Source organism: Cupressus sempervirens, chromosome 11, assembly GCF_028749045.1.
Source record: "Cupressus sempervirens isolate cs-2001-9-10 chromosome 11, ASM2874904v1, whole genome shotgun sequence".
In the NCBI taxonomy this organism is placed as follows: Eukaryota; Viridiplantae; Streptophyta; class Pinopsida; order Cupressales; family Cupressaceae; genus Cupressus; species Cupressus sempervirens.
This window is the reverse complement of record NC_143128.1, coordinates 657735036-657807124: the sequence shown is the minus strand read 5'-3', so window position 1 is coordinate 657807124 and position 72089 is coordinate 657735036. Positions and strand designations below refer to the sequence as shown.

The 72089-nt window shown below is 34.3% G+C and overlaps 1 pseudogene; it reads left to right on the top strand.

Annotated features, from left to right (window-relative positions):
• The first annotated feature begins 34988 nt into the window (after nucleotides 1-34988).
• Nucleotides 34989-36806, top strand: LOC149531496 (AAA-ATPase At3g28510 pseudogene; annotated as a pseudogene).
• Nucleotides 36807-72089: the final 35283 nt, after the last annotated feature.

Here is a 72089-nt window from a genome sequence, read left to right as displayed (position 1 = left end):
TGTCACTTTGGCCAACATGGTGATAAGGATACCTGATTCTATAACCATTGATTGATCAAGATCAAATGCCAGCGCATGCCCTCAATTTGAAGCTACACAAGAGATAAATAATGTGGGCAAGTAGTTTTTTTTTGACGTGTGGCAAGGTGGGGTCAAGTGATTTTAATTGTATGTTGTAGTGTGCCACACTATAAAATGATTGCTAACATGTACTGCCAAATGTGCCATTGAAGAAGTTTGACTGCCAAATGGAAGTGAAATCCTATCAGCACTAGATCTTTCAAAGATCTACAGTTAGTGCAATCTTGCATTATGAAGCTGCAAGTCAGATAAGAAAAGTGGGTATACACCTTTGCGATGCATGTCACTATGGGGCTAGATTATTGAAGACTGTTGAGTCATGCCATGTGCTCTACCATTTATGCTTAGCTAGAACTACTTATATTGTGGGCACATAAGGTGTCAAAAATAAATGCAATAGTCAGATGAGTCAGAACACGTGGATTGAAAGTAGTCATTTCATTGGCCCAAGTGGATGATGCAAGCGTAGAATGTAGAGTTGTTTTTGATCATTGATCTTATTCTGATCAACAAAGGGTGCTTGCCTACAATTTTAATTTGAGTGAAGTTTAAACAAAGTGGAAATGTACCAGGTAGACACATGTCCATGGTGATGTCTAAAATTTTGACTCAGAAGCTCTACAGGGTATAATTAGTGTCACCATAGATCTTTTGAAGATTGATGACTGGTGTAAGCCTGTAATTTGAAGATTCTTCTTAGATAAGAAAAGAAGGAATGCACCAGCATGACATGTGGAATGAATGATGTCAAGTACTTGCTCACTCAGAAGAAGATATGCACTCTCCTTGTGTGGAATATTGTCAGAAGGCATGAACTCATATGGAGGTTTCCCATTGGTCAATATTGCTAACTAGATTTTTTTCAAAAGTGAATTAATCTGATCGTCGATCTTTTCTTGATCAATGAATGATGCTTCTCTGCAATTCTAAGATGTAAGAAATTTAAGGAATGTGGGAAAGCGCTATTGTGACACATAGCCTTATTTTTAAAAGCCATAAAGCTTGTTGCTTTTCAAATCAGAGCCATCCGATCTGGTGAAAATCTACAAATGGGATTCAAACTTCGTTGCAAATTGGAGGTAATGGTTACTGAGAGTAAATATGATTCAGATTTTGTGCGTGTAATTTCAATGTATGAAAAGAACCCATGATCTCACCATTAATGAATCACCAAAGCACATAAAGAACATCAGGGCATACAAAGTTTTTTGAGCTAGGGCACATAAATTCTTAGCTAGCACTCTAGTAAAATTGTAGAAGATATCACATAGTGCAGAAGTGGGACTTCTGGTCGGTAAGTACTCTATGACTCTCTAAGAAATTCAAAGTATCTGCTATTATGAAATTTCTAGGGTTTTATTCAAAATGCATCCTTGAAAAGAGTTCATTGGGCAAACAAAATATTGTAAATGTTCTGTGCACGATGGCTTTCTTGAATAATTCCCCTTATCAGTACATGAAATAACTAAGGGGATGGAACTCATTCCAAAACATCCAAGAGTAGTTGTAGTAGAGGGTTTTTACCACAAAGCTAATTGGGTAAGAGATGCCCAGGTTTCCATGGGGGGTTTGGAGTTGTTCAAGAAATGGTTTTCAGAGTGAAAACTAGACACTCCTATGAGCAATGAATGGGAGTTTGCTATTGGTAAATTAACAGTCCCCATAGTTTTCTTTGATAGTGATTTATTGATGAATCTGGCAAATAAATATGATCCAATTACAGAGTGGGTAAAAAACCATGCTGGAGTGAATCTATTTAGGGTTTTTCCTAAATTATTTAGTGAGGTTTTCAACCTCAATCCTAACCATGTCATACATGAAACTATTGACATAGATGACCTTCAAGCAAGGTATGATGCACAAAGAATTTAACTGAGAATAGGGCCACTACAAGAGCATGCTTCTAAAATTGGTACTTTTCCTATAATTACAGCCAGGACCCTAGAGCCATTTTTGAGAAGACATTTCAACCTAAGAGCTCAAGCACTATATTTTTCTCTTTACAAAATTTTTGGGATAGATGAGGTTGATCAAATTCTAGGCTCAATTGTTCTCATAATGGCTCAAACCCTTCAATTTGGAATGAGTACTATTCTAGATTTTTCTACTTTCCTTGCAAAAGAAATTCACAATGGCATGGTGGGGATAGCAAGGGGAAAAGTGGACAAACCATTATGGTTGTATTCATTGCTTATGCATGTATGCTTGTACAAGGGATTCAGCTTTTTCTCCAAGGGTATGGAGTTGGAAGCAACTAGGGATGGAGAGAGGAATCCAATACAGCTGTAGAGTGTTGATATGAGTTTAGAAGCTACAGATGCCATCTATGTGAGATTTTATAGATGCTTTTCTTTGAAGCTTAGGTTGCTTTTGAAAGGTGACAGCCCTATAATTCCACAAGCATTGTTGGAATTGGTTAGACCTAAAGACTATGCACAAGGACTATTGGTTAGTCATAATTGGAGGGATATAATCCCTTACAGTGTTTCAACTATAATAAGAGTATATGGTTTTGTGAAAAAGCCACATGTGTTGCCCTTTCATGTGCCCTTGAAAATAGGAATCATTGAGCTCTTATCATAGATAGGCACTATAGATGAGAGGGAATTGTCTAAGAAGGGCACCTTCTTTGCAATTGTTACTGTGGTGCATGATTTTGTCTTTGTCAGAAAAGGGTGGAAGCACCTTAATTTTTTTTGGATAGATATTACATGGAAAAGTCTCATGCTAGATTCATTGATCTTGAAGGATTCTATGACCTCTTAAGAGAGAGGGTGAAAGCTTCTCGTATGATACATCAAGTTTATTATCTAGAGGATATAATTAGATATGTTTTCACATTGCAAGAACAAGAATTCAGGAAAGAAAAATGGATAGTATTTAGCAAGACCCTAGAGTTTATTAATGCTTTTGACCCCCAGTATGACCCATTGAAAGAAAAAAAAATATTGGGGAGCCAGAATGCAAGCATTAATGAATAATTTTGCTGTGATCATCTAGACCATGAATGAGAAGAAAGCCATATATGTTGAGACACATCCAGACAAGGCTACAGAGGTAAAAAGAAGGATAAGAAACATAAATATGGTGGCTCCTAGCCAATATCCATTGCAAAGAAGGGTAGGTTATGTCATGATTCAAAATGTGCAATAGGCTCCCCTTCATTAGAAGCCAAGGTACAGAAGTCCATTTGCAGCAAGCTCTCCAAAAAGGAAAAAATTAGTGCATGGGTCTTCTTCTTCTCAAAAGAGCAATACTCCCCAAGCCAATCCCCAATCTAGATAGATGATGAAGCATCTCTAAGGGAGCAGCTTAGACAAATGAGTGGAGAAGGGGATGTGATTGTTAGTTCTATAGATTTGGATGTTGGAGAGCCACAAGAACCTCCTACACCTTCCTTGGACCTAACCATTGTTGATTACCAAGGTAAGGAAATTGATCCAAAGCTTCTAAATGTTTTATTAATGATGAGAATTTTGTAAAATCTAGGGCTTTTTCTCAATTTTTGTGGAGGTTAAACATAAGCAATTTTGAGAAAACCTGTGAGAAGATAAAAGCAAAATAGCTAGACAAACCTGATTTGGATATGAAGGAAGAGGTGAAATCTAAATTTTTGCATGATTTTGTCTAGTTTACTATTGAAGCTGGGAGGCAAATAGTTAGATAGTCAAGAGTCCTTCTTTTGCCAGAATGGGATATAGCAAATGCCATTATTTTTTATTCAGTAAGAAAACAGAGGGATGTTCAACTAAATATTGCTAAAGAAATACTATAGGCTCATAGAGGAGTCAAATTTAGTGATGACCACCAAGCCCTTGTTATATGGTCCATGGAAAAGAGGGAAAATAGCAAAATGCATGAGATTCCCACTGGAGAGCATACTGGTACATTGATAGTGTTTAGGGCTGGTGAGGTAGGAAGTTGACAAATAATTGGAATGGCATCAAAGATGGTAAAATTTGGTAGTATAGTGTTTGGCCAAGAACAAGATAAGTTTGCCCAACTCAATGCTAGGTTTGAAGAAGTTTTGAAAGCATATGAGGAAAGGGGTATGCAAATACAGTCACTGGAAAACAAAGTATCTCAAATGGAAAATGTCCATGGGAAAAGAAAAGTAGGAGAATCTAGCAGACCTAGGATTGTATACCCTCCTAGGCCACCAATTTAACCTTTCAAGTTCACTCCAATTATTGAGATACCTGGTACTCTAGAAAGGCCTCAGTTCTATACTGTAGAGGATTTTGAAGAGGAGAAGAATAAGTTGTATGCAATGCATGTAGAGCTTAATAATCAACATGAAGAAAAATTGAGGCAGGGTATTATGCATTTAATAGACAGGATAGAATGGCCCACATTTTTTTATCAATTATCAAGGATTTCAGCAATCAAGGATGAATTGAAGCAAAATGAAGCTATATTCAGACCCATTGTACAGAAGTGGATAGAGAGAAGTTCAAATATCACTGCTATGTGTATATTTGTTATTCATCTAACATATCATCAGATAGAAGGAATTTTTGATTTACTAAATAAGTTGCAAGGTTTTGATTATAAGCAAGATTCTTTCTATGGAAGATTAACTAATTTTTTTTCCAAGTATTTTGCGAAAAAATTTGATTTATTCCCTTGTGCTCTAAAGTCAGTTGATAAAATAAAGGAAAAGGAAGAATGGAAGAGGGAGCTAGATGAAGCCTTTTGTGAGAGAATAAATAAGGTTATAAATGAAGTAGACCATCTGTTGTGGGTAATGACAAATGAGAAGTTGGTAAAAGTACAGTTATTCTATAATATCATCAGAAAAGATTTTGTTGATTTAGAGGCAAATGCAAATTCTTTAGTAATTTTACAAAGAGAAATTCTAAAATTTGATTGGCTAGATGACACTATTTACAATAAATGGAAGGAAGAATTTATGTCTATAGAATAGACAGAAGGAGATGATGAGGTGGAAGATGATGATAGAGAAGAGAGTACAAAAGTAGAAGCCACCTCTGGTACTGATGATAAAGATAGAGAGGATCCTTAGGTAGCAATAGATGACTCATCACTATCACATTTGATGGCCACCTATCTTGAGGAACTAGAAAAATAAGGGAATCCAATCAAAGTATTCTTGCCTTTCCAAAGGAAATAACAAAAGTGGACCCACAAAGGAGAGTTTGATGTATCAATTTTTTTATTATTCACAGTTTTGTCCTTTTGTTAAAAATGTATGTAAAAATATTTTTGAAGGACACCAGTTAGTCACATTTGCCCTTTTCTTGTTGCAACTCATGCTTATATAAATGAGTTTTCAAGGCAATGTGAGGGACCGAATTTTGTACAATTTTAAGTCTTTGAGAGAATACAATCTGTCCAATAGTGTGTAGCTATTCTGAGTTTATTTTCTAGTTGTACTTTCTAAAGATATATTGAAATGATAGAACCAACAAGTTGTTCTGGGCTGTTCTTTGAATTCTATTGGTCATTGTATTAGTCATCTAAAAGGATAATACAAAGGGGCATCAATTTTTGTCTCCTTTTTATTGGTTTGTTTACTTTGAAGTCATTTTAAATAAAGTTTAATTTGGCTAAATGCAATTTGGATGGGTTTTATGCTGATATCACTGTTGCCTTTAATTCAAGGAATTATGGAAGTGCTTCAATGAATCAGTAGGGTTTATGAGTTTTATAGAAAGGATATTTCATAAGAATGGAAATGGGTGATTACAATTGATTAATTCATTTACAAGTTAATTTTCAATTCCCACAAATAGCCAATTTTCTACCCAATGGATAAGGCATTGGTCATATAAGTCAGAAGTGAACAAGGGTAAATTCTACTACTGCATATCATAACAATTATACAATCAAAATCATTTTTCATTCAATATTGTTCAAAGTTATAAATGATGGTGAATGGTCATTTATATCTATTATTTGAGTCTTAGGTAGCTGCTATTTCCAGGAATATTTGTAAATTCAAGGAGAAAGACGACCAAATCTGCTAATAAGGGATGCATACAAGTTTTGAGAACATTAAAAGAAGTGAAGTAAATTGTTCCTGTGTTAGTGGGTAATAGATGAGAATTAGAATGAAACTAGAAGAATATTTACACAGCAGTTTGCATTAGAATCATCCCTAGGTATACCCACCTTGGTTCTACAGAGCCTAAAGAGCAGGAAACCACCCATGGTTTTGTTGAAGTTGGGTCTAAATGGTTTACTCATTGTAGCTGATAATAGGAATTAGTTGATCCTTAGTTTATGTGAGTGTCATCATTCTAGTATTGAACATTTTGTTGTTCAGTAGTTTTCAAACCGCAACAATGGGTACAAAGAGGATTGACACCAGGGGCTTCTTCTTCTATAACTGGGTATGGAGAAATGCCCTAGATTGGACACCCTATCCTGCCACCTCCCCAAGGGAGGCCAAAATAAATTGATCTGGTAGATTTGATTTGAATGTAATATTGTTGTTGCCATCATAAAAGAATAAGAATTTTGTTTTCTTTTATGGTCAAAAGAGAAATAGGTGTTGATGTTAATGTGTTAGATGAACATTGTTGTCTTTATTTTTGTTTTTTTTGGAATACATTTTGGATATTTTTTTAAAATTTTGAGGAATATGTGGATGTTTCTGGAATTTTTGTAAATATTTCAATGTTTTTGATATTTTTGTAAATATTTGGAAGGATGCCAATCTCCATAAAAGTGGGAACAATGAGATATGTTGAGAAAGATTGACCTTCTCATATGTGGGGTAACTGAATGTTGATATGGGCTCTCAATGAAAGATGAGTACAAACTTGTGTAACATTCTAAGAGTCATGGCATTCAAGGTGGAAAAATCTTGCTAAACCACAAATTTTAAGGAATAATTTTGTATATATTGATAGTCTTTACAGACAAGTTGAAGACCAAAGTTGGGATTTTTCTCTAGGTGTGTGTCAAGATGGATACTCACAAGGCTTTTGAAAAGGTGTTTGGGCCTATAGGAGGCTATGATGGCCAAAAGAGGCCCAAGAGTGGCCTTGAAAAAGGCACTTGTGGGTTTGAGAAGGATGTTTGGGCTTTGAAAAAGGTGCTTGGAGCCTGAGGAGTCACTTTGGGGGCCTGAAGAGGAAAAACAAGGCCTTTGGGCCTAGAAAGTGTTTTGAGGGCCTAGAAAAGGTAAAACAGGGCCTTGAAAAGGTGTTTTGGGGGCCTAAAATTTTTCTCAAAATAATTTTTGAATTTTTTTGAGAATTTTTAGCAATTTTTAACAATTTGTTACTATTTTTGGTAATTTTTAACAATTTTTGAATGTTTTTGACAATTTTTAATAATATTTTAATGTTTTTGGTAATTTTGGACAAATTTTTGATGTTTTTGAGAATTTTTGACAATTTTTGAATTGGTAGGAGCAGAATGAGGATGTGAGTGAGATTTTTTAGATTATGGAGATAACTACGACCATTTTTTATGACACATAAACAATCAAGGAGACCAAAAATGGGTTTTGAAAGCTAAAAGCGGGCTCACAAAGCTATATTGGAGACAATAGAGGTGAAAATTTTTTTGTGGGATCTCAAATGGATGTTATGAAGGTTAAAATGGATGTTGAGAACTATCCATTTTCTAAGATATGTTCTAAGATACCAATTTGAAAAACATAGGGTTTGACCTTTTTGTTGTAAAGTCTTTATAACCTATTCTGATATACTTTGAGGCACTCATGTGCTACACACTAATACTCTTCTAATAGTTCTAGCTACTCTAGATGGGCCACTCTATAGTCCTCATCTAATAGGATGTCACGAAGAGTAACTTTCAAGGATGGGATCTAAACCTCTGAAGGAAGAATGGATTCACAACCATAAACCAAGGAGAAGGGTTTGGCACCTGTAAGTGTCCTAACATTCATCTTGTAGGCCCAAATTTTGGGGTTTAGTTGTAAATGCCAATCATTGATGGTTCTTTCAAGAATGTTGATAATGGTCTTGTTTGTGGCCTCTGCTTGGCCATTGCCTTGGGGATAATAAATTGAGTGTATAATGTGAAATTTCTCACATAATTTTTCAATTATTTAGTTTTTAAAGTACAAAGTGTTGTTTGTGAGATTGCCATGAGCTATGCCAAACCGACAAATAATATGGTTTAGAATAAAGGAAGAGATTTTTTTTCTTATAGAGTTGGAAAGTGGCACCACTTCAACCCACTTAGTGAAGTATTTTGTTACGATGATAATCCATTTATGTTTTTCAGAGGAAGGTGGGTGGATGGCTCCAACCAAATCAAAGCCCCACTAATAAAAAGGCCATGGTGTGGCCAAAGGGTTGAGCTCTTGGGCTGGTGCATGGATAAGGTTACCATGGATTCTTCATGAGACATTAGAGGGAGTGATGTTATCACAAAGGTAGGTGATGATGGAGTTATACCAAATGGAATCGGGGGTGTCTAAATGGAAAATAATAAGGGAATTGGGTTGATGAAACATAGGTTGAACCACCTCTTCTACTAAGAACTCATATAGCTTGTGTTGCTCGGGTAACTGAAGCAAGGAGGCCAAGGTGGCCATGGCATCTACTACTCTATTCTTATCTCTAGGAATTTTTTCAAAAGTAATGTGAACAAAACATACCTTAAGTGTGTCATCCATATGTCTGTAAGGCAATAACCTTTTGATCTTGGTTTGATATGTGTCGGTGACTTGATTGATGATCAAATGAGAATCTCCATAAACTTCTAGCATTATTAATTTCCATTCTAAGGCTAGTTTGAGGCCCAGGACCAAGGCTTCATATTCCACCATGATGTTTGTGTAGGGGAAAAGTAGTTTGTAGGACTTGGGGATGGTAACACCTAGAGGCATAATGAACAAAATACCAATGCTTGAACCATGATGTGAATAAGAACCATCAAATCATAACTTCCATGTGACCAACTCTATTTGAAGAATGTACATATCTAGAAAATTAGCTAAGGTAGAATTCAAGCTTTCTATGGATGCATCTGCGAATTGGTTAGTAATGGCCTATCATTTTATTTCTTTCCTATCAACATACTCAATATCAAACTCACTTAGGATCATTATCCACTTGGCCAATCTGCTTGTTAACACTATCTTGTTGAGAAGATACTTGAGGGGATTAATCTTGGAGATGAGCTTAACATTATGTATCAAAATATAATTGCATAGCTTTTGTGAAGCAAAAACTATGGATAGATAAGCTTTTTCAATAAAGGTGTAATTGAGCTCATAGTTGACCAAGGTGCGACTGATGTAATAAATGGCCATTTCTTTGCCTTGGTCATTTTCCTTTGAGAAGAGGGCTCCAATTGATTTATCTATTTGGGAAATATATAGAAAAAATGGTTTGTGCAATACTGGAGGTACCAACACAGGTGGATTCATCAAGTAGTTTTTGAGTAAATCAAAGGCCATTTGACACTGATCATCCCATTTAAAAATTATATCCTTGCAGAGAAGGTGGGTAAGAGGCACACACTTTTTTGTTAACTGAGAGATGAAGCAATAGACTAATTGAAGTCTTCCTTGAAGGGAATGTAGTTGACTCAAGTTCTTCAGAGGTTTCATGTTGATTATAGCTTGTAACATTTTGGGATCAACTTTAATCCCTTTGGCCAAAACTATGTACTGTAGGAGTTTGCCACATTTTACACAAAAATCACATTTTTTAGGGTTTAGCCTAACTTTGAATGCTTCTAGGTAGGTAAATATCTTGTCCAAGATGGGGAGATTATCTTCTCAAGTATGAGATTTGGTAAGTATATCGTCAACATAATCTTCCATAAAAGTATGTATCATGTCATGAAAGATAGTTATCATGGCCCACTGATAGGTGGCCCCTATGTTCTTGAGGGCCAAAGGCATGCCATTCCAACAAAATGTTCCCTATGCACAAGCAAAAGCTATTTTCTCTTGATCCTCTAGTGTTATCCTAATTAGGTTGTATGTTGAAAATCCATCCATGAGTGAAAACATGGAATGACCTACTACCAAATCTACAATTGTGTTGATGTTGGGAAGGGGAAAATTTTCTTTAGGACATGTCTTATTTACATCTCAAAAACCAATATAGATGCGTATGCTACTATCTTTCTTCGATATAGGAAAAATTTTTGATATCCATGACACATATGCTAAGGGTCGGATGAAGTTGGTGCTAAACAATTTCTCTAATTCTATTTTGATTAGCAAGGTTATGTGGGAATTTTCCTTAGCCTTTTCTTAATCGACTTAGCCTCTAGAGAAATGTTGAGGTGATGAAGGATTAGAGTTGGGTCTAACCCTGGCATGTCTATGTAAGAGCTTGCAAAGTTTATTTGCCTCTCTTTGAAGAAGTGAATGAATGCACTTTCATTTTTGTTTAATAATTGTGCTATATGGATGATCCTTGGCTCCTACTCTGTTCCAATGTTGACTTTTTCTATAGGTTCAATTAGGATGGACAATCCTTCCTCTGAGTGCTTGAGCAAGGTATCAATCATCTGATCCATGGGTGCCACAATTGGGTTTTCACCCTTGGATGTGTCATTTCTATTTTTTTAAATTTTTTTCTCAAGATCAGTTATAGCCTAGTGCTGGTCATTAATTCTTTGATATACTCAGCCTATTCTAGTATGACTAAGATAATTGATATAAAACCCATCTATATACCTTTCTCCTATTCTATGTAGATAAGATGGTTCAACTATGTTAAGGCTGAAAAAAACATCATGGTCAATGTCAAAATCAAGAATATGGTGTGGGAAAGTTGTATCCTAGTTGATGAGCTCAGGATGGACTAAGGAGAGTGGTTCATAATATGGATAGGGTTTGGTAGCATTTTAAAGAAATGACCTCATTAGATGGTTCATACACTATATTAGTTAGGCCTATAACATGTGCTTCCTCTAAAGTGTCAGGAAAAATAGAGCTGGCAAGTGGCTCATAGTAGTCATCTTCGATTTCAACTAGAAGGAAGTCAAGAAATAGAGTTTGAAACTAAAACCCTTCAATAGGTTCATCATCCTCATATGATTTGTTGTGATGTGTCTATTCTATATCAACCTCTAATTTATTCTGATGTGTGCTAGCTCTTGGTGAAGTAAAGTCCAGATGAGAGGTTGATCCTTGCGTAATGAAACAATTGGATGCAGGGATGTGAACAAAATCACATTCTTTGTCATGAATGGCCTCTTCAAGTAATGATTTAAATTTCCACTTGGTGGAATCATCATCACCTTCATTATTAGAGGTGTTCATGTTTCTTTTGTATATGTAGATTTGGGATGGATAGATCTACATTCTTTTTGTTAGTTATTGTTTGGTCATTGGCATCTTTTCCTTTGGGTGCCCATACTAGGGTAGAGGAGGAGGAATCACTATGTTTGGAGTGGGACTTGGAAGTGATCTATGCATTGTCTTATTCACTATACCCCACCCTTGTTTTGGATCTATTAGACCTGAACTGTGCTACTAGGGGTTCAACGATGCCTTTCCCTTTCCCTAGAGGGCCATCACTCATATATCCCATCTTTTTCATTAAGTCAAGACCTTTTCCATATAGGTGAGAGGAAATGTCAATATTTTTTTCATTGATTTCTTCTATGGAGCCTGAAGGTACATCACTTGCTTCTAAAAAATGTGCATGGTAAGGCCTAATGGTGGATGATGGTTTGTCATGAGATCTTGGAGAAAGTAGGGGATAAAATAATGAGACTATGTATTCACCTAACCCTTTGTACTTTAGCTTGCACTTCCTATCAAACTCTTTCATTAGCTTATCCATTTCTTCATAATGTGATTTTTTGGGGTCTTTTGATGATGAAGGTGAAGAAAGAGAAGAAATTGAATAATCAACTTTCTCTTTACCCTTAGTTGATGTAGATAAGTGGTCATTATCTCAACTGGTGGAACATGAAGTATCTGTTGATGTGGACTTACTGATGTCACTTTTCGGGGTGTCGATTTCTTCCTTGTTATGGGGAACTAGGGAATTGCAATATTGGGTAAGGTTTTTATCCCCAGGTATGGTCACCTCTTGACACATTTATGGGGGTAAAAGCAAGAATCTATGTCACCATTTGTGATACAAAAAGCTATTTTGGTCAAATCCCATTTCTCTATCAGAACTCAATTGTTTTCAAAAACTAAAAATACCCTTTTATAGATCTCAGATTCAATATCATCATTATATAAATTTTTGAGTGTTTTAATTAGTTATAATATGTTATAATCTCAAAATATTATAAGTTGATATTTCAACATTTCAGAAGATGCTCCCTCAAAAAAGGAAAAAAAATAATAAATCATATCAAAAAAATAAAGAAGTTATATTTATCACTAGAGGAGAGAATCCTCTTCACGAATATGTAATGTTTTTTTCAAGAAGGTATAGATTTGATAGGGAAGTTTTGACAGGAGGAAAAAATTGTTGGATTCTGACAAGGTAGAACTTAAGTACTTATAACAAAGAAAACATACATCAAAAATAGTTATTTCTTTTCTTGTTCACTAGCTATACATGTCATTTATAAAATATTTTCAAATTAGAACAAAAAAAGATGATTTGCACATACTTGTTTGACAGGAACTACATCCTATATTTTTTATAGTTAAAAAAGGGACTTCAAAATAAAATAAAATGAATAAATTCTTAGTAAAAAAAATTATAAAAATTATAGGCATATTCTACACATTTCATCAATTTACATCATCTTCATATTTTAAACACAAATACCATTTTTTTTTGTCATTAATGTTGAACTGTCACATTCTGATATCACATTTCTTTATAAAAGGTGACATAGGTTTGTGCTTTTACCCATGGAAATTTGAGACATTGATGGTATGTGGAAGGAATAACTCACATGTCATGGATCCAATACCTTCCTAATAGGATATTGTAAGTTAATGTTAAGTCTAATAGTTTGACAAATAATTTCTTTTACAATTGGGCCTACCCTGATTAGTAGAATAACCATGCCTTTAAAGGATTTCTCCTCATTGTCATAAGCCTTAATAGTGTTTTTCTTCTTTGGATCAATAAAATCCTCTATATATCTTAGGGATTTTACCAAATTTAATTTTCAAATGTTTAGGCTTGCCCCACTATCAACCAAGGTTCTCTTGACTCTGTTTCTATGGATAAAGACTTCAATACATAAAGGAGAATTTTGTGGATGGATGACAAACATGTCATCTTGGGATAAAAAGGATATACAATGAGGGTTACTTACCATATTTTGAAGTCTACTAACATCAACATCATTTGGCACTAAGGCTTTGGTGAGGATATCTTTATGCTTAGGAGAAACCTTCAACAACTTGAAAATGGAGATAAGGGTGGGAAACTTGAGTAAATGGTTGACCAAGCTATATTTGGGTAAAGTGGAACTCATAGTTTCATGATCAAAACTTGTCATGGGCCCTAGTAAAATGAATTTAGAGGCTTGATAAAATCTAGAGATAATGTTGATGGTCGTATTGTAATGATGATCATAATTAACCTTGTCATGAGTAGCTGCATTTTAATTAGCTCTAGAGGATTCACCTTTTTTGTGGCTCATGAAAGGGTTCTTGAAGGCTGTGTGGTCTTCATTATTGTTAAGGTTATTCACTTCGATAGTTCCATCATTGATTAATTTTTGTATAGCACCCGTAAGGGTGAAACAATTATTTGTTAAGTGCCCCATGTTCCATTAGTAGGCACAAAAATGCTTGTCACTCCACCACTTCAGTTTAATTGGTGGTTCATAGGGTTTGGCCTCAGGGAGTAAAATGAGTTCATTGGCTAAGAGTGTTTTCAAAGCACTCTCATAAGACACCCTATAGGTGTATACTCCTTGGGTATGTCAGAAGACTGATATCCTTTTAGAGGAGGAGCTTGATTATAAGTAACTTTTTGATTAAATGTCAAGGGAGTTGCCATGTTATGTCAATAAAATAGACAAGCATTATCTTTTCTAGGTGTGTTTAGTCTAGTATTTACATTGGTGTTATTGATGATAGGATACTACTAGTTTGGATGGGGTTGGGTTTGTGGTTTAACATGGATGGCTTCAACAACCGCATCATTGACTATATTTTTGTTGTTATTTCTCCATCATGACTTTTATTTATCATGGACTAATAAGATGAATTGTGAGTCTATGCAGATTTGTTTGAGAAACCCTTACCATCTTTTAATAACTTATCAATATCATTATTTATCAGGGTCTCTTCTACTTTGGCAGCATTCTATAAGGTAGTCTTAAAGTCTTTAGGCCTTACAAGTTCAAGCTAGTAGTTCATGGGTTTTGAGAGACTATTGATGAAGATGTTGGTCTTCTCTTTGTCTTGGATGTCTCTATGGTATTTGGCAAATGTGTGTCTCCACCTTTGTAGGAAGACTCTGAATGATTCTCTAGGAGGTTGTTTTGTGTTACACAAATCAGTCATCATCACTTCCCTTTTGATATTATAAGAGTATTGAGCAATGAAAATGGAAGCCAACTAATTAAATACCTTAATGTTAGAGAGTAACTTGGAAAACCACTCCATGACTTTCCCTCCTAGGCTTCTGGGAAACAAATGCATTAGATAGGTTGGGTTGTGAACAAACTCCATACTTAGAGTGTAAAATTGTCTGAGATGATCTTGCAGATCTGATCTACCAAAATAATTGTCATATTTTGACCATATCTACACATTCGGTGGAAAATGTCTAAAGGTGATATTGTTATCGAATGGAAGAGGACACACTTTTTCAAGACTAAATTCTGCAGGTTGAATCTTTCCTTTTTTCATCCTCTCCATTTCTAGTTGTAGGTCTTGTAATTTTTGGGTAACAACATCTAAAGGTGACTCTTCTTCATCTCATTTAAGATTGGTTACATCAAAGTTGGATGGTAGTTTTGTGCCTTGTTGTGATAGTGCTAGTATGCATCATTCTTTGTATCTTTCAATTATCTTGTCCATGATATCGATAAGCTCAATATTTTGATGAAAATCCTCTATTTTAGTTTCAATGCTCTTGTCATCCCACACATTAGATGAACCCATTTTGGCAAAAGGTTTTGAATTTTGGTTGAATAGGGGTAATTTGTGGGTAACTGTATTTGATGAACAATCCACTGGTGTGACTGATTCAATAAGATCCAAAAAAATTGTGTGTTTGATGGTTCTGTTGGCTATTCTGGTACTCACCCATATAGGTGATCATTTTGGTTTTGTAGCTACACTAGTTTTATGTAGTGGCATGAGATGTGGATAGGATTCCTCTAACTCTTATGTATTTTCACAATATGAAGGTTTCTATTGATCATGGTTCATTTGGAGTAACAAACTAAGTTTGAAAATGTGTTTGGTACTATTGATAATGGCAAGCTCACTTTTTGTAAAGTTGGGTAAGGAATGGATGTGTGTCTTCAGATGTTTTTGTATTGATATGTGAGATGAAACAACAATAACTATAATGTTACAAACTAGAGTTTCCATTGCACCAAAATGATTGACTGTCAATGCCCGATACAACCAGTAGACTTATAGAACACAGAAGGCAGTTAAGCCATGTCACGAATCCTGAAGGAGAATGTTGGTGGTTAGTCCAACAATCCCCCCCCCCCCCCCCCCCTCAAGCATTACCCAAGGAGATTCAAACCTATGACCAAGCTCTAATACCAATTGTTGGAAATATAAGAGGAGTAACTAAGACGGAAGGGGTGAATCAGTTACTACAAAAATAAATCCTAGATCTCTTAGATGTTAGTACAAAATGCAAATAGATAACTGAATACTTTTGAAGCTTAGTAAATACACAAAATGTTGTAATTTGGTAATAACTAGATTAGCTTGGTAAATGATTGACAAATAAAATTTTAGATTTTATCTATGATTATCATTAATTTAACTTAGTTGCAAAACACATAAAAGAAAATAGCATGAACACATTTGACACCAGGATTTAACGTGGAAACTCAATTTGGGAAAAACCACCAATTGTAACTAGTTATTGTTTTCACTCTTCTGAAGTGAGCCCTGTTAGGAACCAACCCTGTTAAAGGTTACAAAACACACTATTAGGTGTGACCCTGTTAGAGGATTTGGTCACCCTATTAGGAGTAGCCTTGTTAGAGGTCTTGAGAACAATTCAATGGAATTACCACCTAATTGTTAGAGGATTTGAAAATAGCTATTAAGCCAACTCTATTAGGAGATTTAGATGATTGCTACAATGGTCAGAGAGTAAAAATGAGATGACCTTATTTGAATGAAACTAAATTGTTGATTTCAGATCTTTGTTTAGGCTTGTACTTGATTCTTCATGATAATATTCCAATGATAAAAATGTAATTGATACAAAATGGGTATTTAGAAATAAGCTAAATGAAGATAACAAAGTATCAAGAAAAAAATCAAGATTAGTGTGCAGAGGTTATTCTTAAAAAGAAGGTATTGACTATGGTGAGACTTTTTCTCCTATAGCAAGACTAGAAGGTGTTAGAACTTTACTAGCATATGCAACACATAGAGGATTTAAAGTATATCAAATGGATGCCAAATCTACATTCTTGAATGGAATTCTTGATGAGGAAGTCTACATTGAGCAACTAGAAGGTTTTGTAGATCTTAGCAAAAGAGACATGGTTTGAAAATTACACAAAGCATTATATGGTCTCAAGAAAGCTCCCAGAGCTTGGTATGAAAGACTTCATAATTACTTGGTACAGATTGGCTTTCAAAGGACTAATGACAATAGTAGTATATATATCAAAGAAGGACTGGTTAAGAAGATTGTGTTGGCAGAAATATTTGTTGATGATGCTCTATTTACAGGAAATTATGACTTATGCAAAGAATTCTTAGTAGAAATAAGTAAAAGATTTGAGATGTCCATGTTTGGTGAAATAAAATTCTTTTTTGGATTGCAAATGCATCAGAACAAAGATGGTATCTACATCACTCAATCCAAGTACATCAAGGAGATATTGAAGAAATTTGGAATGGAAGATTCAAAACCTATTGAAACCCCTATGTCTACTGGACATAAGCTTTCCAAAAATGATGATTCCAAGGCAGTAGATCAAACCACATATAGATCAATGATTGGAAAATTGCAGTATGTAGTGCATACAAGGCCTGATATTGCATTAGTAGTTGGTATGGTGGCAAGATTCTTAGCAAATCCCAAAGAAAATCACATGATAGCAATCAAGAGAATCATGAGATATTTGAAATGTACTAAAGAATATGGCTTATGGTACAAACTTGGAGGCAATTTGGACTTGAAGGTATTTACTAAAGTTGATTGGGCAGGAAGTATTGATGACAGAAAAAGCACTAGTGGTGGAGCATTCTTTCTTGGCAAGAAACTAGTATCTTGGATAGGAAAGAAGCAAAATTGTTCATCTCAATCCACAACAGAAGCAAAATATGTAGTAGCAATAGTTAATTGTTCTAACATCATTTGGTTCAAACAATTGTTGGAAGGAATGAAGGTAGAGATCAAAGATCCAATAGTCATATATTGACCACCAATGCATTCCAAAACAAAGCATATTGCTATAAAATATCATTTCTTAAGAGAATTAGTGTAGAATAAAAAAGTCATATTGGAATATGTGAATACAAAAGAATAGATTGCATACATATTCACCAAGCCATAACCTAAGGATGCATTTTTGTATAGTTTAGTGAATGCATCAACCAAAACTTATTGAAGATCAATAAGTTCATGCAGAATTGGCAATGGCATATTGCCAATGAATTAGTACTTAGAGTACATTGGTATTTACAAAATTATTATCTTTGGCATGTGTTGTCAAAGAGGGAGAATTTTATTGTCACATCTCTGAGAAATTTTTTGGAAATAGAATATGGTAAGGAACCAGAGAGGGAGAAGTTTTCCAAAGAAGAAGTTTGTTGAAATAGGAAGAATGTTCTAAATGAACTTGGTAACAACTATTGTAGGAAGAGCTCATATTGATAGAGGGAATTCTCAAGGCCAAATCAAAGATTTCATTGTGTTATGACATGTTGTATTGCCATCAATGCCAAAGAGGCAGATTATTGGATACAATTGATTAATTGTGTGTTGTCTTTAATGTTACACAAATGTCATATCATTATCAGTTAGTATATGCCAAGCTCACTCAAGTAGTGAAGACAGTTCTAAGTGTCTACCAAGCATTCCTATGTTTACCTAGTTTAGAAGGCAGTGTCTACCAAATTCACTCAGGTGTCAAAAGAAAAGTTGCAGAAAGATAGTGTTAACTAAGCTCACTTGATTAATGAAGGAAAGGTGGATGGAACCAGTGCTAACTAAGCTCACTCAGTTGCCAAAGGTTTTTCACAAGTTTGTACTATTAAATGAGCTTCTATTGCTTAACGAAGGAAATCATTTCTGAGTTAGTTTCTACCAAGCTGGGTCAGCTAATGAAGGATTTTCTTATTTTAACATATTAAGAGTAATTGATTTATCTATTGATTCCAACCAACTAAGGTGATGAATATTAATTATTCTAAGTTTTATTTAGAAAATTTGACAAAGTGGATTCCATAAGTATAAGGTCAAGTTGTGATTTCAAAGTGTGTAATTTATGAAGATGTGATTGAAGATTTAATAATGAGAAGAGAAAGTGAATTTGAAGGATAAGAAAAATATCCTTGTGGAGTAGCAAAGCTATATTCAAGCAGGAAGGATTAAGTAAAAGCATGAATAGAGATCTAAAATCAGCAATTTAGTTGCATTCAAATTAAGTCATCTCATTGTTACTCTCTAACCACTGTAGCAATGATCTAAATCTCCTAACAGAGTTTTCTTAACAAGTATTTGCAAATCCTCTAACAAGGTGGCAATTCCATTGAATTGTTCTTAAGACCTCTAACAAGGCCACTCCTAATAGGGTGATTAATTATTCTAATAGGGTTACACCTAACACTGTGTTTTGTAGCCTTTAATAGGGTTGGCTCCTAACAAGGCTCACTTCAGAAGAGTGAAAACAATAAATTTTTGCAATTGGTGGTTTTTTTCAAATTGTGTTTTTACGTTAAATCCTAGTGTCAAATGTGTTCATTCTATTTTCTTTTATGGATAACATCTAAAAGTTTATTTGTAAATCATTTACGGAGCTAATCCAATTATTACCAAGTTACAACATTCTATGCTTTTAATGAGCTTCAGCAGTATTAAGTTAACTGTTTGCATTTTGTAATGACATCTAAGGGGTCTAGGATTTACTTTTGAATTAATTGATTCCTCTTATATTTACAACATTGTAATACTCTATAAATGGAACTTGTAACTTTTCTTGTTTCAGAAATGATTACGATCAATTTTAGGATCTCTCAGTCTTGGAAAATATGAACAAGGAAAAAGGGTATCTGAATCTATTATTTGTTTGTAGGTGTCATGAATGTAGATAGCCTATATTTTATTTTTATTTTTCAAATTTACTATAGGATTTCTCAAATGTGCTATTTCAATTGGTGTATGCACTATTTTATTATTCACTAGGTGCTATGCTGCAGAGAAAATGCACTGTTTAAATTTTTAGATGCACCATTTTATGAATTAAATGCATTGTAATGACGACAAATGCTCTAGTTAAATGTTTAGATGCATTTTTCCCAATAAAATGTGCTATAAAAAAGGTCAAATTCATCATGCAATGTTTCAAATGTGCTATTTTAAGGAGTAAATGTGCTATTTTAGGGTCTTCAGCAGTGTGCTTGTTTTGAGTTTCATTTTCATATCAATTTGTGGTTATGTCATTTTGGAAGGACTGTGATCCAAACTGAAGTTTATTATTAAGTTTTAAAACACATCCAAGCATAGTAGTTGTATAAATGACAATTAAATGAAACCACGCACACCTAGAAAATGGAAGAAAAGGGCTTCCTAATAAGGTTGTCTAGAGCTAGTGACTAGTGGGTTTTAGTGTTTAACCAAAAATATTTAGATTTACCTCTCCTATGACAGAGAGCTTCCCACCAATGTTAAGGTGGTTTGGCACAATCCCTTGTAGGACTACTAGAGTAAGGCTATATTCTTAATATGGTTGTCTTGCATTCCCTCTCACTGGCCTTGCTAAGGAAAATCTCAGGAGGTAGCCTTTCTATGGCTGAGTAAACCTACCTAGTGGAAAATAGGAAAATCAAAATCAAAAATAGGTTTGGGAATTTGATCACTCTAGAAGAGTGAGATTATATCCCTACTACCCTAACCTCCAAAACACAACAAAAATATTTGTTCCCTTACAAGCCCTTTAACTACAGAAGACAGGGGGCTCCTAGTTAAGCTATGTGTGGGTTATTTCCTCATTTGATTGTAATTGATCTTTACACAAGATCAAGCATTTTGATCAACTCAAAAGAGTTGAGAGCATAGGCCTACTCCCATTTAGGTCAGTGAGATCAAACATTTCTATTAAATTAGGTTTTGAGCTTAGATCACACAATTTGAATTGAAAAGGGGTGAGGTCCACTTACTTGGTTCTATGCTAGCAAAGGTTGGGTACATTTCTAAGGGTCTTAATTCTTATCGCATGTTGTTGATGACCTAGAAGTTATCATTATCTTGGCAAAGACCTGTAAGAAACTAATAATGAGATCTACAAGTTAGATTTAGCAATTTATGATTTTGATCAAATGCGCTACAACAATAAGCATTTTCGTTACAAAATTTATCAAATGTGCTATTTAAACTAGTAAATACGCTATAGAAAGTGACAAATGTGCTATAGAAAACTTTAAATGTTCCTTTAGAATGTTTTAAATGCACTATAGAATCTTTTAAATATGCTATAGAAATATTTAAATGCATTAAAAGACTATTTAGAAATGTTAAAATAGATTTCAAAAGTGCTATAGTAGTAGAAAAATTGTAAATTTGGCCTTCGTGAACTTTGGAATGTCTTTGAGAGTTTCTTGTTGCTGTTATGAAGCTTCCAAAATGTTGTAGAACTTGCAACCAATTAGATCTTCACCAAAAATCAAATATAAACATAGATCTAAAAGAAAAAGAAAATATTAGCAAGAAAACTTGAAGAATAGAGAGGTTTTAACATGAAGCCCCATAGGTGGGCACCAATTTGTACACAATGGATTTGTGTATTCATGAGACCTTAGAGCAGAGTACAAATAGAATGACAACAAACTAGGCTAAACCCAAGAAATAATTTTCAAACAAAGACTCTACAAACATCCTATGTTTCCCTAACTACAACCACTAATATTGCTCTTAGACTAGCATCTCAATGACAGTTCTTAAGAAAGAGTATGCTTTGAATGTAGATCTACAAAGATGTATGCAAGATCTATATGAGAATTTGGTTTATATGTGTGTAAAAATCCTAGAATGCTATTAAATAAATATGCAATGAGCTAAACATGTGCTAAATAATACTAAGTAACATGAAAATAATGTTACAATGCTTATGAAAATGACATGAACTTGCTATAATGACAATGCTGAAAGATAATAACTAAAAATATGCCTATAGTGCAGATGCCTAAAACTTGGGTCATTTTCTCTTGAATTCTCCTCCTATTTATAGGATTTTAAAATTGGTTGGGGTACGAATCAAGGTGTCACTTTTGGCTGGGGGTAGTGGTGAAACTATAAATATCTCATAAGGTACCAAGAGGAAGAGTTCAACAGCCTTAGTTTGTGAAGATAAATGAGGATTTTCATTTTATGATGATAAATGGATTTATTGATTTATTAAAATTTTCCATAATTTATTTTCAATTTTTTGTCTTTTCCTTTTTCGTTTTCTTATTTCATTCTATGATTTTGAACTTTTTTCCTCCTCTTTTTAAAGTTGATTTAAGTCCTTTTTTATTTGATAGATGATTTGATTAATTAATGACCTGATGTAATGATTGATTTAAAATTCTATTATGTCCCTCTGATTCAATCTTTAATTTGTGCCCTTTGATCAAAATTGCATTGTTTATCTCTTTTCCAATTTTTGGGTGTCTACAATTATATTGGAGGATTACCATCACTTTGTTGTAGCTAGTTGACATCACATGAAATCCATAAAAATAATGGATAGATGACATAAGATGAAATGAATAATAAGGTCCATTCATCAAGATTTTTTTTTGGAGGGTCACCACAATTGTATTTTAGTCCCATATTAGTTTGATAAAGTGAAGACATGGGGTGGAAAATATTCTAGCATATAGCCAAAGGAAATCTACAAATTTTCCCATTGTACTTAACAAAAAGTTGTTCTAATGTAAAGGTATCATATTCTCACATGTATTTTTGCAAAAGTCATGTGCAAGTTTGTAAGGTTACCATATAGGTTACTCACCTTTAGGAGGTTCTTGATTGTTGCACAATGTCCTATTTAGTTTTACTAGAGTTACTATGAACTCAACCCCTCATAATTGTTCTCCAACTCATGGTCATTAGAGAGGACAAAGCTCCTTATCTTATTGCTTCCCATCTCCTAGGTCCTAAGGTCATTACCTCCATTTTGATAGCCAAAATGGTTACCAATAGCCTATTGAATCACATTTTCCACTTCTTCTATTTGGGGGTGTTATTTTAGGGTGCTCTTACATAGGGGATGGGTTATTATATTGTGGTGACTTGTATGGATGACTCCTACTCTCTTCGAAAGGTTTGTGCCTAGCTCTGGAGATCTCTCTTCTACACACTAAAGGAAAAGATATTGGTGATGAAGATGAGGGTTCAAATTTTCTTGATGTCACTTTCACCTATGTTGATGTATGATATAAGTTGGATATTTGGGATCCTTTGCTTTCTCCAATTGTTTATTTCTACTACTTTGTAGTTTTGATTGTCTATTTTTATGTTACTATTTGGGCTTTACCCCATAAGACTCTTAGAGTGTATTATTTTATAAAATGTTTTATATACAAAATACAAATATTTATGACTATCACTCATTTGGTTACACCTTTAGTTGTTGATATTTGTTGAATAGTTTTGAATTGAACAATTAGCACTTCAACTAAAATTTATAAATTACAATGATGTCTTTCCACAAGAAATATCTCTCTATAGATTTCTATTTATAAGATTTATTTATAATATAGATAGTTAGCATTGTTACATATAATTATTTTGCTAAGATGTAGCAATTTTTAGATTATATTGTATTCTATTTTTTGAATCAACATTTTTTTATCACACTCTATGATCCATCATTTTGTTTCTTTTTACTAACTTTATCTCAATGATGAATTATACTATGTGATATGAAACATTGATGCAAAAAATAACATACAATTTATTCCAAAAATTTCTATATCTTGATATTATGGATTATTTAAATTTATTGCCTTTGAATTTTCTTAGTGTAGTGGTTTGTGGTTTAGATAGTTTTGAGTTATTAATTTTTTTCTAATAATTTTTCAAAGTGTTTGAAAAGAAATGGTTGTTTATGCTTATACTTGAAATTGTAAAATTAGCTTGAATATATTATATTTCCATGTATTTAGTTTTGTCACTCATACATCTAATTCTTTTACTTATTTTATATAGATTTATTCTTGGTTATTACAATGGTATAAAACAAGTATTTGCATAATGGAAGACATTACTTGATGTCATAACATGGTGATTTTTGATAAAAATAAAATATCATTGGTTCCCTTCTTAACAATCCCCACCAAGTATCCACCATAATGTGGTGAATTATTTTTGATGCCATTTGTCCAACCAATCAAATTCCATGTTCGGTTGGTCATGCTCTCCTAGAATAAGCATTTAGAGTAAATCCCTTTATGAAAATGCAATCAATTGTGATTGAAAGCATGCAAGTCTAGATCCAAAGCTCAAAAGTATAGATCTAAGGATAACAAGAAACCATACCCAACCTAGAAGGTAGAGTACAAGCCCATCATCAATTAGTGATATCTTACTCATCTTCATAATATTTAAAAGCTTCATGCAGATGACCATACTATGGGATGCTTGATATAGAGAAACAATATTTAGATATTAATGCTTCCTAATTTTGTCTCAATGTGTAGATCCTTACTTAATGGGATATCTTCAAATTATGGAGGCAACCTTGGAAATTATTTCATCTTCCCAAAATGAAGCAAAAAACTTGATATCAGGTGATAAACTTGAAGGAAGTCGACAAGAATACATAAATCTAGCTAAAATTAGGTGACTGGTCCTGACCTTGATTTTGGGTCAAAGATTATGGAACAAGTTATCCTGACTGAACTATTTTCTCCAATTAAGCTAAATATCAAGATCATAGCTCCCACATATAACAGAGATGCCAGATTCCAAGGGACAATTGAACATGAGGTCATGATAATTTATGTAAGGCCTATGTGATCCATAAATGATTGGATTAATGAGATAATGGATACACTTTGAAATAAGGTTCTACAATGATTTTTGGTGAAACTGAATTAATAAATAACTTATATAAATATAATTAGTTGTTCATGAAGTGCAAGGAAGTCATATGATGCATTCTAAAATTAAACACACAAAGGGGAGTGCTAAATCATCATAACATTGTGCATACCTACAAGGTGCTTATAATTTATATTAGTACGTTTGGTCTAGCACTTTTGTAGTGTATGAAATTATATGGATACACAAACTAAATACATAAATAGTAAATGAAAAAGGATATTTAAATGTAATCAAATAAATCACCCATCATGGCAATACATGTGATACAATGTTAGGGACCACATTTTGCAAAACATCCTTGTTAGTTGAAAACCTTAAACAATGTAGTCAAGGAGAGAGAATTCCCAAAGTATTTGTCTAAGTTTTCATCTAAAGTAAACCACAATAGAAATACCTGAGGACAATAACAAGCAATGAACATTAAAGGAAGAAAATTAGGTTAGATTATCATCAAGTTGGTCTCCAAATGTAACTATTGCATCACCATTGTCAATATACAACAGTGATAAGACATATACATTTACCACCTTTAACAACCTATTCATAGCTGATCATCCCACACTATTATGAAACTTCAAATAAACACTAGTTATCCTAGCTTCTTTCACTAAATTTCTTCTAACCATTTAGCACCCTTTACATCTAGGACTACTGAAACAAGAACTACTAACCTACTTAAATACAATATTGCCAACCATAAGTTAACTTATTTGATCATTTAAATTTCCAAGATAATGGAAATGTATTACAAGCAGATAGGTCAAAACCCAAATCCATAATAACAACCCTAAATAGATACATTGTTCCATGCAAACATACAAGAGAGTTAATCAAACATTTTACAACCTTGAAAAATGGGCCATTAAGCATCATATATTCTAAATCTTCATCGCAAGCTAAAACTCACCACCTTGACCATTAGAACATAAAAGTTAATATATGTAGAAGTTGAGAAAACCAACTTCACAGATCCTCAATAACACCTGCATGCAAATATCCTGCAATGAAGAGAAGCTAGAAAATGGAAAAAGAAGAGCTTAGAAGTTCTCAAAAATTTGTGAGCGAAAATGTATTCTAAGTTATAAAAACAAAATACAAAAGCTCAACTTTTTAAGGTGAACGAAACCCTAAAGGAAAGAAAGATAGGTTTGTGCATTATAATTAATATAAAATATTAATTATATGCACCTAAGAGAGCTAAAGCACCTAGAGTAATAAATAAGTTACTCTAACGCGCTCCTTTAAGAAAAGTTTAGGACAAAGCTAGTCTAGCAAAGCTATGAAAGAAGGAAAATGGGTCCCGGCAACAAGGCTTGATCAGGTACCCAAAATAAGGAAATATCTATAAATCGGAGACAAAGGAGACAACCCAGTGGGAAAAACCCCTCTCCAAAAAGAGATAGAACAAACATGCTGAAAAAAACATGAAGGAAGGAATGCCTCAAGAAGACCCCCCAAGGATAACTTTCGTAATCCCAAGCATAGACCGCAGCTAAAGATAGCGAGGTGATGCAAATGACTTGGTGAAGATGTCAACAACTTGTGCATCAGTGGAAATGTACTCCAAAGAGAGAACACCATCATGGATCAAATGATGAATGAAATGCATATGAAGCTCAATGTGTTTTGTGCATTGATTCTCCACCGGGTTGCGAGATATATGAATAGCACTCTAATTATCACACCACATAACAGTGGGACGATCAGGAGGAAAAAAAAACTCAGTCATCAACTGTCGAAGCCATAAAATCTCCTAACTAGAAAGCATTGCAGCTCGATACTTAGCCTCTATAGATGAAAGTACATGAGCCTGCTGCTTCTTGCATGACCATGTGATAGGACTAGAGCCCAGACAGAAAACAAAGCCAAAAGTAGACTTTCGATCATCAACATCACCAACCCAATCCGAATTAGTGTAGCCAATAATGTGAGGAGTCCCCACTGTGTAATGAATTTCATACATCAAGGTGCCCTGAATGTATCTCAAAATATGCTTTGCAGCTTTTCAATGACTCTCACAAGGCTCATGTGAAAATTGAGAGACAAGACCCACTACAAAGGAGAGATCAGGATGAGTGTGTGTTAGGTACAACAAGTTGCCAACCAACTACTGGTACAATGTGGGATCCACTGAAGGCAAAGTGCAAGAGGTAGAAAAAGTAACACCTGACTGAAAAGGTGTAGGAGCAAGCTTGCAATCAAGCATGTCAAAGTGTCAAAGCATGTCAAGAGCATACTTCTACTGGTAAATAAACATTCCAATAGGGGACTGAACAATCTAGAGACCAAGAAAATAGTGTAGTAGGCCAAGATCAGTAATCTCAAAATTTTCCATCAATGCTCTCTGAACATCCTTAATCATAGAGGATGAGCTACCTGTGAGAAGAAGATCATCAACATATAACACAAGGATCAAAACCTCAACCTCAAGATGCTGAATGTAGACTGTAGGATTAGAATGGCAACGGGTGAAGCCTGTAGAAAGTTGAAAAGAGTCCATCTTCTCATACCAAGCCTAAGGGGCCTGTTTGAGACCATACAATGAGCATCAAAGTCTGTAAACCAAGGTGGAATCTTGCACAAATCCTTGAGGCTGCTCCATGTAAATCTCCTTAGTAAGATCACTGTGCAAGAATGCACTCTTCACATCCATCTAAAAAATGGGCCATTCCTGTGAAGTTGCGAGGGATAAGACAAGGTGAATAGAGTTCATCTTGGCAATAAGGGGCAAATCTCTCAGTGTAATCAATACCCTCAACCTGTGAAAAACCCTTCACAACAAGAAAGGTCTTGCGCTTATCAATGGAACCATTAGCAGCAAACCTAGTACAATACAACCATTTGCATCGCATAACCTTTCTTCCCTTAGGAAGAGAACAAAGATTCCAAGTATGATTCTTCATCAAAGAAGAATACTCCTTCTCCATTGCACTGTCCCACTTAGGATGTCCTATCACTTCTGAAAAAGTTTGAGGATCATTACAAATAGCATGACTAAGAAGACTAGAACTCGCAGTATGTGAACGGGTGCGACGGGAAGTGGTAGGGTCACCAGCTAGTGATCCTATAGCCTCAACTATAGCTAAAGCCCATTTAGGCATTTGGGGAGGATCATGTGGCAAAGGTAAATGGGGTTCAATATGATCATCATCCACAAAAGAGACTGGAAAGGATGAGGGAGTGGTGGTAAGTGAAGTAGACTCTGGATGCGCAATATCTACTATAGGAAGGCGCTCATCAAATTGGACATCCCATTGAAATAGGACCTCACAAGAATCAAGATCAAAAAATTTGTAGGCCTTAACATCCTTGCAGTAGCCAACAAAAATGAGGTGTCAGCTCTTCCGCTCCATTGCTCTCCTCTGAGCATCTGGTATAAATGCCCATGCTTCACTACCAAATACTCAGAATGAAGATACATCAAGCTTGACATGAGACCAAGCCTCCTCAGGAGTCATATTTTGAACTAGCTTTTGAGGCATCTGATTCTGAATTTAGTTGGCACAATTGAGTGCCTCTTCCCAAAAACACAAATCAATGGACTTGGACTAAATTATACAATTAGCCATCTCCTAAAGGGTTCTATTCTTCCTCTTAGCCACACCATTCTGCTAAGGGGTGTAGGGCACTGAAAATTGATGTTGAAGACCATGTTCAGAGAAAAAAACCTTGAAAGCTTGGTTCACATACTCCCCCCCATTATCTATGTGTATCTACTGAATAGAAAGACCAGACTGCTTCTCAACAAATGTCTTAAAGACTTGAAATGAATTGAAGACATTAGACTTGTACTTCAAAAAGTACACCAATGCATGTCTAGAGAAGTCATCAATGAAAGTAAGCACATATCTGGCACCTAGAAAAGAAGGAGTGGGAAATGACATGAGGTCACTATGAATCAACTCCAGTGGTGCCAAAGCATGAGTGGCTCGTCCATGTGGAAAAGGATCCCTATGTTGTTTGCCAAGAGTACAACCCTAACAAACACCATCTGTACAGGAAATCTGGGGAAGCCCAAGAACAAGTGCCTATGTGCTTATCTGCTAAAGATATCTGTAATTAACATGGCCAAAACGCTCATGCCAAAGTCTACTTACAAAATTTGCATATGCAACAAGACATGAACTTTTGTCATCAAAAGACTCAAACCCATCAAATTTGTAGAGGCGAGATGCAAAATCAACACTCCTAGTAGCCACAATCATCTTAGAATAATGTAAGTCCTAGATAACCACATCATGTGGTGAGAACTCAACTATCTTACTAGAGCCAGAGTGGAAAATCTGATATATAGACAATAGGTTCATTGAAATGTCAGGGACAAGAAGAACATCCTAAAGAGAGTCCCTAGCTAATGCAACAAAACCAGAACTCATGATAGAAAGATGCGATGAGTTCCCAATAGCAATCTAGGTAGTAGGAGAAGGGGCAAGTGAGGTGACCAACTACTGAGTGTTTTTCATATGGTGAGAGGCACTAGAATCAAGAATCCAAGTAGGCCTAGAAGTCATAGCTCATGCAGTAAGACTGTGACCTTTCCCTATAGCGGGGGATGTAGACTCAGGAGCTGAAATGTGCTGCTCCTACATGGCTTCCTCTAAAGCCTCCAAACATTTCTAACACCTAGAAATGAGACTTCCATCCTTTCCACAAAAATTGCAGGTCTCAGTTGATTTCTTCTTAGTCTTGGAGGTAGTCTCAGTAGACTTCGAAGTAGATTTACCCTTAGAAGGGTTAGCTGGAGGTTTGGCATTAGTTTTTGGTGCATCTTTCTTCAGTTTGGCTTTCTGTTTTGGTTTTCCCTGAGAAGTCTAAGCAACCAATGCTTGGTTGGAAGAGCTAGAGGCATCCACCTGTTGGATCTTAGCCTTTTCCCGTGTCAACCAATCCCAAAATGTCTCAAATGAGGGCATTTGATGTTTGTTACCCAAGGCATCCATGGTGGTGTAGAAAGTGGAAGAAAAGATCTTATACTGTCCTCGCAACTTTGAGAGTATTAAAAAAATACACTCATCATCAGTTTTGTTTTTACCGCATGCCTGCAAGACTGTACGTAGAGATTTGAACTTCATCAAGAAGTCTTCAATAGTGGGAAAGCTGGCTGGTGTCAAAGAAGTCAACTCTGCATCAAGTTGTAGTGGCTAAAACTCATTCACTGTGCCAAACAACATGTGGAATTTGGTCCAAATATCCCGTGGAGTGGTCAAACCATCCAAATGAAATAGTAGACTATCAGAGATGTTTAGTGCAATTAGTCCCATGGCTTCTTCCATTTTGTTTTTGTGTTGAAGAACCTCATAAGGGCATTGCAGAGTAGATTGGTTCACATCTAGGCATGACCATAAGCCTCTTGACATGAGAAGCCTAGTCATATGTGTCTTCCAGGTGTGATAGTTGTGTAGCATGAGCCGAATCACAAAAGGATCCAACATTGAGAGAAAGAAAAGAAGGAAGTAGAAGGGTTTGATTTTGAAGCAAATTACAGAATAGAAAATGCTCCCCATCACAACAAATAAAAATATCCCCCAAAACGAAAGAAACAACTATGGAAAAACACAAAAACTGAGAAAAGAACCTGGAATTCGGATGCAAAGAAGAGGAAAATAGAAGCCTCTACTTCAACACCAAATTTGGAAGCTCAAAAAAACTCAAAATCAAATGAAACTAGCACCATTATCTCCGTCTCTAAGTTATCTTTCCAGAGCTTCTTTCGGATCTCAAAAATACGTCTATATGCTCAAGTTATGAGCAAAAAACTGATGTAGGTCAAGAAAAAGAACTCCCTAGAAAATTACAGAGACAGGCTAAAATTTGATGCCCATACGGCTGTCAGAGGCTTTCGGTGGCAAAAAAATAGGTTGCTGAGAAATGAGGTCAATAGCTGGATAGTGACATCATCTTTTCAAGAAGTGACGTCAGCAGCTGCCGAAAAAAGTTATGAAATGATGTCAGTATTCAAATTTTTTACATCAGCAGATGAAATGCTGACATCAATCAACGAAAATGTACTATGGCGGTGCCATTGGCAGAGGTGGCACTCAAGAGGAGAATCCAACAACGCCCTCTAGCTGAGGTGGAGAGGAGGCAAAGCCTAGGCGGCCAGCTAGTGGCAGCGAGGCATTAGCCACGCTGTTGATACTGCGGCTGAGTGCAGGCTGGGCGTAGGTGGTAGTCTAGTGGCACTGGGGTGGCTCATGGGCAGAGCACCCAAAATTGAGAATTTTTTAATTTTTAATTTTTTTTTTAATTAAAAAAAAAATTCTCAAAAAACGTGTCTGTATGGCCTTCCGGGGGGGCTAAATTTTTTTTCCCAAACACCTAGAGGCAAAAAACAACAAGTTTTTTATGTATTTTGATTGCAAATAGCCTTCCGGATCCAATGGCTATGTCTATTTGAGCCCAAAATGTCCCAAAAATTTTCTCTTCACCCTTTTGAAGAAAAAAAGTTTGAAAAAGGCTAGGGTTTTTTACTGCGAATCATGGCTTCAAGAATCTTCAAACGAGGAAGCAACAGGTTCGCTTTAATACCATATAGAAGTTGAGAAAACCAACTTCACAGATCCTCAAGAACACCTGCATGCAAATATCCTGCAATGAAGAGAAGTCAGAAAACGAAAAAAGCAGAGCTTAGAAGTTCTCAAAAATTTGTTAGCGAAAATGTATTCTAAGTTATGAAAACAAAATATAAAAGTTCAACCTTTTAAGGTGAACGAAACCCTAAAGGAAAGAAAGTTAGGTATGCATATTATAATTAATATAAAATATTAATTATATGCACCTAAGAGAGCTAAAGCACCTAGAGTAATAAATAACTTACTCTAACAAGATAGGTCCAGTTCAATCATAAGATAACTTCATATGGAAGCATCTAAACAAGATGCAAATTTATACATAGATCTTATTGATGCCTAGAGTTTTCTATAAGAATCACATTAGAAAATGAACCAATTGGATCGATCACAACCTAAAACAACATGAAAATTTTCTAAATGAATACTAAATAGATAAATTGAATGGACATATTTTTGGGTGATGCAAGATTTCCAATGACCTAAGGATGCCTTTGCATTAATATACCACCTAGGTTTTACTAAGAATGATGCAATTAGTAGCTGGCTATTGTTAGAGTAATTATTTGTTCTAACTTATTAATTAAATCACTTTGATTTAATTAATTAAGTTGCCTATTACTCTAGTTTTCTTAAGCTATCTTGTAGGTGCATATAATTAATATTTTATTAATTATATTATGCAACCCTAGCTTTCTTAGGCTTTAGTTTCCCTTTTCGGGTTTCGTGATTCCTTTATAAGGATTCACCTCTTTGTATTTTTTTAATTCACTTATTGGATTATATGAGATATTGCTCTTTGCATGTCCATAAGATGGATCTGGCTTTTTGGCCTCCTTGATTTTTCGTTGCCTCTGTTCTTTGCTTCATCCATGTGACAGGGTTATGCATGCAGGTGTTCTTGGGAGATTAGTTTTTCACCTAATCTAACATGGTATCAGAGCGAACTTGCTGCTCGTTGTTCATGGTTTGTTGAAGTGTTTCAGAAGCTGCATTTTTTGGAGTAGTGGGAGGCCATACGGACAACTTTAAATTATTTTTGGGGCACTTTGGGCTCAAACAGACACTTCCATTGGATCCAGAAGGCTGTTTACAGTCAGAATCCATATAAAATTTGTCCATTTTGGACACCGTTGGCCTGGGAGGCAAAATTTTTTTGTCCAGTAGGTTCGTACGACCCCCTGCATGAAGATCAAGGCGCAAAATTACAAAAAATCGCAAAAAAAAATTTTTAAATGGCATTTTATTTGTCGCAATGGTTTAAAAAACTGCCTGCGGTCACCGAGACCGCTAGCGGTTAGAGGTAACCGCCTGCGATAAAATCGTCGGCGGTCCGCTGACCGCAGCGACTCCGGTGACCGTCGCCGCTCAGCGGACTCGCCACCGATGGCGCCTCCAGCCCACCACCGTGGCCACCGAAAGCTTCGCTCAGCCACCGCTCCATGGGTGGCGCATTTTTTTTTGGGGATTTTTTAGTTTTTTATTTCTTTTTTATTATTAAAAATAATTTTTCATGCATTTTCAGAGGATCTATTAGTTTTTTCTCCATAACTTGAGCATACAGACATATTTTTTAATCTAAAAAATGTGTCGGAAAGCTGGTTCCGAGACGGAGATTCTTGTATAGGTGTTTTTGGGTTTTGATGCATTTTGGTTGCCTGTTTTGGCAGTCAAAGCTAGATGTTCTATTTTGCACTCCGGGAGGCGTATCTTGAGCTTCCGATCTCCAATTTTGAACTTCTTTATATCACTGGAAAGCTCTTTCTGTGCTCTTTCTAGTGATGCTAGTTGTTGTTCTAGATTCTATTCCAGGCACATCCTATTCAGTCTTTTTCTTTTTAGCATTCTGGTGGATATCCTATTTGTTTCAGGTCCGGGGATCGATTTTGTTGCTTTAGTTGCTTCGTTTTGGGCTCTACCTTCTATTGTTTCAGCCTTATGTCTTTTTTGATCATTTTTGATATTCATTGTAAGCATTTTTATGCAACACACTGAGATAAAGTGCCACACTTGCGTTTCGGGATCCTTTTCATCATTGTGATTCGTTGTACTCGCACTATTTTATAAAGTGCCATGGGGGGGATAGTTGTTTGTTGCTTATAGGCCCTCTTTCTCTAATACCTCATGCAGTGTCGATGACACGTTCCTTTATTGGTGTTTTGTACCTCACTTTCGATATGTTTGGCTCCTGTGTTGTAGGAGATTCTTGGCCCATCTTTTCAGCTGCCTGTCACCTCACCTGCCTTAAGGGGAGGTTATATTGTTGTTCTATGCTTCTTTGGTTGATGGTTCGTGCCTTCTATTTCCATGGAGGTTCCTTTGGTTGATGGTTCGTGCCTTCCATTTCCATGGAGGTTCTACAGATCAACATTTTGATAGATTTTTGCGGTTCTTCATGCTTCAATGATTCTCTTCTGATCTCTTTGTTCCTTCTTCTGGAACATTGTTTGCTATCTCTTTTTGGAGTAGGATTTTTCCCATGTGGTTTTCTCTATTTCTCCTCTTTATAGAGATTTTGTTGTGATTGGGTACCTGATCTGGCCTTGTTGCTGGGACCCAATTCTCTTTCATAGCTGTGCTAGGTTAGCTTCCTCCCAAGCTTCGCTTAAGGGGGGTTGTTAGAGTAATTATTTGTTCTAACTTATTAATTAAATCACTTTGATTTAATTAATTAAGTTGCCTATTACTCTAGTTTTCTTAAGCTATCTTGTAGGTGCATATAATTAATATTTTATTAATTATATTGTGCAACCCTAGCTTTCTTAGGCTTTAGTTTCCCTTTTCGGGTTTCGTGATTCCTTTATAAGGATTCACCTCTTTGTATTTTATTAATTCACTTATTGGATTATATGAGATATTGCTCTTTGCATGTCCATAAGATGGATCTGGCTTTCTGGCCTCGTTGATTTTTCCTTGCCTCTATTCTTTGCTTCATCCATGTGACAGGGTTATGCATGCAGGTGTTCTTGGGAGATTAGTTTTTCACCTAATCTAACAGCTATATGCTCCTTTATTGTGGCCTTCTAATTAGGAAGGCATAATAGGGTATCATGTTTACCACATCAAACTACAAATGCTATCAATGAGGCTTATGATTACCTAGAGATATCTCATAGAGAATTTGGAGAGGTAGAGAGCCACATCATAATCTCAACACTACAAACGGTATGAAAATTTGAGCTCTCCAACTTTAGATATGACAAATAAGTTTTAGCCCAACATGAACAAGTAGAAGTGGTAATGTTATGTAATTATGATTTTTTCTACAAAATCATATATACTTGAAATTATATTAAACATTATTATTATTGTCATCATAATTCATATGTTTTCTATACATATAATTTCTCACAATATCATATATATTTGCAATGACAATGAAAATTGTTATTTTGATTCTCATAAATCTATTATTTATATACTTCATGGTGCAATTTTAATATTGATTTATGTTTTCCTTTAAATGGCCTATCGCTATCCATAACACTTCTTATGATCCTCTTTGTGGCTACAAGTACTAATAATTAAGATTACAATTGCTTACTAATATTTCTATCAACTCTTGAACATCATCCAATACAATGAATGTTTAGTATACCAAACAATCTCATGAAACATGAATCAATAACTTTGACTCCAAAATTACAATTAAATCTTATTAAGAATACCATAACTTAAATTACAGTAAAATATATCTCATACTTATTAATCAGAATTAAAATTAGTAAAAATTAATTCATCATATCCAAAACGTTTGAATTGATTACTTCACCTGCAAATGACGTTTTATATTTTAAATTTTAATTAAATTATTGTTCGCGGTTAAATGCAAACGCACTTGGAAGGAGTATCGGCGAAGTTACTTACAAGCTTTCGCGTCCACCAATCCAAAGAAAATCTAGTACGATCCTTGACCATTCATTGGCAGTACTAAAAAACGTGGGTTGAGAAATTTCCTCCTCAAACTGTAACTTACGAGGAAGGATTCATAGAAGTAGATTTACAATTGATCACTCTCATGGCGGCAACTCAGAGGTTTCCTTTGACCCTACCATGACTCATTTACTCAGCTTTTCCTTTTTCATAAATCCTCCTTCTCTGCGAGGTCTACAATCAAAGGCAATTCAACAAATTGGCAATGGAGACGTGGTCGAATCTCGGGGCGCTCACGGCGACCATTTTTTTCTTGGGAACAATGGCCAGAGAGTATCTCCCTCCCGAACTGCTGCATTATTTCAGGGAGCTGTTCGGAAGGATCTCCCGATTTCTGTCCTTCTACATCACACTTGTGATTGAGGAGAACGAAGGCATCAAGGTCAGCGATCTTTACGAATCGGTGCAGATTTATTTGAGCACTATGTCTTCTTCCGACGCCACCAGATTGAAGCTCAGCAAGCCTAAAAATGCAAAAGCATTTACCTTCACCATGGACAGAAGCCAGCAAATCCAGGACGATTTTCACGGCGTCAAAGCGCGGTGGAGTTTCCGTAGCAGAGAGTTAAAGCAGCCTGTTTTCTCCTCGTATGATGTCTCTGACGAAAAGCGGCAGTTTGAGCTCACATTTCACAAGAAGGACAAAGCAAAGATTTTTGAATCGTATCTGCCGCATGTAATTTCCGAGGCGAAAATCATGGAGCTGAGAAACCGGCATCGGAAGATTTACACAAACAAAGGCGGAAAGTCGCATTCTTACGAGGATCGAAACCGCGTTTGGACGCCGGTGGTTTTCGATCATCCGGCGACGTTTGAAACCCTAGCTCTCGATCCTGAGGTAAAGGATGATATAATGCAGGATCTCAGGAAGTTTTCTCAGCGGGAGAAGTATTATAAGAAGGTCGGCCGTGCCTGGAAACGGGGGTATTTGCTCTACGGCCCGCCGGGAACCGGAAAATCGAGCATGATTGCTGCAATTTCTAATTTTCTGGAGTATGACATTTATGACCTGGAGTTAACCGGGGTGAAGAACAACACTGAGCTGAGAAAGCTTTTGATCGGGACTACGAATAAGTCTGTTATTGTGATTGAGGACATCGACTGCTCGCTGGATCTGTCCGAGCGGAGAAAGAAGGCGAAGAAAGAGAGCAAGGAAGAGGAAAACCCTGCGAAAGCTGAGAAAGACAGTGAAGAAAGTCAGGTAACTTTGTCAGGGGTTTTGAATTTCACAGACGGCTTGTGGTCCTGTTGCGGCAGCGAAAGGATTATTATTTTTACAACAAATCATGTTGATAGGCTGGATCCTGCGCTTCTTCGATCCGGGCGCATGGATAAGCATATTCATTTGTCTTTCTGCACTTTTCCTGCGTTCAAAGTTCTTGCGAAAAATTATCTTGGAGTTGAAGATCATCTTCTGTTTGAAAAAGTTGAGATTTTGATGAAAGAAGCGCAGATCACTCCGGCGGATGTTACAGAAGAATTGATGAGGGCGAGCGACGATCCGTCGGCTGCTCTTGAAAAATTGATCGAGGCTCTGCGCCGGGCGATCGAAAAGGCTGCCGTGAAAAATGAAATTTCGCCGGAGTCTGAAATTTCAGACAACAATTCAGTTGCAGAGGAATCTCCTCCGGTGGAGATTACAAGTGAAGGTTCCAGTTCAAATTGAAAATTTGCAGAAGAATAGGAATATGTTTGGACCATATGTTGTATGTTTTCTAAGTAGTTTTAATCTCTGTTTGACTACTCTCCTATATGATAGGAAAATTCCAATGGTCAAAAATAATTTGTAATATGCTTTCAGGATAAAGTTCTAGTTATGGTTATGCAGCTTAATGATTAATTTCCCTTGTTCTTATTGTTATTGTTATTAATGTATGTTTTAATTTCTAAGTTATTAGATGTAAAGGAAATTGTTCTGATTTGTTAAAAGAAATTTGATATGAGCCGTGTGTAGAATGTTGCATTTGGTTTAATTTTCATATTAAAAATAATAATTAATATTTATTTAAATAACTTAATCACATTTACAATAATAACATAAATTTAATTAATTCTTATTAATTTTATTTTAATAATAAAAATGTAATATATTAACTGCATCCGTGATTTTTAATTATAAAGTAACTACTTGAAGTAATTGATACCTTAATACTTTTTCGATATAGCTCCCTCAAGCTAGTCTTACATTTTCTTTTAATGGAACAAATCTATTCTACATTTTCTTTGTAGATGTGAAATCTTTAAAGAACCACATGCATACCTATTTTGATTTATTTTTTCCTACTTGTCTCTGTTTACATTTTAATATTTAACTCTAAATTTATGACAGAAAAATGACCGTTGACACTGATTCACACTTTAAAGGTTGAGCGTTGTTAATATTATGAACACCTACTCTGCATTCGTCTTTTAATGTATAGGTCAATTTTTTAATAATATTTTTTCAAATCAAAATTTATTTTAAAGTATTTTTATTATTTAGTTATGAATAGGTCTTTTATATTCTTTAGAAATTAAACATATTTTAATTTGTGATTTTGAGTCAAACTCATTGATCCATGTTTTATGAGTAGTGATTCAACATGAATCCCTCTCATGAGAATAAATGGAACACTTAGCACTCATTGGATCTAAGATTCAACATATTTCAATTTGTTAATTTATTTGTAAATATTTTTGGCTAATTTTTTGTTTCACAAATATTTATGTTAGATCTTTTTACAAGATTTTTAATAAAAATATAAGAATATACAAAATTTGGAATTTAGAATTAAGAAGAATTATTTAAAAATCTATATTTGACAAGATTATGTTGTCAATTTTTTTTTAAAAAATTATTTCAAAATATTATATATATGACAAATTTAATGTTTAGATTTGATGACACGAGTAAGCAAAAAAAAAAAAAAAACTTTTATCCTAAATATGGTAGTCATTTATAGATCAACATATTATATTTAACTGATAGATATGACACTTCTAAGATAACTAGCATGTACATTTAGTAAATAAAATAATATACTTTTGGACATTTATTTAGATAGAACTATTTAATATGTTTATACCTTTTTTGACATTTCTATGAATAAAAGATTTCTCCTATTTATTTATCTATTTAATTTTGTTATTATACATGTTATTGAATAATGTTATATCTATATCGAAGGAAAATATGATTCCCTTTCATAAATTTATTATCTAGTTCCATTGTTATATATGATACTAAAAATGTTAGTGTTGATTTAGGCAAAACACACTATCTAAAAGTATTTCAAAGGACTTGGTTAGGCTTGCAAAGATCAAAAGGGGCTATAGTAGAGGCAACCAATACTAGACATGTTTTGTAGTGTGAAATTCTTATGGAATTTAAAACACATGGTTATGCATGTGACAAAGCCTTAGATATCTATACATAAGAATGTGCTATAAAAGATAAAAATCTATGGAGAAATGATTTTAAGAGATGAAAGAATGCCATTATAACATCTAAAGAAAAAATTATAAGCAACATAGTGAAGTAACACACGTATGTAATGGAAAGGGATATTTCAAAGAAGAAGAAGAACATCACTAAGCAATTAGCTAACACTAATGTATAAGAAGACAAAATAAAAAGAGGATATAAGTCCTAAGAGAGGAAAATAGATTCAAGAAAAGACATGAAAGAAGGGATAACAAACTCCTCCTTCCATAAAGGATTTTGTGAAATACCTATGTGTAGGCAGAAGAAGAGATACCTAGAAGGAAAGAGAAGAAATAATCCTTTCCCCCCTCTAAAAAGGAACAAGGAAAATGAATCTATTAGGAGATTCCTAATGTTCATTATATAAAATAATGGAGAATCCACTCTAATAAGTGACAAGAAATACTAAGTGAAATTGTGAAGAAATTGTTACACATCACGCGTCTGAGGAATAATTCTCAGAGAATATTTTTCCATACAAACAAAAAATGACACAATTGGAAATCATGTGAGAATCATCATAATAAAGAGAACATGAAAATTTAAAGAGAGTGTCATTAGGAGGAATGCTGAATTTTTTTAGTTGAGCAACAACAACTTAAATATACACTTTGAAAGCTAATTTCTTTTTATTAACAATAGGCCTGAAGGCAAAGAATCTAAAATTCATATAAAGAAAAATTCCCATCTCAATAAGAGATGGGATAGGTACCTCTAATTTTGTCCATACATTTTAACATAAAATTAAATTCGAACATATTTTGAGCTGAAAATTGTTGAGGAATTTTCTCCGAAGATGTTTATAATGTCTTTAATATTTATACTTGAAATCTTGTAACTCAAACTTTGGCTAAGATTTTGTTAGTATTTATTGATACAATTATGCTTACACATTTGTAAATAATGAGTTCACCTTCTTGATTATTGACAATAAAAAGACATCTTTTTTTATTACTATTTGTATTTAGATTTTTGCAATATATTTCTTTGGGTCTTATTCTTCTATCAATTATTCCAATCAATTACCCATATATTAAAATATTTTGATTAAGTTAATAAATATATAACACAAACATATTACTAGAATCAATCCATTTATATGAATTGATCATTTTCTTTACATTTATGAATATATATTGATGAATTCAACATCTTTTATGAAAAGTACAGTCGAATACACATAGATCATTCATAAAGAGTATGTTTTCTAGTTTTAAATAGAGCTTCGTAATTTATTATCTATCTTATTTTCTTAATTTTTTTTTAAAAAATGTAGGGTATTAGAACATAATACTAACTAACTTCCCATGAAATCATGTTCTAGATTAACTATAAACTTTAGAATTTTACCTTTAGCATTATAAACAAGAGAGATTTAGAGTTAATACCTCAACTTGTACCTCAAGCTAGTACTGAAAAGATAATAGTTACAATGAAACTTCAAGGAAGGAGGATTCCCTTAAGTTGATATATCTATGAACTATATTACTAACATAAAAAAACAAAAGGGGAAGCTTCCAATTTTGAAACAAACCACCAACCAAGAAAATTAATTGAATAGGAAGAAAAACAAAGGGAAAACCCCTTAGAAAACATATCAAAACAAATAAAAGTAGATACAAGGGCTAAAAACAAATAAAAGTAGATACAAGGGCTAAGAGGAGGGCTAAAGGAAGGAAAATTTAAGATAGAAATCAAAGGAGGAATAAATAATTACAAGGGGGAAAGGAGGAAGAAGGAAGAAAGATAAAAATAAAGAAAAACAACAAAGGCAAAAATAGATCTAACTATAGATACAAAGACATAAACCAAAGACTACTAGAACATACCTAAAATCCAAGAAAAATTACATAAAATAGAATAAAAGAAAAGAGATCAACAAGAAGGGACAAAATACCAAACTAGGAGGAGAAAACAGAGAAAGGCTGGAATTTTTAAAAAAAAGAAACCCTCATAAAATTTAATGAAGATATTCAAATTAGGAGCTATACGCTACTAAGTATTATATTGATATGAAGTGATTTAAAATTTATGAGATGCAATCAAAAGAAGCCTAACAACTAATAGTCATATGTGTATTTTTCTGGTTGTATTATATTAATAGAATGATATAGATGATCACTTGGGATGAAATTTGACATTATTTTTTTCTGATGAAAAAAAAGTTCATGGGCGAAAGCTCATGATACAAATGCGCTAAAATAGACCTACGTGCTATTACAACATTTAAAAGCATTATTTCATACATCAAATGTGCTATTTCACAATGCATTACAATCAACATCTTTTGTCCCTTTGATTGCCACACCGAGAAGCACAAACTTTTTATTCTCCTACAATGGAAATGACAACTTTACATTTAAATGGTGTCTGGCAAAATAATTATTTTAGGCATCTGCACTATAGGCACATTTTGATTCATCATTTTAGCATTATCATTGTAGCAAGTTCATAGAATTTTAGCATTGTTTTTATGTTATCTAGCATAATTTATTATGTGTTAACTTGTTACATTTCCATTTCAATAGCATACAATCTACATTTTTAGTCCTAGATCTTGCATGCATCCTTGTAGATCTACATCTTTAGCATACTCCCATTCTAGAATTGTCACTAAGATGTTGGTCTAAGAGCCATCTTAGCAGTTGTAGTTAGGGAAACATGAGAACCTCGTAGAGATTACATTCTAACGATGATATCTTGGGTTTAGCATAGCTCATTGTCAGTCTATTTGCATTCTAAATTAATCAGGACTCGTAGACACCCAAAAATTGGAAAAGACCTAAATCATGCAATTCCAATCAGTTCATGCAAATTAAAGAGAAAATAAGAAGAAACACAACAGAATTTTCAAATCAAAAATCACATCAGGTCATTATTAGCTATCAAATCAAGAAGACCTAAATCAATTTTAAAAGAGGAGAAAAACAATTCAAATTCATAAAATGAAATTTAAAAAGGGAGGAAGAAAAAGATGAAGTGTTGGAAATAAGAAAACATTTATTAAATCAATTATCCTTACAAAACTAAAAATCTCCCTTTTTCATTTTACAAGAATTAGAAATATCCTCAATACCAAGTTTATTTGACTCTTCCTCTTGGTCTTTGATGAGATACTTTCAGTTTCACTTTCATCCATTAGTCAAAGGTGAAAATCTTGATTCTTACCCCAACCCCTTTCGAAATCCTATAAATAGGAGGGAAATCCAAGAGCCAAAGGACCCAAGTTTTAGGCATCTGCACTATAGGCACATTTTGATTCATTATTTTAGTAATATCATTCTAGCAAGTTCATAGCATTTTAGCATTGTTCTTATGTAATTTAGCATGTCGATTTCAATAGCATATAATCTACATTTTTAGTCCTAGATCTTGCATGCATCCTTGTAGATCTGCATCTTTAGCATGCTCCCATTCTAGAACTGTCATTGAGATGTTGGTCTAAGAGTTGTCTTAGTAGTTGTAGTTAGGGAAACATGAGACACTCATAGAGATTATATTCTAAAGATGATATCTTGGGTTTAGTATAGCTCGTTGTCACTCTATCTGCATTCTACAATAAAGTTTCATGAATACGTGTTTACACTATGTACAAATTGGTGCCCACCATGGGGCTTGAACTAAAGGCATGCCTTTTGTCAAAATTTTCAATCTAATCTTTCATTTCTAGTATAGATCTATGTTTCTTGCTATTCTCTTGTGCAGATCTATTTGAATAGATATTTTGTAGCATTTGGGAGGCGTCATATCTGAGAGAACAATGTCCCAAAGTCTTCCCCAAATACACAAGGGTCGAATCTAAATCTTTTGATGCTTTTGAGCTCTATTTTAACACTTCTGAGATATATTATGATAGTTCTAAACTCTATTTTAATGTATTTAATGTTCCTAAGGTGAATTTAAATTATTTTGTAATGCATTTACATCTTTCTACAGTACTTTTGAAGTTTTCTGTGACACGTTTACATTTTTTTGTAATGCATTTTATAATTTCTGAAGTGCATATAAAGTTTCTTACATCATATCTAATTTTATTATAGTGCATTTTCTAGATTAAATAGCACATACAAGGCTTTCTGTAATGTATATGAGTATTTCTATAGCACATCTGGTAAAATTTACAACTTCTTGAATCTAACTTCTAGCTTAGAATATCGTTTGCTTACAAGTCCCAAGTTCTGAGTTAATGAAAAGCTCTTAGATTGCAGACAACGTGTGATAAGAATAAAGACCCTCCTAAAAGAGCCTAGCCTTTGCTAGCTCTAAATTAGGTAAGTGGACCTTGGCTCTTGTCAATATAAAGTGTGGCATTTCAAAGTTCCAAACATAGCATAATAGAAGTGTTCAATCTCCCTAATCCAAAATAGATATTGGCCTATGCTCTCAACTCCTTCGAGTTGATCAAAATGTCTGACCTTCTATAAAGATCAGTTACAATTGAACAAGGAAAGAATTCACACATAGCGTAACTAGGAGCCCCTCTATTTTCAATAGTATAAGGGTTGATGATTAAACCTTTGTGTATGTTGTGTTTGGGGAGCCAAAATAGTAGGGATATGCTCTCACTCTTCTCAAGTGATCAGATTCTTAAACCTGTTTGTGACTTCCATTTCCCACTTTTCACTAGGTAGAATTATCTAGCCATAGAAAGGCACCTCCTGAGTTGCCTTAGTAGGGCTAGTGAGAGGGATTGCTTCCCAATCTTGTATTCCCAATCAAATTCAAGCCACCCATGTTTGGAATATAGCCTTCCTCGAGTAGTCCCATAAGTGTTTGTGCCAAACCTCCTTAGCATTGGTGGAAAGCTCTCTATCACAAGAGAGGTAAATCCAAACATAGTTGGTTAAACACTAAGACCCACTAGTCATCAACTTTAGATAACCTTGTTAGGAAGCCATTTTCTTCCATTTTCTAGGTGCATGTGGTTTTACATTTTGTTTTGGTCTTACTACTATTTCTTGAAAGTGTTTTAAAACTTAATAACAAACACTGGTGCAGATCACAATCCTTCTAGAAAGAAAAACTTCAAACTAGTATCGAGAAACCAAGTCCAAAATGAGAATATTACTGAATAATCTTGAAAGTAGTGCATATACTGCATAAAACAACACTTTTGAACACTCTTGTAATGCTTATGATATCTATTATAATGCATATTCCTATCAAACAGTGCATTTGCCCAGTGGAACAGTGCATCTGAACCATGAAACAACACATATGACAATTTAAATAGTGTATTTGAGCATTTAAACAATGCATATGATCAATTAAATAGTGCATATGACCAATCCTGTGATGCATCTAAGCAAGAACATAAAACACAAGCCATCTATGGGCATAATAATTGTGAATAGATGACAAATTTGGATACCCTCTTCCTTGCTAGTATTCTACAAAGTTTTAGAAATTCCATATTTGACCAAAAACATTCTTTTGATACAAGCAGAGCTACAAACATCATTATCAACCCAACAGTTATCATCACTTCAATTTTCACATCATGTCAAAAAAGTTTGGAGACACTCATCCATCCCTTTCCTGACTTCGTGAAAGTGAAACTTGTCCTATCAACATTGGCAAATGCCTTGTCCAATCTAACTTGTTACTATAGACAAATTATGGTCAACAAAAACTCTCACATTCCAAAAATTCTTAAGAACTAAAGGAATCCAATTCACATTTTCATGCCACCACATAAGACTAGTATAGTGACAAAATCAAAATGATTTCCTATACGAGTGAGTGCTAGAATAGCCAGCAGAACTATCAAACACAAAAAACCTCTAAATCTCCTTGAACCCACTACAGAAATAGATTGTTCATAGAATACAATTATTCATGAGTCACACTTGTTCAACCATGGGTTCATCTAACATATGGGATGACAGGAGTATTGAAACTAAAATCAAAGATTTTCAATAGAATCCCAAACTTGTCAATATCATGGACAAGATACTCAAGAAATACAAGGTGCATTATATACTAGCATTAGCACAACAAGGTGCAAAATTACCATTTAATTTTGATGTGACCAACTTGAAACAAGATTAATAAGAGTCACCCCTAGACGTTGTCACACAAAAACTAGAAGACCTCCAAATGGAAATGGAAAGAATGAAGAGAGGAAAAACACAACCCGCATAATTCAGTCTCAAAATGGTGTGTCCTCTCCCCTTTGATAAGAACATTACCTTCACACCTTTCCTATAAAATGTACAAATACCAACATATGATAAATATTTTGGCACACTAGATCTACAAGACAACCTCAAACAATTCTATACCCTGAGTATGGAATTTGTCCATGACATGACGTACCTGATGTGATTGTTCCCTAGAAGCCTTTGTGGGCAAGCCATGGAGTGGTTCTCCAAGCTACCCTCCAATATCAAAACCTTTGACCAATTAGCTTCCATGTTCATCTCTCAATATTCCTACAATATCGAAAGGGAAGTTACAATGATCAACTTATGCAACATGAAACAAATTTCCAGTGAGTCATTCAAAACTTTCTTGCAATGGTGGAGACACATGTTCGCTAAGTATCATAGAGAGATACCCAACAAAGAGAAGATTGACATCTTCATTAGTAGTTTCTCCAAACTAATGAATTACTAGCTCCAACTCCAAGGGCCTAAAGATTTCAAAACTACCTTAGAAAATGCTACTAAGGTAGAAGAGACCTTACTAAATAATGACATCATTAAACTATCAAAAGATGGTAAGGGATTTTCAAATAACTCCACATAGACTCATAGTTCCTCTAATTGGGCAATCGATAAACAAAAGTCATGGTGGAGAAACAACAACAAGAACACTATTAATGATGGGATGGTTGAAGACAACCATGTTAAAACTCAAACCTAATCCCATCTAAACCAAGCATATCCTATTGGACCAACAACACTAACCCAAACATACCCCAATAAGACAATGCCTACCCATTCTATTAGCATAATGTGGAAACCCCCTTGATACCCAATCAACAAGTTGCTTACAATCAAGCTTCTCCTCCCCCCAGATATCAATCCTCTGATATACCCAAGGTGTATACTTCTATTAGGGTGTCTTACGAGAGTGCCTTGCAAACCCTTTTGGCTAATGAGCTCATTGTACTTCCTGATGCCAAACCCTATGAACGCAAAGTCAAATTAAAATGGTGGAATGACAAGCACATTTGTGCCTACCATCGAAACAGGGGGCATTTAACCAAAAAAAAAAATTCCCTTAAGGGGACAATCTAAAAATTAATCAATGATGGGATCATTGAAGTAAACAACCTTAGCAATAATGAAGACCATACAGCCTTCAAGAACCCCTTCATGAGTCTTGAAAAGTGTGAATCTTCCAAATCCAATTAGAACGCACCCCCTCACACTAAGGTTAATTATGCGCATCATTATGACAATACCATTAACATGATTTCTGGCTTTGATGACATAGTAAATGTCATCATAGTTAAAGATAAAAACAAAAAACAATCCTCAAATGTCATTGCCTGAGGCCAAGCCTCTAAAGTTATCATACTAGGACTTGTGAAAATTCTTGATCATGTAGCTACAAGCTCCTCCTTTCCCAAGTAGAACCTAGTCAACCAATTACTTAAAACTCTGACCCATATCTCTATTTTTGAACTATTACAGATTTCCCCAGAGCATAGAGAAATACTCACTAAAGCCTTAGTACTAAATGACCTAGATGTGAGTAGATTTTAGAACATGGTCAACAACCTAGTTGCCCCTCACTACGTATCTTTTTCTGCCCAAGATGACATGTCCATCATCCAACCACAAAACTCTCCTTTGCATATTGAATTCTTTATCCATAGAAACAAAGTTAAGAGGGCATTGGTCAATGGTGGAGCAGGCCTCAATATTTGCACACTCAATTTAGTAAAATCCCTAGGGTATACAGAGGATGTTGTTGACCCAAGAAAGAAAATTACCATAAAAGCTTACGATGACAAGGAAAGATCCTCCAAAGGCATGGTTATTCTACCAATTAGGGTAGGACCAGTTGTGAAAGAGACCATTTGTCATGTCTTAGACCTACAATTAACTTATAACATCTTGTTGGGAAGATCGTGTATTCATGAAATGTAGGCCATTCCTTCCACTTATCATAAGTGTCTGAAATTTCCTTGCATGGGTCAAGAGGTGACCATACCAGGAGATGAACACTTTGCCCAATATTGTAATTCCCTTGTTCCTCACAATAGTGAAGAGACTAACACATCGACAGATGACATTAGCTAGTCCACATCTACAAGTACTTCATGCTCTACCAACCAAAACAACAACCAATCATCAACGTCAACTAAGGGTAAAGAAAAGTGGGTTGTTTGGGTCCTTCCATTCCTTCACCATCATCATCCAAAGACCCTAAAAGGTCACACTAAAAAGAAATGGATAGATTGATGCAAGAATTTGATAGATAGTGTAAATTGCATCGCAAAGGGGTGGGCAAGTACTTAGTCTCCCTATTTTATCCCTTGCTTTCTCTGAGATCTCATGGAAAACCGTCATTACCCAAGCCTTATCATGTACATTTTATCAAAGAAAGTAGCACACCTTCAAACTCAGTGGTAGAAATCAGTCAAAAAAACATTGACATATCCCCCCACCTACATGAAAAAGGTTTTGACCTAATGAAAAAGATGGGATACATGGGAGATGGCCCTTTAGGGAAAGGGATAGGCATCATTGAACCTCTAATTGCACAATTTAGGTCCAACAAGTCCAAAACTTGGGTAGGATATGATGAACAAGACAAGACACAAATATCTTCTAAAGCTCATCCTAAGCATAGTGATTCCTCCTCTTCTACCCTAGCATGGGTACCTATACAAAAGGATGGTTATAGCCAAAAAACAACTAACATCATAAATGTGAATCTATCCCTCTTAGGTTCACATCCCACAAAAGAACCATCTGTAAACACCTCTAATAATGAAGATGACAATGATTCCACTAAATGGGAATTTGAATCATTATCTAAGGAGTCTCTTCACAATAGAGAATGTGATGTTGTTCACATACCCACATCTGACAGTTTGGCTAGACAAGGAACAACCTCTAGTCTGAGACCCACTTCACCGAGAATCAGGGTACAATAGAGAAACTTAGAAGATGATGAACATGTCAAAGGATTTCAATTTCAAACCTTATTCTCTGATTTCTTTCCAATAGAAGTTGAAGATGACTACTATGAGCCTCTTGCAAGCTCTACTTTTCCTGACACTCTAGAAAAATCTCATGTCATAGATCTAACATATATAGCATATGAGTCATCCAATGAAATCATGTCTCTAAACCCTACCAAACCCTTTCCATATTATGAATCACTACCCCTAGTCCATCCTGAACTCATTAACTAGGATACAACCAAGCCTCACCACATCCCTCATCTTGATACTGACCATGAAGTCTTCATCTACCTTAACATGGTTGAACCATCTCATCAACAAAGAACATAAGAAAGGTATATAGTGAAGTCTTGTATCAATTATGTCAGACACACTAGAATAGGTCAAGCATTCCACAACCTCAATGATTACTGCCAAGTTGTGGCTGACCTTGAGAAAAAATGGAAACAAATAGAAGTGATGTATCCCAAGGTGAAAACCCAAATGTGGTACCCATGGATGGGGTGATTGATACTTTACTTGGATACTCTGAGGAAAGATCTTCTATTTTGATTGAACCAATAGAACCAGTTAACATTGGCAGAGAGCATGAACCATGGGTCATTTACTTGGCACAATCCTCAAGCATAGAGGAAAGGAAGGCATTCATTCACTTCTTTGAATAAAGATAGATAAACATTGCCTAGTCTTACACATACATGCCTAGATTAGACCCAACTTTAATCCTCCATCATCTTAACATTTCTCCAGAGGTCAAGCTAGTAAAAAAAAAGCTTAGAAAGATGCATCCCCATAAAGCTCTGTTAGTCAAAGTAGAGTTAGAAAAGTTAATCAACACCAATTTTATCCAGCCCTTGGTGTATGCATCATGGATATCCAACATTGTCCCCATATCAAAGAAGAATCGTAGCATACACATCTACATTGACTTTTGGAATTTAAACAAAGCATGTCCCAAAGATAATTTTCCCCTACACAACATCAACACAATTGTAGATCTAATAGCTAGTCATTCCATGTTTTCACTAATGGACGGATTTTTAGGGTAGAATTAGATCAAGATAGCACTAGAAGATCAAGAGAAAACAACTTTTACTTGTGCATGGGGCACATTTTGTTGGAATGTGATGTGCTTTGGGCTAAAGAATGCTGGGGCTACCTATCAACAGGCCATGACCACTATCTTTCACGATATGATACATATCTTTGTGGAAGATTATGTGTCTGAAATCCTCACTAAATCCCATAGTTGAGAAGAATATCTTCCAATACTAACCAAGATATTCACCTACCTAGAAGCATTCAAAGTTAGGCTCAATCCCAAGAAATGTGCTTTTGGTGTCAAATCAAGCAAGCTCCTAGGATACATTGTCTTAGCCAAAGGGATAGAGGTTGACCTTGAAAAGGTACAAGCCATAATTAGTATGCCACCTCCAAAGGACCTAAGTCGGTTACGCTCTCTTTAAGGCAGGCTTCAATCGATTCATCGGTTCATTTCTAAGTTGGTGAAAAAGTGTTTACCTTTCACACACTTGCTACAAAAATATATAAATTTAAAGTGGAATGACCAGTGCCAAAAAGTTTTTGACTTACTCAAAACCTACTTGATGAATTTTACCATGTTGGTACCTCCCATACCACACAAACCTTTGTTATTGTACATTTCTTTAACAGATAAATCAATTAGAGCCCTCCTAGCACAAGAAAATGACCAAGGAAAAGAATGGGCTATCTATTACATTAGTCGTACCTTGGTCAATTATGAGCTTAAGTACTCTTTAATTGAAAAGGCTTATCTAGTTATAGTTTTTGCTTCCCAAAAGCTACATCACTACCTTCTAACACAAAAAGTCAAGCTCATATCCAAAATTGACCTCCTCAAATATCTTCTTAGCAAAACAACATTAACTAGTTGATTGGCTAAATGGGTGATGATCCTAAGTGAGTTCGACATTGAGTATGTTGATAGGAAGGAAATCAAAGGATAGGCTATTGCCAATCAATTAGTAGATACACCTATAGAGAGTTCAAATCCTAGCTTAGCAGATTTCCCAAATATGCACATTCTTCAAAGAGAGCCAGTAATGTGGAAATTCTATTTTGATGGTTCCTACACACACCATGGATCAGGCACCAGTATCTTGTTCATCACACCATTAGGTGTTACCATCATTAAGTCTTATAAAATACTTTTCCCCTGCACTAAGAACATGGCAGAATATGAAGCTTTGGTCTTGGGTCTCAAGCTAGCTTTAGAATGGAAACTGACAGCACTAGAGGTTTATGGAGACTCCCAGTTAATCATCAATCAAGTCACTGACACTTATCAAACCAAAGATGAAAATTTATTTCCTTACAAACATATGGTTGACACACTCAAGGCATGTTTTGTTCATATTACTTTTGAACAGAATCCTAGAGAGAAGAATAGAGTAGCAGATGTTATGGCCACCTTGACCTCCTTATTCCAGCTCCCAAAGTAGCATGAGTAGTATGAAATCTTAGTAGAAGAGGTGGTTCAACCCGCACTTATTCAACCTGATTCCCTTATCATTTGTCACTTAGACACTCCCGATTCCCTTTGGTATAACCCCATCATCACATACCTCCGTGATAATACCATTTCATCTGACCTCTCACGTAACCAAAAATGAAAGTTCATTTGACAAACCTCACGTTACACTTTGGTGGGTGATACACTATATAGGAAAGGTCTTGACAATACTTTGTTTAGATGTATTGAAAAGGACAAGTCTAGAGTCTCTCTGTAGGAAGTTCATGCAAGGATTTTTAGGTCACACTCCAATGGGTTCACACTAGCAAAGAAGATTCTTAGGATGGGCTATTTTTGGCCAATCATGGACAAGGATCTAATCGACAATGTCAAAATTTGCAAAAAATGTCAACTCCATGGTAGCCTTGTTCATTCACCATCCCAAGAGCTCAACCCTTTAGCCACACCATGGCCTTTTTATTAGTGGGGTTTTGATTTAATTGGAGCCATCCATCTACCATCCTCTAGCAGACATAATTAGATTATCACCACCATAGAATACTTCACCAAGTGGGTTGAAGTGGCACCACTTGCTGACTCTATGAGAAAAAAATCTCTTCCTTCATTCTAAACCATATCATTTGTAAGTTTTGCATACCTCATGCCATCCTCATAGACAATGCCCTATACTTTAAAAATCAAATAATTGATGAATTATGTGAAAAGTTTCACATTACACACCACTCCTCATCAATTTATTATCCCCAAGGCAATGGCAAAGTAGAGGCCACCAAAAAAACTATTATCAACATCCTCAAAAGAACTATCATTAATATTGGTAGAGATTGGCATTTATAGTTAACCCTTGCTCTCTAGGCCTATAGGCCGAGTGTCAGGACACCTATAGGCATGACATCTTTTTCCTTGATTTATGGCTGTGTAGCTATTCTTCCTTTAGAAGTTGAGATACCATCCTTGAGAGTTACTCTTTGGGATGTCTTATTAGATGAGGATTATAGAGTGGCCCATCTAGAGTAGCTAGAGTTGTTAGAAGAACATCAACATGTAGCACATGAACATCTCAAAGTGTATCAAAATAGGTTATCAAGACATTACAAAAAAATGGTCAAACCCTATGTTTTTTAGATTAGTGACCTAGTGCTCTAAGAAAACCCTAAGAACTGAGTGGCTAGAGAAAAGAAAGGAAAGTGGGAAGCCAATTGGATTGGTCCTTACATTATCATGGAGTCCTTTGGGATTGGTACTTATAGACTTTCAGATTGTGATGGCATAGACCTAGTAGAACCCATCAATAGCATCCATCTCAAGAGATTTTATGTCTAGAGCCTTGGGAAACACATCAACAGTACCAAAAACACAAAAAAGCTAGAAAAAAAATTGGTACAAAAGAAGTGAGAATGCCACCTTTGGGTTGAAAAGGGGTGAGAGACAACACCTTTGGACTTTCTTGAACAACACAAGCCCTTCAATGTTGAAAAATAGTCAAGACAACCCTCCAACAATCACCTTTGGACAAATTTTAAATGTTTGAGGCTCATCCCACTAGTACATTTTGACAAATATGTGACTATGTGACTAAAATTTTTAGTCACACCACTAAAATTTTTAGTCATGTGAATAAAATTGATCATATTCTACTAATTATTTGAAATTTACTACTATAGGTGACTAAATAAGTGACTAATTTTCTCATTAGATAAAATCAAAAGATCAACCAAATAAAAGTGACTAAACAAGCTATGAAATAAATGATTAAACACATGACTAAAAAATTAGTCACTAATAATTAGTCACCTAAACAAAAGTGAATACATAAACTACCAAATAAATGATGTAATAATTAGTCACTAATAATCAATCACACAAATAAAAATGATTAATAAATTAATATTATGTCATTTCATTATAAATACGTGTTCAACAAGAAAACTATTGCTTGAGAAATCTATCTATACCTCATTGATGTTAGAAATCAAGTTTAAGATGATTTTAAAAATCAAATATTGATAAAAAACCACTTAGATTATGTACTATAATAAAAATAAAGTAAGGAACTAGAAAAAAAATGATTTTTTTTGAAAACTAATCATTCAAATGTAATTTACATAATAAAGCAAAGAAATATTTTATAATAGAAACTAATAGAGGTAAATTCCAATGTATGACATTATTAAAATCAATCCCAAGTAATTTATATAATAAAAAAATAATTCACATTATTAAAAAGTTATCAATAAAGAGTAATACAAATTCTATAATAAAAAAGAGAGAGTTTTATATTAAGAAAAAAGTATAGCCTTATATGTTTAGCCAACCATGGTATTTCATAAATACCATTTTCTAAATTGTGTATTTAATCATAAAAGTAATTTACCTCTCAGCCTGGGCAGAGAAAACTCATTGGCGTGCGCAGAGAAAATTCATTGGTGCCAAAATGAAATTTAGAGCACAAAGATAAACATTATTCCCTATTTATTAGTTGGATTCAAGGACAAGTGGAGTGATTGATTGAGAACCCAAATTATTGATGCCTTTTATCATTTTTTGCTTTTTTTTGTTTTGTCTTTTCATATTGTATTACTCAGGGTTTTATTCAGATAGATCACGCTTGTAGATAATCCACCTTTTACAGTATGGAAATGGTAGCCAGATTGAGACCCCAATCTTGATGTTGGTTAGTTCAATCTTCATAGCATCTTTGTACCATTTGGGTGTGTATGGGTGAAGATGGCGTGCCGCTTCTTCAACATGAAGGCTCATTTTAATGATCATGAAATAAAACAATGAGTATTCTCTGGTATGAAATTCTATTTTTTTGCATTATTGGTTTCCAATCAATACTTCAAAAATTAATGAATAATTTCCTTCAATAGTTTTTTAAAATGGGATCGACATGTGCGAGAGATTTCTTAAATACTTTATGGATACCAAGGGGTATTTGATATTATATGCTTGTTTTTAATGGATTTCCTCAACACCCATGAAGAATGACCTTTAAAAGCACCACTTTTTATCATCAAATCTAGATTTAACTGCATTCTAATGAATCATAAACAAAGATTGTGATCAAAACCCATACCAAACATGGATTTTAAATAGGCATTTTATGGTACAAATCATTCCAATGCATGCAAAAGGTCATCTTTTGTCTAATTCATAGTGGATCCACTTCTTGAGCTGAACCAAGGAATTCCCAAAGAATCAAGTTTTGAAAGATCAATTTCTTTAAAAATAACTTTTTGAGTAGCGCTCACTAATGCAAAGTAAGGTGGATCAATCCAAAAATGAATTCAATTAAGACAAAATTCTTCCAAGATAATCCTATATTGTTTGAGTCCATTGTAAGGGTTGTTCTTGAATCTAGATTTATCACATTTATTACTTCTTGGGTCCATATTAATTGGGAACAATGACACTGATATTTAAGAGTGTTATCCTTGTTTATGTTGATCACTATTTATCCATTATTTGTGTTGGGAGAATGTGATTTTACTTTAAAGGTCATTCATCATCAACACCATGCTTAGAGGTATTAGAGGTTATTCATCATCAATAACCATTCCTTCAATATTTAGAGGTTATTCATTATCAATAAAATTCTTATTAACTCTTTATCAAGGAGTACATGTCCTCCATTCACACTTAGGACATCAAACAAATAACTTATCCATGCCACAAGCATCGACATACTAAATAACTCATGATTCTATACCCTTTTACCTCATTATGTTACATGTCTTTGATCCTTACTTTGTTTGATCTCATCCTTACACTCTTATTAAAGAGAGTATGTTGTTCAGAGCAGTGAACACACATCAATAGTTACATAATGATGATCATAAATACACCAAATTAAACTCTTGCCACACACAAAAGTTAATCAATACATTTTTCTTGACATTTAGGTGTCATGAGTATCAACATACAATCTATTTTTCAACTCCCAAGCATCACATGTACTTATTCAAATCACTAGTCCTTAAAAAAAAAGTAATAAGGTCATTGCCAATAATAAACAATCAATCATATTTTCTTGGACTATCTTCCTAAACATGATTACATATTTGGGACTATCTTTGTTTTACATTTGTCAATTCATTGTATCTGATAACATTAAGACACTAACTCCCCTTTTATTGTTGGATTATTTACCCTTTATAATATTTTAGGTTTTTTCCTATCACCAAACCACTAATCAAATTTAGATTATCCAATCAAATTTAGCATTAAAATCTTAAAGAAACTCATGAATAAATATTAGGCTCTTTGGATACATAAAATTCCTTTACACTTACTAGTTTTTAGGTCTCCCTTATGCATTGTTCCTATGACAATATGAAACAAGTCTTGGGATTTTTCCCTAGAAATTTGAGTTTTTATTTCCAAACTATCTTAACTATTTCACTTAGTACACCCACAAAATTAATCACAATATACGTATTTAGAAGCATTTCATTTATCTGATTCATTTATTTAGCAAAGATTATTTTTCATTTAGAAATGGTGACAAATATTTCATGTTCAAGATGAAAAATGTCACAATAGAAATGTTTAATTTTTAAAGATACACTAAAAACTTAGAAATGGTATGTAATTTGACATATAAATGCTTGGCAGAGTTGATAGAGAAGGATGTTGATTTGGGTAAGGAGAAAAGAAACATCAGGCTATGACCCAAGAGTTGGAATAGGCTAAAATTATGCTCATGGTGGTAGTTCTCATGGCTAAGGAGTCAAGTGAACATGGTTACACGATCTTATTGTTAAAGGTGATTTGAAGATCCATAAGGAGTACGTACAATGCTCTCATCAGTAGTGCTTTCTATTTCTAACCAAGAGGCCACTTTGTATTTTATAGAACATAGTAGTGAAGGGAAAAATCTTTCCTCTACATTAACTAGCATCAATGAGTGAATCCTAGGATTATCTTAGAAGTTACTATACTCTAAGCATATGCAAAAATAATTTTAGATAAGTGTATAGGAATGCCAATGAAATTGATAGAATATGAAACTAAATGCTTTAACCTTCCACAACTTGGCTAATTAAAGATAACTAATTGCTTCATTTACTTGACATTAAAGTATAGAAAATCTCAAATCTTAGATGAAGAATTGTTTCCAATCAGTAAAAATAAAATCAACATCAGTTTGAAGAGATGCATCAATATGCACAATAACTGCATGTCAAATACCATGCTACTTTAAAACAATAGATTACAATAATTGAACCTCATATAGTTGGGGAATTATAGATTCAATTTCAAACCATTTCCTATAGCTATAATTTAGCAATCCTTTAAGAAAAAGGGTGCAAAGTTGGAGAAATAAAATGTTGAAACTACCTCTAATTTTCCTGCTTCTATTGTTGAGCATTTTCACTAAGGGGACAAGGTTGAAAATTTTATGTTTTTATGTCTATCAGAGAAAATTCCACTGGCAATTTTACTGCTAGGTTACATATTAGCAAGTGTTATAGATTCCTTAAACTTAAACCACCAACCTTTACTTTTAGTGTTATTTCTTGGAATAAATTTTTTTATGGAATCAATACATTGGATATATATTGCACTCTATGCCTGATAGACCAATATAGATAATGTATGATATGAAAATAGTCAACTATTTCTTTTACTACATCTATCCTTCACATAGTTACTTCATTAGATTTACTCAAAATAAACTTTTTAAAAACTATCTTCTTAGAAGAAATTTATACTATTTTTTTAATTTTACATTGAACATTCTCAATAGACCTCATTAATGTTTTAGGCCTATTACAATTTAGTTTGGTCCCAGACTAGCCACATTCTTTTTGGAAATTTTTTTCCAAGAATCATGGTAAAACATCTATCATTTTCTCTTAACACTGAAATTCCATATAATATGGAAATAGTTCAGCCCTTTTAGAGCCCAATGTAGATGACATGTAGTAATTTGCTATAGCAATTTTAAGAATCTTAATCTAATTGTTGAATGGATTTCTCATGAATCATTACAACAAGTAAAGACGCCAAATGCTAAAAGAAAATTAATGAACCTTCTGAACACCACTACACATTTTCAATAGTTTTTACCTCCACTTATACCCAAGAAAGAGAGACTATTGCTATAATAGATTCTAAAACAAAACCCACCAAAATCATCCATTTTTCAAACTTTGATGTTGGCCATAGGGCGAAGGGGCATGCATAATCTTTGTTTCAGTAAGAGATGTTTCCTATTCAAGCAAGACAATTTTTATAGAGTTAATTCTACATCTCTTGGATAGACTATTGTTGATGTCAATTTTTATACCACATAACATATTAGCAATTGAATATCTGATACAGAGTATCAAACACACAATTCCTCTCTTGAAAAGTTAATACTCATGGAACATGAGAATAACTCTAATGTTCCTTACACTTGTGGATACTAACTTAGTATATCGATGTGATTTTTTGGTAATCACATAGGTGGGCTTATGTTATTTATTCAAAGATAACTTGGTGGTACTTCACTTGCTTGACTTTTTTTTTTCTCCTTGATCACTTTCACATTCAACTACTCTTACCAATAAATGCTTATTGCTCTACTACTACACATATAGATGGAGAAAATAAGAAATGGACGTGGATCTAACAAAATAAAAGCTTGCTAGCAGTGCTACCTCCATTGGTGTGATGATCCTAAGGGATACTCTTACGATTTTCACACTGACACCTATCTTTCAACTCAACTTAAAGTACAAGTAGAAAGATGATATGCAAGAAGACCTTAGGAGTGATTGGACTAGATTACCATGCAAGGCTTCCTAAAAAACCACTAGGATGCTAGTGGCCTAGTATATAGGTCCCTATCAAACATTCACTAACATCACCATACAATTAGCCATCTACTTCTACTCTAGCAACATGAAATGAAATCCTACTTTTAATTTGAGAGATGAGAAGAACCATGCAATACACCAAAATGATCATGTATATCCACCATTGAGAATAATTTTGATAATATTTCTCCAACATAACTCTCTCACAAATGAGAGCAAAATGGTCTTATATAGACGCTCCAAATTACAATGAATGGACAAGATTAAGAGGCAAAACCAAGGGCCAAGATTATATCTTACAAACCCTAATTAGGGTTACCATTATTCAACCAATTATATGAGGGCACCAACTTTGTTGGCCAATGAGAAAATTACAATTTTTTGTCAACCAATGAGAACATAGGACACTTTGCATGATTTGATTGCATGCACATGAAAGTACCACCTCATAAAAATTATCTTATAAATTTATTCAATCGTTGAGATAAGGTAAAGCCTTGGATGCTTTAGCTTGTCCTTAGAAACTTTCTCATCACCACTCGAACTTTCTTGTACTTGATGTCCTAACCCTGAAAGGATGAGGTCTTCATGCAGTTGGGGTAATCTTGTCTTGGCCTCGGTGGCTTCTCTAGATGTAAACTTCTATGCAACTTGAGAGCCTTTCTCTTGGCCACTATCTTGAAATTGAACTTAATCTCCCCCATTAACCTTGCCTTCCTAGTCTTCCAACCTTCCCATTCAAATTCAACCAAGCTAGCTAGCACAAATAGCCAAGCCTTGCCTAGCCTCAAATATTTTCAAATCTCTTCTACTAATCCACTCTTTCTTGAAATTGTGGGGCTTCTTGAATCTTAATCTTCAATCAAATTTTCCCTTCAACAAATTTCATTCTTCACCAAAGTTTGCACTTCAACCTTTGCTAGCTTGCAATCAACTAGGAGGGCTAGGACCCCATTTGAAATTACTTCTAGTTTTGCACTGCCCTAAGTTGTAATTCTAGATTTTCACTTATAATTCTAGCCCAATCAAAATTTCCCCTTCCATTTTCAATTTCATCAATAAAGAAGTATATCTAGTTTTTAGATTGCATACCTTGAGCTAGGCCCATGATCTGGCTGAGAAGTACCATGAGATCACCATATTTTGATTTGAAGTCTTTCACTATGAGCATCGATGATCTGGTGACTCCTTTCTTTCCTTCATGTAGCCAATTCCTCTTTCGTAGATCTTTTCCATGGGAAATTGTCCTTCCTTTAGTCTATCCTTTAGCTTTATCAACATTGGTATCAATTATTCACCTCATTTTTGAGAAGAAAGTTTTTTTGGGTATCATATCCTCTTTGTCTTTATTAGTATTTGTTCCCTTAAGGTTCTTGCTTGTACTAACATCTACCATCCTAAACACTTATTTCTGCCCCTTCATGCTAAGTGATATGGACTACCCTTATTGATCTCCAACCTTCTTTCTATCGATGAATTCTACACTTATTTTTGCCTTGCCAAGTCCTATCACTACACTTATCAATCTCCAATCTTCAACCTAGGGGTTGGACTACCACTTATTTCTACCCCTTTGTTACCTTAGGATGGACTACACTTATAGCTCCCAACTTCAACCAAGGGTGGTCTAGCTTATTTCTACCTCACCAAATGTTGTATCATGAATTCTACACTTATCAATCTTCAATCTTCAACCTAGGATGGGATGATGAAGTGGTGGATGATGAATGCAAGAAGAACTAAGAGAAAAAAAATTAGACAAGAACAAAAGAGTGAAATCTAGTTAAGGACCACTTTCAATTCTAAATGAATTAAACTTACCTTTACCAATGGCCAGGTATCCTTTTAAATTTTGGATCAGACCTAGGAATTTCAAGTCCCTTGCCAATATTAATGCCCTAGCTGAAGAAATCAAAAATTTTTCCACTTGAAATTGCCCATGAATGTGCCAAAAAATAAAACTTTATCACTTTTTTTCTTCACCAACAAAATTGTCCAATCTCTAGGAGAAAAATCACAGCCTATCTAGAAAATTAGAATTTTGTCTTCCAAAAATTTTGGTCCACAAATTTTCCTTAGAGCAAGAAAAATAATAATTAGATCTGCCTTCCAAAAGTTTCCAAGAATGGAAAATGCTCTCTTCAAACCAATTCACCAAGCATGGAGGATGTTCTTCTTAATAAAAATTGCCAAATTTGGAAGAAATCAAACTTAGACCATGAGAAATCTACCTTTGAATAAATTTGCCAAGAAAGAAGAGTGTGGATCTGCTCTTAAATAAATCACCAAGCATGAAGAGTAGCTCCAAGTTGCCTAAAAAAATTGCCAAACACAATGCCAATCTGCCCTTGCAAAAATCATCCAAGGAAAATGCCAATCTACCCTTACAAAAATTGTCCAACAAAGAAGAAATTTGCTCCTTTGCCAAAATTGCCAAACACAATGAAGAGGAAAATGGAGGAATGAGGAGATAAGAGGAAAGAGCTTCCTCTTATACCAATTTTACTTGCCCTCCTTAGCTGGCTGACTTGCACCCTGGGAGGAAAAAAAACATTAATTAGAGCACAAATTTGATCCCAATTAAATGTTTAGCGAAAAATTATTTTTTCCATAGTGAAAGTTGCAATATTAAATTGCTGGTTAGACCAAGATTGCAAAATAAAATAAATAAAGCCTTGGAGATGCTAAATGTGTCCATTTAATGATGACTTAGTAATTAATATATCATTAAAAATCTGATTTGGCAAGCCAAAAGCAATTTTTTCAATTTTAATTTACCAATTTCTTTAAAGACTTTAGAATCTTCAAGGAAAATTTTATCCATTTAATGCCAATTTTTTCCATTTAATCTAAATCAATTTTGCTATGCAATTTTAAGTTTTTAACAAAAATAAAATCATTTCTCTAGAGTCTAATTTGTAGTTCTTCATGTGCCCTCACATGTTGACCTTTGCCTACCATCCTTTCTTTCCCTTGGATAAATTCAATTTTTTTCTCAATTTTCTTGTTAACCTCTCCACCTCATGATATAATGTGTGAAGGTTCATCCACTAGTTTATCTTGAACATTAGAATCAACCATATCATCTTGATAAATCTTACATTCCTCATTCTTTGGTGTCCAACTTAAAAGCTGAAAGAAATCTTTACTACCCCCCACTGATATTTCCTCATACCAACCCAATTGAAACTTGACCAAGTCAATGTTGTCTTGGCAAGATGAACAAGTAGACTTTGAATGTGAGAGAACATGTACACTGCACCAAGAACTTCTTCCATATATGTTTCTTGGTTCCCTATTGATATCTTCTTTGAAAGCAAGAAAATCTTCCTCCAAATTGACAAGGACTGTTGGCTCATGTATTTGTGAAAAAGAAATTTTTCCTCTTAATGCCAAGTCCACTCTTAAGTGAAACACCAAAAAATTCATCTCCTCATGATATGTAGTAACATGTATCCTACACTTCCCTGATGCTGCAAGTTGAGACAAATCCCATGGAGGTAACCTTTCATTCAAATCAAACTAAATGGGAAGAATGTCCACTTGCCTACCCATTAAGAAACCTTTCTTTTGTTTTACTTTTTTTGTGATTCTTTTTATATTTTGATTTTTTCTTTTTCACTTTAAAAAGGGTCTCTCATCTCAAATCTAACTTTGAAAGCTCATTCCTTGTCAATGTCTGCTTTGAATTTCTAAGTTGATCCAAGAATGAAAGTCATTCAACCCTCCTAGCACCGGATAATGTTGATGTGGTGTGATGATGGAGGGTATGTGCCTCACTAATGCTCCATTTTTCTCAAGAATGAATTTCAATTTAGCCATCCTTCTAGCGCTAGATAATGTTGATGTCAAGTTTTATACCACATAACATATTAGCAATTGAATATCTGATATGGAGTATCAAACACACAATTCCTCTCTTGAAAAGTTAATACTCATGGGACATGAGAATAACTTCAATGTTCCTTACACCTATGGATACTAACTCATTATATCGATGTGATTTCCTGGTAATCACATAGGTAGGCTTATATTATTCATTCGAAGATAACTTGGTGGTACTTTTCTTGCTTGACTTATTTTTCTTATATCCTTGATCACTTTCACTTTCAAATAATCCTACCACTAAATTCTTATTACTCTACTACTACTCCTATAGATGGAGAAATTAGCAAATGAACAGGGATCTAACCAAATATAAATCTTGACAGTGGCATTACATCCATTGGTGCGATGATTCTAAGGGATACTCTTAGGATTTTCACACTGACACCTATCCTCCAACCCAACTTAAAGTACAAGTGGAAAGATGATATGCAAGTAGAACTTAGGAGCGATTGGACTAGATTACCACACAAGGCTTCCTAACAAGCCACTAGGATGTTAGTGGCATAGTATATAGGTCCTTATCAAACATTCACTAAAATCACCATACAATTAGCAATCTACTTCTACTCTAGCAACATGAAATGAAATCCTACTTTTAATTTGAGAGATGAGAAGAACCATGTAATACACCAAAATAATCATGTATATCCACCATGCAAATCACAACAATGAATAGAGAACAATTTTGATAGTATTTTGGTAACAATTCTCCAACATAACTCTCTCACAAATGAGAGCAAAATAGCCTTATATAGATGCTCCAAATTATAATGAATGGTCAAGATTAAGAGGAAAAATCAAGGGCCAAGACTATATCTTACAAACCCTAATTAGGGTTACCATTATTCAACCAATTACATGAGGGCACCAACTTTTTGGGCCAATGAGAAAATTACAATAATTTGTCAACCAATGAGAACATAGGAAACTTGGCATGATTTGATTGCATGTACATGAAAGTGCCACCTCATCAACCTTATCTTATAAATTTATTCAATCCTTGAGATAAAGTGAAGCCTTGGATGCTTGAGCTTGTCCTTAGAAACTTTCTCATCACCACTCGAACTTTCTTGTACTTGATGTCCTGACCCTGAAAGGATGAGGTCTTTATGCACTTGGGGTAATCTTGTCTTAGCCTTGGTGGCTTCCCTGGATGCAAACTTCTTTACAACTTGAGAGCCTTGCTCTTGGCCAATACCTTGAAATCAAACTTAATCTCCCCCATTATCCTTGCTTTCCTGGTTTTTCAACCTTCCAATTCAAATTCAACCAAGCTAGCTTGCATGAATAGCCAAGCCTTGCCTAACCTCAAATATTTTCAAATCTCTTCTACTAATTTGATCTTTCTTGGAATTGTGAGGCTTCTTGAATCTTAATCTTCAATCAAATTCGCCCTTCACCGAATTTCATTCTTCACCAAAGCTCACACTTCAACCTTTGCTAGCTTGCAATTAACTAGAAGGTCTAGTACATCATGTGGAATTGCTTCTAGCTTTGTACTACCCTAAGTTGTAATTCTAGATTTTTACTTATAATTCTAGCCCAATCAAATTTGCCCCTTCCATTTGCAATTTTATCAATAAAGAAGTACATCTAGTTTTTGGATTGCATACCTTGAGCAGGGCCCATGATCCAGCTGAGAAGCACCATGAGATCACCATATTTTTATTTAAAGTGTACCATTGTGAGCCTTGATGATTTGGTGACTCCTTTCTTTCCTTCATGCTACCAACTTTTCTTTTGTAGATCTTTGCCATGGGAAATTATCCTTCCTTTAGTCTATCATTTACTTGTGTCATATTTACTATACCGACATTAGTATCAGTTATTCACCTCATTTTTGAGAAAAAATTTGTTTTGGTCATCATATCCTCTTTGTCTTTCTTAGTATTTGTTCCTTTAGGGTTCTTGCTTGCACTAACATCTACCATCCTAAACACTTATTTTTGCACCTTCATTCAAAGTGATATGGACTGCCCTTAACGATCTCTAACCTTCTTTCTATCGATGAATTCTACATTTATTTCTACCTCGCCAAGTCCTGTCACTACACTAATTAATCTCTAATCTTCAACCTAGAGATGAGACTACCACTTATTTCTACCCCTTTGTTACCTTAGGATAGACTACACTTATATCTTCCAACTTCAACCTAGGATGGTCTAGCTTATTTCTACCTCGCCAAATGCTCTATCATGAATTCTACACTTATCAATCTCCAATATTCAACCTAAGATGAGATGATGAAGTGGTAGATGATGAATGAAAGAAGAACCAAGAGAAACAAAACCAGACAAGAACAAAAGAGCAAAATCCGCTTAAGGACCACTCTCAGCTCTAAATGAATTGAACTTACCTTTACTAATGGCCGGGTTTTCTTTTGAATTTTGGATCAGACTTAGGAATTTCAAGTCCCTTGCCAATATTGATGCCCCAGCTAAAGAAATCTAAATTTTATCCACTTGAAATTGCCCATGCATGTGCCAAAAAATTAGACTTTATCACTTGTTTTCTTCACCAACAAAATCGTCTAATCTCTAAGGGAAAAATTGCAGCCTATCTAGAAAATTAGAATTTTGTCTTCCACAAATTTTGGCTCCACAAAATTTTCCTTAGGGCAAGAAAAAATAATTAGATCTACATTCCAAAAGTTGCCAAGAATGGAAAATGCTCTCCTTAAACCAATTCACCAAGCACAGAGGATTTTTTCTTAATAAAAATTGCCAAATTTGGAAGAAATCAGACTTAGACCATGAGAAATTTGCCATTGAAGAAATTCGCCAAGCAAGAAAAGTGTAGATCTGCTCTTAAATAAATTGCCAAGCATGAAGAGTAGCTCCAAGTTGCCTAGAAAAATTGCTAAACACAATGCCAATCTACCCTTGCAAAAATCATCTAAGGAAGAAGAAATATGCTCATTTGCCAAAATCACCAAACATGATGAAGAGGAAGATGGAGGAATGAGGAGATAAGGGGAAAGAGCTTCCTCTTATACCCATTTTACTTGCCCTCCTTAGCTGGCCGACTTACACCTTGGGAGAAAAAAATAATTAATTAAAGCACAAATCTAGTCTCAATTAAATGTTTAGCCAAAAATTAATTTTGCCACAGTGAAATTTGCAATATTAAATTGTGAGTTAGACCAAGATTGCAAAATAAAATAAATAAAGCCTTGGAGATGCTAAATGTTTCTATTTAATGACGAGTTAGTGATTAATATATCATTAAAAATCTGATTTGGCAAGCCAAAAGAATTTTTTCTAATTTTAAGTTACTAATTTCTTTAAAGACTTTAGAATCTTCAAAGAAAATTTAATCCATTTAATGCTAATTTTTGCAATTTAATCTAAATCGATTTTGCTATGCAATTTTATTTTTTTAACAAATTTAAAATCATTTCTCTAGATTCTAAAATCAATTTTTCCATTTGATTTCACCATCACAAAATTAATTTTTTCATCGAAAAAAATTCAAGATTCTCCAAAAAAACTCAAATCTAAAAAAATTCGTTTTTTGAAAGTTACTCAAGTGTATAAAATTATATCCAATTTTCAAAAAAATTATCTAAGTACAAAATTCACAATTTTATCTTGCCAAGTGTTGTTTTTTGAAATTATGTTCGGCCTAAGGATAAAATTACAAGCTCCAGAAAATCAAGTTAAAATCAAGTAAAAAACAAATCTAACTTTGTCCCTCCTGGCTTGAAAGTGTCCAAGACGTAAAATTTTCTAAGGGCGACAATTTTTGGCCAACTTCAAGAAATTTTGCCAAGGCAATCCAAAAAAAAAGGGAGTCTCCAAAATTTTTGGTGCGATGGTGTGAGAACCTCACAACAACTATCACACCTGAAAAAAATCCTAAAATTATTTCAACCTAAAACTGAATCATTCCAATAAAAAACTACCTCATCTCTACTCAAGACAATGAAGATAAACTAATTGTAAAGAATAGTGAGAACTACCATTTACTACAGTAAAATCAAAATACTATTGTAGAGTTATAATGTATTACCCAAAAAAAAAACGAAGAAGCAACAACTACTAGTAATTTCTTCCATGTTGGTTGGCTTCAGAGCAATGATATTGAAGCTTTGATCACTTATTTCTAACTTACATAAATGTAGTCTTAGGTCATCTACTAATTTACCGGTTTCACCATCATTGAACAATAAAAGATAATAGTGAAGTAAGAATGGGAATAAAAATTCATGATAAAAATTGGTTAACTCCAAGTGGATAGAAACACAAGCTCGGAAAAATAATAAAAAATTCTAAGAGGAATAGTTCATCATATTTATCCCTACTTATGTTCTTCTATCAAAGGAAACACTAAGTATGAATAATGTCTTGATCCTTATTACATCTTTTTTAAAAAAATTGATTTTATGTTTTTCATAAATATTGTGCAGAATTGAATTCAAATACTAAAAATACAAGCATCATCGGATTGATGATTCAAATCAATTTTATTTGAAATAAAAAATGCAAAATAAGAATGTTATGTTATTAATTCTAAAATGGAATAATATCTATTGCCTTGTGCCCCCAGCTACACCAGAATTTTTCTTAGCTTGTTCACATTGATCATGCTTATGGTACTCTTGAATTGTATAGTGTTTACACTAGTTTGACATAGTGTAGAATAGTTTTTAAATACTTTACTAGGTTTCGTTTCCATTTTGAGTTGCATGCTTGGAAACTTTCCATGCAGTTAAGTGTCCTTGTTAGATTAAAAAAGAGGAACCAAATGTAAATGTGTTACGTTTCCAATAAAATAAAAACTTTAGGACATGATTATTTAGATTTAACTTAATGATATTTTCTTTTTCAATGTCACCATGTACATTTATTGGCAATAAAACTTTACACCTGTCATCGTATTGTATGATATGACACCTGCCCACTTATATGTGATTCCATATGTTGTGGGCTGTACAGGGATAGTGTGGTATCGAAAAGCAACTTTTTCAAAATCAAGACTTTATTGCTGTAACTGGCATTGAAGAAATATGTTAGGAAAATTGATGCAAGTACGTCAAGACTTTATTGCTGTAACTGGCATTGAAGAAATATGTCAGGTAAATAGATGCGAGTAGATGGGATGTGTGACAAAGATGGCCTGTTCTACATTTTTAATCCTTTTTAAAAAGTTAATGGTATATTTTATGGCTTCTTTAGTTATCAGTGGTTCAAATATTTTTGTTTTTGTTTTCTTGAATGTAATTTTCAGGCATACATTAAGAAAGAGCAAATTAAGAAGTTGGAGAAAAAACAAAGAGAAAGAATTTACCTAACAATGGGCAATATGGATATCAGCTTAGTCTTGGCACACACCACTTAGTATTCAAGAATTTAAAATAACTTATGTATTTTTAACTCAACACCAAAGGTAGATTATAAATCCTGGCTCCAACTTCTCAATGTCGAATTGCAAATTTCTTAGAAAGCATATCTCATTGCAAGCATTAGAATCTTACTTGGTTCAATTTTCTTGCTACTACACTGGATATGTCTTCAACTGGCATTTTACCCAATAGTAAAACACAATCAAGTTCCTGCAGCACACTACATTCCCAAATGCCAACTCTCCTTTCTTATACAAATGCAACTCAATGTCAATTTTAATTCCAATGACATCAAACAATCGATCTTCATAACTTCCATGGGTGCATGTTTGATTCAACTAATAACAATGCTTTGCTATTTCACTATGAAAACATTATGAAAGCTCAATTTCATGAAACCTTGCTTATTAAAATTACCACAAGCCAAAGCATTTGAAACCTTACATTCTTCTTGATTGGTGCTTAACCAAGTTTCGCAGACCATTGAAATAAATCTGAAAACAAACTTAGTTTCCCACACATATGATTGCCTCCAAAATAGCCATTTAGGGAAGTTGGTATAAACAACTCCAAATAGATGTTAAAATGGTCCAAAATAGCCATTTAGGGAAGTGGGTATAAACAACTCCAAACAGATGTTAAAATGGAAGGGTTTGGGATGGATTATACCTACTTAAGAATTGCAATTCATGCAGTATATTTCTTGCTGCAATAAGCCCTATTTAAATCTGAATTTTCAGGCAAGAACCACCGTATACCAAGGAATGCAGATTTGTCTAAAACAATTTTTTGAACCAATGATTTTGTTTGGCCAAAATATCCAAGAAAATGTGGTTAATATGCAACCTGATTTGTGCAGCACCAAACATAAATAAATTTAGACTTATAATGACAAGGATAGCCTGATATCAAAGGACATTCACAAATAAATTTAAAACTGATTTTGTTGCTTTTATTTTACAGTCCAAAACATTTATAACTCAAGCTTGATTCCCATGAATCGGTCCTAATTTCAATGGTTCAGATCAGATTTCTAAATGGTATTCTGAATAGATATCTTATTTTCAAAACTAATACTATCCATATCAAAATCAGATATTTTTGTCAAAGGACTATATTAAACCACTAATTGATTCTAGAAATCAATTGCATGTAACACATATTGCCAAACTAAAATACAGAAAAAACTATTGAATTATTTTGTCTTTCTCTATACATGTCGAGTCATAAAAATGAGAGCAATTTCTCTTCTCTGCTCATCTTTGTATTCTACTACAGCCAAGATTGCCTTCTCCCTCTTATAAAAGTATCATCATAAAACTTTTAACCAAGAACATAAAAACCGTTCTTGGTAGTTACAAAACTACTAAAACTTGCTTCATCAGTTCTTACATGTTAGATTTATGTATTTTCACGTTTTGACATAGAGATATTATGTTGTGCTTCTAGTATCATTTTGGTGCTCCGCACCACAAAGTCAGAGAAAAATGGATTGTAAATTATAATTTGAAACTAGATAAAAAACTAATACACAATCAAAACCAAAAAGAAACTACATCAACACTTAATCAATGAAGACGTACTTATTCTAGATAGGATTTGGGCTGTTGGGTACAGGATGCAACATGACTGGTTAAAAATAATGATGAACGTGAATAGAAGATCCTCTGTAGCCTATGAATTCACTATTATTCGTTGAAAACCTTTTATTCAAACCCTTATTCTTATCATGCCCATTTCCAAGAATCTATGAATTCACTATGATTCGTGGAAAACCTTTTATTCAAATCCTTGTTCTTATCATGCCCATTTGCAAGAGATTCTTTTTTTATCACCAGTCCAGACATTACAACAATTTAACACTGAGAAGAAGGCAGTCGTAACTGTGGCCAGCAAAAGTGCCAGCAACATTAACTTCTTCATGACTAGTATAAACTTCTTCATCCTTGTTTCTTATGCTATATAAATATTATACACTCCTATACCCAACTGCTTTATTAAACTAGCTAATAGTGGCTCCAATGATTTCTTCCTTACTAGGAAAATGATTTAAAAGCTGAAATCTGAGGAAAAACATTGCACCCAGCTGTAAGAAGTGGCAGAAGAGCCGACTAATTTAAATAGACAATCAATGCATAGACAAAAAGAAAGATAGCATAGGTAATTGTTTTCCAACAAAGATTTATACTTGGTATAAACTAATCTAAATCTAGTGTCTACAGAGGTCATAAATATAATTAATTTAAATCAAATGATAAATTGAAATGCTTTTAGTTTAGTTATAGATAAGAGATCATTTCACAACTTCTATTTAGAATTTAGCATATCTTTCCAAAAATTTGACTGTAGATTTGGATCTGTACTTGAATCTTGTTTCCATATCTCTCAACCTTGGAGAATTTCAAGTCCCTTATCTCAACTCCCAAACACTCTACCATATCCCAACATTAAATTCATAATAGAAAAGGACTTCAAACTGTCCTAAAAAGTAACAATCAACCAATACCTTTAAAGACAGCCACAAACTTAACAACCATTGTGCTCTTACACTTCCACTCAATGAGGTACCGTTCTGACACCATTCCAACCCTCTCAAGTCATGTTCCAAATCCTCCATAGACCTCTGATCCATTACCATAGTACCATTTTATTAAATACAACAAACTTGCCTATTTGTATCCTCTTGATAGACCTGTACACAAAGGTCTCTATTTTTGGAACCAGACCTGGTTTGACAATCCACCATTGATATTGGGAACAATTTGACCCCCAACAACATATTAAAAACTCGTTAAAATCCAATGGTGGGTTTGGGAAATATGGCCCACACATCAAGACTAAAAATTCTGAGACAGTCATTCCTCTTACATGCCTATTAATCGTTACTTCTTATGTGAAATCCCATGCCAATATGTTGCATGGATAATATGTTGGATGGATTTGTGTCATCATTAGAATAAAAAAATTCATTCCCTCACCTATCTACTAGCCAAATACAAGTCCTTACTTCACGCCAAATCATTAGGAAACTACATTTTATTATTTTTCCATATTCTAATTGGTGTTTCAAAGCATACTGCATTCAATTGCTTATAACTTTCACAAATTTGAATGAAATTAAATGGCTCCAACTCTAGAATAATCTTAACTCATTTCCCTAACATCTCATCTACCTTTTCCTTCCAAAGAATTAGCAGAACAACCATTGAAACTTCTTAACAAGTTACTAATTTCATCGGCCAGAACACTATTTTGACACTTTTATTTTTATTGAATATTAGTAACTCCTCCTTAAACCTCTGGCCATTTGGCTTTTATTACATGAAAAATAATACCTCTAGTCTCTCAAAACTGATTTCCACCTATAACTACCTTTTTATCTGAACAGAACTTCTCAAGTATAAACTAATTTACTATTTTTGTTGTGCCAAGTTAATATTTTCTTGTCAACTTTGGAAACTTTGCATTATTTATGATTCATATTGATCTAATCTTATTCAAAATACCTTATCATGATCCTACCACCCTATTTTACTACTATACTGACAAAACCTCAATTTTAGCATTTTTAAGGCCTATTTGCCAACTCAGGCAATTTTACATCTTACATCTTTATTGCTTTGTATTACATTTTGGTGCTCTATTGAACCAAGTTACATCAATTAAAGATTGTATAGGACATTTTCACTTCATTATGCTTAAAATATCATTTTGCTCTATCAAGTGTCCCTAGTGTTCTTCTTTGGCCATGATGCCCCTTCACCATACTCTTGGGAACTCAAGAATCCAAGTTCCTTTGATTTGTTTTCCTCTTATTTGTCTTCCAATTTCTGGGTATCTACTGCTTGTACCCTGCCAAAAAAAGTTTTCCTTTCTTTGGTGGCTCATTGTACCGTATTTCCATTCAAGGGTACCCATGCCATCATTGTACCTATCCTCATAGGTAACCTCCACATCATCCTCAAGATAATAGCCCTGCAAATTTGCATAAAAAGAGTTAGGAAAAACAAATATAACATATTTATGGATCAAAGTATCCATTCGTCTATCATTGGGATTCTTGTATCCCTTTTCTCATTAATCTCCTCTTGCAAGATCTCCATGCTTGGAGAGAAATTAGACTCCATGGTCTCCTCATAACCAATCACTGCTGCACCTTCTCTTCTGGTCTCTTCCTGTGAAAGTACTTCTGTAAAAGTATTTTTTATTTTAAGGGAACATGATTCAATAGTTTAGATTTTCTCATCGGGCTGTTATAGTGTACAAATCCAAATACCTTAACACTATTTTGCAGTTTCAATAGTTTACAAAGTAGTTTACCTCAAGCAATGCACATGCAACTAGGAAACAACATGTAAAATTTTATAAAAACTGACATAGGGGTAGCCATTGGCCTACAGGAAAATACTTTTGTAAGGCCTAATACAAATCATTTCAAAATTAATATTTAAGTCACTTCTATAGTGTAAACTTCAAAGCTGGGCATGACAAGTTGCAATTAGACTTCCATAGTGTATGTTTAATCTTGAGTTTAATCACTTGGACAATCGACTACACAAATTTTAGAGAGTGCTCATTGATTTCTCTACATTGTAAATATATGAATAAGAATCAGGAATGAAAGATAGGGTATTTTTAGCATGGTAATCCGTCCAATGGATTGTAGTTCATGAAAAATGATGATTCACATAAATCCATTTACTAATGACAATGAATAATCTGTAAAAGTTATTTATATAACTTTATGGAACCAAAAAAATACACATACTGAGTCTAATTATGATATGCAAGAACTCTATTCATAACATACAATGTTCATTACATATTTCATGTTATTTTCGATTTGTGTATAGAATATTCTAATCTTCCTTCGCTTAGAGCGCAGTGCTAAGGGGTCCAACTAGGCACCATTTTATATACTGTAAGCCTTTTGAGATGTAATTTTTGACAGTCTCCTTGTAGAATTCACTCTATATTTAGTAATCTGAGTAAACCAGACTAGAAATGAGAAGCTTCTTAAATTGTTAGTTAGTACATATCAGTTTTATTTAATGGAAAATTCCATTTTTCTTTCTTATTTGTAAGAAATTACCTGTAGCATGTTTAGTAGCCAATAAGATTTTTCATAGTTGCCTTTCAAATCCAAAAAAATTAGTTTTAAAAATGTTGTTTCACATTCCATAAGCAGTTTTACTTTAAATATTAAAATGAGGATGTTATCTAACATCTTTTGATATTTCTATGAATATAAGTTGTCTAGGTTATAATTCCATCATTTCACTGTCATTTTTGTCTTTACAAAAATGTTACACCTTTCAAAAGTGTAAGTGTTAATTGACCACATTGATTGAAATGTTTTGTCTGCAAAAGTAATCTTGCAATCTCTAGTCTAAAAAATCCCTTCAAGATTAATTTGATGAATTTTTACAAGTAAATAATCTCTATTATCTTAACCTGACCCAAAAATCCCTTCAAGATTAGTTTGATGGATTTTTAAAAGCAAATAATCTCTATTATCTTAACCTGGCCCAATGAAAGAAGTTGAAAAATCTTAAAAAGGATGCATTCAGGAGTCAGTCTCATCTATGGCTGCAAGTTGGAAGTGGCAAGCAGTGAAGTGGCTCAAAGATTAGTCATTTTTCAAAATTCGAGACAAATACAGAGCAATGTAGTGGCCATGGTTCCCCATCACTATACTTACATAAACATGAATATATACACAATATTTTGATGTATTTATGACTATCTCTATTTGTATATACACACTAGTTTATCTATCTGAATATGTCAAGATGCTATGAAGTCTATATTCACTTCACCTCATTTTCTGCCTCCAAGTAAAATTGAACAAGGTCAGGTAAGCTAGATTGATATTTATGCTTATAATGACATGGATATACATCATCTTCTCCAAGATAAGCAATATGTGCTCCTGAGATCTTATTCCAAAGCTGCTATGCATCTTTCCCAATGG